This window comes from Spea bombifrons, chromosome 9 (genome assembly GCF_027358695.1).
Source record: "Spea bombifrons isolate aSpeBom1 chromosome 9, aSpeBom1.2.pri, whole genome shotgun sequence".
NCBI lineage: Eukaryota > Metazoa > Chordata > Amphibia > Anura > Pelobatidae > Spea > Spea bombifrons.
Window position 1 is genome coordinate 1,365,607 of NC_071095.1, and position 68,841 is coordinate 1,434,447.

Genomic DNA, 68,841 nt, shown 5'->3' on the forward strand with positions numbered 1-68,841 from the left:
CCCTGTAAATACTCATGTATGAGGAATTTTCATTAACTTTTTATGTAATATTTGTATGTTTTGTTGTTTTTCTTTTTATTTCTCTATTATTGTATTGTCTTTTCTACAAAATTTAATAAAGAATATAATTAAAAAAAAAAAGATTGGTTCAGGCAACATTTTATAAAGGGGGGGGCAAGGAGAAGAACTTCGGAACAAGCTACTTGTACTTCTAATTTGTGAATAGAATTATGTTAAAGGCAATGTTGGCAGCAACCCCCTTAAAACTCCAGTAATTAAATGAATACGCATGTGGCCCCTGCTAACCATTTTGTAAAACCACTACATTAATTATTCAGACTCTTATGCTAAAAGGCCTAGGGCAGTTTGGTGTTTATTCACTAAACTTGGGCTTTGCAGAGTTTTGCAGGGAAAGGTCTGTTATTTAACTCTTGTTCATTTATTATATGTATTGTTTTTTTTCCCCCTGTAATCTATCTATTGCTTTTTTCTTTATGTATTCTTCATTAACGTTTTAAATCTTTATTCTACAAACCCCCGATGTCTTCGCAGGGAGAAGAAGTATTTTGTAAGCATGTTGTCGCATGTGCCGGCCTTTTTTCTGATCGCTTGTCGCAGGTCAGCGGATGCAGCCCCGAACCCCGCATTGTTCCTTTCCGTGGGGACTACTTGGTGCTGAAGCCAGAAAAATGTTATCTTGTTAAAGGCAACATTTACCCAGTAGGTACTTGGCTCCTCTTAAAGGATGTTCTCAAGTGTGAAGCGCGTTGGCTACAGAAACCTCTTTACTGTTGTTATAGTGAACCTACAATGTTTAATCATATGATGATGTTTAGTGCTTATCAGCTGCAGTGGTGACGGGTGGCACAGGGGGTCATGTGTTGTGATTCGGTTGGCGCAGGATCACTGTATTAACCCCTTAGCAACAATTGAGGTGCACATCATGGGGATCTAGGAGCTTTTTTTTTTTTTTTTTGCTCAGCCTGTGTTTCCTAAACAACTTGTAGGCACGCTGTGTGATTGCTCTCCAGAGCGATCCCATTAGCGATCTTCATATGTTTTAAATATGACATTGCCCCGCTACTGTAAAGAGCCAAACCTAGATATCGAGGCATTCAGCAACACAAAAGTAAAAATAGGTGCCCAAACACCTTGTGCCTCTCCTGCTAGAAATATACATTAAAAAACATATTGCCCCCAAAGTAGAAAAATAAGAAAGAAAAGGCTAGAATGTAAGGGGGTACTTTATGCTCTTATCAAATAGCAAAGTGCTGCTTGCCCCCCCCCTAAAAACATTGGGTATTTCTAAACTCAGGACAAATATTTAAATACATTTTTGGCAGGGTTTTTTGATAAGCTTTTGTAGATTAACAAAATGTCTTTCAAATAAAATTGAGTTAGTTTTTTTTTTCCTAAAATTTTTTCACCATATTTTATATATATTTATTATAATGTATTATATCTAAACAATGCATTTCTTGTCCTGAGAAAAAAAACAATGCATAATATGCATGGGTACAGTAAACGAGAAAAGAAAATTACAGCTAAACGCAGAAATGTTAAAAACCGATATTGTCACAAAGCGTACAAAAAATAAAAAAACAGTCCGTCACAACGAGGTTAATATGCCATAAAGCTGGAAATAATTGATACCTCTTTATTGGGTTGCAGGTCCCAGACCCACGGTTTCCTTTCCTTGGTGTCCATTTCACTCCACGGATGGATGGAAGTGTCTGGCTTGGTCCGAATGCAGTTTTAGCCTTTAAGCGAGAGGGCTACCAACTGTTTGACTTCAGCGCCAGGGATTTTACCGACGCCGTTACATACAGGTCAATGATTTAATCTAGACTGACGTAGCATCAGGGCCATTTGAGCGTCAAAATTGCATATAGAGCTAAAAAGTTACTGGATTCCTCCTAATGAACACAAATAATATTTTAGCGTTTTCATAACCAAAGGAGCAAAATATTTTTTGTCATTTGATGAACCTGCACAAATTATACATCATTTTGCTCAGGAGAAGTAGAAATACATAAAACATATTTAGGATTATAGATAATAAAAACAATAAATAAATAAATATATATATATATATATATATATATATCTATATCTCCAAGATTAACAATTGCACTCCAAATGCCAAACACACTTAGAAACCTTCCAGGGTCCCTTGTTGCATGGCGACTTGATGCGAGGGTCCTCCCCGAGTATGCGGATAGTCTTGTGGTGTCACTAGGTACTCTTCCCACAGGACATTCATCTGTACCCTGTTTTCTCACCAGTTACCAGCGGTGATGGAAATTTCTGAATTATTGGCAAATATATAATGTATCCACTTATGTAAGTTAAAGGCATTTGCTTCAGACCAGTCTTGGCTACATCGCAACTTGCCAAGCTGGTAGAAACTGTCACACTGTCATTTAGCAAGGTTGGGGGTGCATATGTCTAAAATGTAAACCATTTTATTTCTTTTCTAGTGGTCTTCGTAAGCTGGTGCTAAAGAATTTATTTTATGGAATGGGGGAAATGTATCGTGCGTGTTTCCTGAGCGCACAGCTCAAGGAACTTCAGAAATTTGTGCCGGAATTATCTGTTCATGATCTTCTCAGGTGAGTTCCATAGACTGCCTTTGAGGATGGTGAACGCAACACTGCAAAGAAAGTGAAACTATATATATATATATATATATATATATATATATATATATATATATATATATATATATATATATATATATATATATATATATATAATATTTGCACATTAGGAAGGGATGTTCCTGACATACAGTGCTTGCAATTTTAAATATAAATAATGTATGGATAGCAACTTAATGTATTTTAAGTGATCAGTACAGGGTGCGTCTTTATCTTATTGATTTTGTTTATAAAGAGCATGGTGATCCTACAACAAACATTTAGCTTAAAATTAGCTTAAATTAGCGCACCCCCCCCCCCTCTTTGTACAGTTGCACACTTTGGAAAAAAAAAAACTATATTGTAATAAGGAAGCCAGCTATGCCACAAATATCCAAAGTTTGCCTTATTTCAATTTATCTTTAGTTAAATTACACTAATATCGTTTTTATCCAATGGTTCATTGGACAGCAGCATAAGTCTTTACTGTGTCCCTATATAGCTAATGTGTAATATATGCATGAAGTGAATGCAGCGGGTAGGCGCAGATGCAGCTAAATACCGCGGCTCTTGTCTATAGAGCTTTATAAGAGGCCAAGTGTTATGTATGCACATGGACCGGGTTTCTGCTTATAACGTCCATGTTTTGTCCTGCAGAGGTCCCTCTGGGGTCAGAGCACAGGCTCTGGATAAAGACGGAAACCTCGTGGATGACTTTGTTTTTGATGGAGGTTCGGGTGATATAGGAAGCCGTATACTGCATGTGAGGAACGCGCCCTCCCCGGCTGCCACTTCTTCTCTTGCGATAGCGGAGATGATCGCCTCGGAGGTAGAGGAAAGGTTTGGACTTTGAGAGTCTGTTGGGATGCAGACGGCCAGCAGGTGAACCACGTCCAGCGGATCCGGATTTATCTTTTGTATTCTTCAGGGACTGATACAAGCACTCGTCTGTGGTTTTATATGCGGCCAACTCCATGAGCCACGGCGAAATTTCAACTACTGCAGTAGTATTCGCTGGTGATTTCAGGCCTCGCTCATCGGTAGGGTCACTGCGGGGAGATCCTTTTCATTGAAATTAATATTTGACGTTTTACAGCAGGCGCTGGAAATATGCAATGACTTATCAAACGTTTTTTTAATTAAAAGTCTTCATGTGATCCAAGAGCGTGAAACGATATTTGTCCATAGTCTCCATAATGCATTATTACATCCGATACCCCTGATTTAAACCATGGTTCCTATTTAACCCCTTCGTGACAATGGCTGTTAACATTTCTGTGGTACTCGTGTTTAGCTGTAATTTTCTTCTGTCCCGTTTTTTTTTTCCCAGGACAAGAAGGGCTAATCTATAAATACGAATGCAAAAACCTGCTAAATAGATTCTATTTGTCCTGAGTTTAAAAATACCCAATGTTTTTGCTTTTTTTTCCCACACGTTATTGGACAATAAGTACAAGTAGCGTTTTGCCATTTCAAAACCATTTTTTCCAAATCTGGTTATTGTGCTATTTCTGGCATCTTTGAAGCCAGCCAATGCAATCAAACCATATATTTTTCATATACTATGAAGACTAGACGTTTTTGACGTCTAGAATCTGCCCCCCCGATATGCCACTCTCCTCCCTAGAAATGCCACTCCCCTGATCCCCAGACTTACCAATGCACCCTCAGACTCCCTGGTGTCTAGTGGGGCCAGCCGGTGGTGACGGAGAAGCACTGGCGGAAGTGTCGGCAGCGGAGGTTGTCTACCCGCATCACGCAGATGTCCGCCGGCTGCCGGAGAGGAGGATCCAGGTCCCCTGCAGTGCTGCGGGGGATCTGGATCCTAACCCTGCTGCTTACCCACAGCAGGGCTAAATGAAAAACACCTGCCCGGAACTGCATGTCCCGGGGGTCGGGCGATATGAAGTGCGCATCCCTGCGCTAAACCCCGACTATAGGCTGCACCCCCACTTTAAAGACTTAAAGTGTGTGTGGGGGGGAGTGCAGCCTATATTCTGGCAAATACAGCATACATCTTTTTTATTTTACTAATCACATTGTGATTAGAAAGCTGGTCTCCTTTGACTTGCATGGCTGAATGCAGTGCCTGTATTCAACCTGCAAGTGGAGCCAGAGTTCTCAGGAGGGAACTTTGGAAACTTATTTTTGTAAGGGACGTGCCACCAAGTTGCTGCCCTGAGTGGTCAAAGCGTGTCCTGGGGTGGGAGTTCAGTGTTGCTGAATGCCTCGCTATCAAGGCATTTTAGCTACACCATTTTAAAATGGGCGTCTGCCGCCATGCAATCTATGGCGGATGTTGCCACCCCCAGGGAGGGGTGGACATGGCCCCTGATACCAATTTCAGTGTCGCTAAATGCCTCAACATCGAGGCATTACAGCAACACAGTTTGGGTGAAGAAAGCAGACGTAGATCGGTCCTGGCACGTCAACTATCGTTAACTGAATGTTTTTGCATGACGTCCCCGGACCGGCAATTGTCGTTAAGGGGTTAATAATCTCTGGGACAATATGGCAGAAACTTTTTATGGATAATCAACATATGTAGAAGCTGGGATTTTGTTTCCAAAAGATATGTGTCTGAAGCTCATCCCTTTATTTACGCAAACGATCACCAGAAAACACTTAAGAGAAAAACAAGTTATTTTACAATGCTGCACTCTACCCCAGATATGCCTTATACACCCCGATACACCACTCCGTCCTCCCCAGACATGCCAAACTGCCCTCCCCACATATGCCTTATATAATGTATATGCCTTATACCCCAACCCTCAGTCCTCATTATTAAATTAACCATAACTACCCCTAAATTAACCCTAAACACCCCATCAACCACAGCATCCCCTAAATTAACCCTAAGACCCTGTCAACCACAACAGCCCCTAAATTAACCCTAAACACACCATTAACCACAACTGGCTCAAATTAACCCCAAACACCCCATTAACCGCAGCTGCTCCTAAATTAACCCTAAACACCCCATTAACCATAGCTGCCCCTAAATTAACCCTAAACACCCTATTAACCATAACTGCCCCTAAACACCCCATTAACCATAGCTGCCCCTAAATTAACTCTAAACACCCCATTAACCATAGCTGCCCCTAAACACCCCATTAACCCTAAACACCCCATTAACCATAACTGCCCCTAAATTAACCCCCACCTCCCCTAACTTTCAGCAGCCCAAATATTAATTTTATACTTACAGTTAGATGAGTGTCACAGCCATGTGGTTCTGGCCTTCTGGGAGAAGGAAGGGGCGGGGCCAGTTGTCACACTGATTACAGGGAGGGACTGGTAAGTAGGAGCTGCTGCTGTCAGTCAGACTAAACGGATTATATAATGAGGGGTATTTTTCAGAGCGTTTGCTCTGAAAAAAACCCTCATTTTATAATCGATAATAATCGATTCAACTAATCGATAATGAAATTCGTTGGCAACGAATTTCATTATCGATTATTATCGATTAGTTGTTGCAGCCCTACAACAAATTAATTTATTTTTGGAGATGTTACCTAATCTTTTTCTTTTATTTTCTGGCAAAATTTACACATGTAACGGCTGTACACATTTTTCATGTGGCAGTAGATTTTTTTTTTTTTTTGTGTGAAATATTTTATTCTGGGAGATTTTGTGGATCAAATACTGCTGCTAGAAACAATGGCTTTTAATCTTTTAAATGGACACCGTACTATTAGCTGCAAATTGTATTAAGAATAAGTTAAAATGTATACAGTGTGCCCTCGAACATGAAATAAAGGAGAATATATATATATATATTCTAATAATAATATTCTATAATTTTAAAAGAACAAGAATTTTTACATCGTTTTATTTCACAGTTTAATCTTACGTTATGTACTGAGTGGATAAAAGTAATTTAAAGAATAAAATAAAAGTATTGGAATCCGGACACAGCATCTCTGTTTTATCTTTTCAAAATTGATGGGTTTTTTAAAATATATTTTTATTAACTAAAGGCCACTCTTTTGAAATTAGTTGTAACAGGTCTTGCTTTCTACAATTGCCTAGAAGGCGCAAAAAAAAGTCTCTCCTCTGGCAAGAACGTTTAAGCGATTACCTAGTAATATTTTAGCGTCCTGGCGTTGCTCAGTTTCTCAGTGGGCAATCTTGAAGAGAGTTACCTCTTGGCTTGCGTGATGAAGGTTATCAATGGGACCTTCAAATTCATCAAACGGAGACAAGTATAACGGCCAAGTTGCATAGACTGTGCTGGTTAAAAGATGAGCAAGATGAGGCTGGCTTCCTGTGACATTTAACGACAAAAGAATAAATCATTAATGGGGAATGTTTATACCTGGGAACTTTCTAAATGAGCTGACCCCGAGACTCTTGAAATATTAACCCTTTTAATAGCCCGTCATGCCGATTATATGTAGTGATATGTCAAATGTGTTGCCCTAATGGCTGTAATGCCAGCCCTCATAGAAACCTTAACTTGTCATTATTTCAATTAATAGACTTAATAGTCACCTGCATTTAAGCAGGGATATTATCCACAACATACAGGGCAAAAAGCACCAATTTGGAGTCTATATGATCATTGCGGTGTAAGATAGAAATGACTCCAGATGATGTGATGTGGAAAATCTGCCCCTTCACCCTGAGGTTGAGGCAAAAACCTGGAGACCCTGGGGCAAACCCAAACAGTTCCCAGGTACTGCCAGAAACCGGCTCGAATATCCATCATTTCAACGTCTTCATAATCGGTTGTGTCCGTGTGAGGAAAGTTCACATGTCCAAAGTCTGAGGTAATGTTATGATACAACACCTAGTAAATATCTGCAGTGTTAGTGTGTAACATGAATGAATATCAGAAAATATTGGTGCATAGTAACTTGTGGTAAATATCTGATAATATGGGGCCTTAACCAGCTGTAAATATCTGATAGTACGGGGCCTTTACCTGTGGTGAATATCTGATAGTATGGGGCCCTATCCTGTGGTAAATATCTGATAATATGGGTCTGTAACCTGTGGTAAATATGATATTATGGGGCAGTTACCTGTGGTAAGTAAATATCTGATAATATGGTGCCATAACCTGTGGTGAATATCTGATTGTATGGGGCCGTATTCTGTGGTAAATATCTCATAATATGGGGCAGTAACCTGTGGTAAATACCTGAAAATATGGGGCCGTAACCTGTGGTAAATATGATATTATGGGGCAGTTACCTGTGGTAAGTAAATATCTAAAAATATGGGGCCCTAATCTGTTGTAAATATCTGATAATATGGGGCCGTAACCTGTGGTAAATATCTGATAATATTGGGTCATATCACGATAGATATCTAATAATTCAGATTCCGCCGTCTCCACGTCTGTTTCCACCTCCTTACGGTTTACCCCATCCTCCCCTCAGTTATTCCGCGCTATGTCCCCTGTCAGCGCCCCCTGCTTCCAGCCGCTGTCGCTCCTCCTCTGCTCCTGTCTCCTCTCACTCTCTCGTCTCGCCCCTCGTTCCCTCTGTCTCCGCCCTCGACCCTGTCTCTACTCCCTTTGCAGACTCCGCCCCTCGCCCCGGGCATGCTCTGTGCAGTCTGTACGGGGCAGAGGGAGGGCAGCTCGGGCTGAGATTTCAGGGTAGTTTCCCAGAGGAACCGGATCCCATCACAGCAGCGAACAGGCGGCCTTTCCCCTTTCCCCGCCCAGCATGGGGGCAGCAGCCTCCTCTCCCCGGCCCCAGAGTGCCCCGGTTGGGGTGACCTGCAGGCTGGAGACAGCGAGCTGCTAGAGATTTTAGGGCGGCCTGCTGGGGTACCGAGTCAGCGGCCTGTGCCCCGGTCCCCATGAGGCCGGCATCATGCAGCAGTCACCGCAGAACTACGACTTCTTCAGCGAGGAGAACGGCACGAAATGGAGAGGGCTGTTTGTACCTGCCCTGAGGAAGGTGGGTGAGACGGCCGAGGAGAAACACGGGCTTGGGGTGTCTTGTAAGAGATGTGTTGGGCTTGCGGTATGCTGAGGGAGGTGTGATGGGTTTGAGGAGCATCTTGAGAGGAGTTATGGGGATTGGGGGGGCATCGTGAGTGAGGGTCCATGGTACCGGGCGGGGGGGGGTCTTTATATTGAGAAGTGTCATGGGCTTGGAGGGTACTTGGAGAGGGCTGGATTGGGAGACATTGTAAGAGAGAGATTACTTGGGGTATGGTGTGAGAAGTGTCTTGGGTTTTGGGGGGTATCTTGACAGAAGTGTTGGGGTCTTGAGTGAGGTGTCATGGGCTTGGGGGTCCCCTGAGAGCAGTGCCATGGGAACTGGGTGTCATGGGGCATGGTGGGGTGTTGAGTGCTCCTATGGTATGAACCTATGGTTTCACGGGATGGGTGTCACGGGGCTTCAGGGTATGAAGTGAAACTCTGCTTCCTCCGACATGGGGTCATTTAAAGAGCTATAAGGAGTTTTGGGGGAAAATGGAGGCATCCGGAGTAAAGGGTCGCATGGGGTGGGTTGTCATGAAGGTGTGTGATATAAATGGAGATGGGGGGCTCGGAAAGATGGATGTTATAGGATGAAAGTACTGGGCGGGATTGCTTGTGGTGGTCCTGGTAAATCAATGTAAAGCACTCGGGTAAGAGCGGGATGTGTGTTGTTTCACCCTATTAGCGGGTAGGTTACCATGGTAATGATTCCGTTTAATGCCTTTTGGTTGGGGTATTGAATTTGGAACTTCATTGAACAGGGACATTTAAGTTTTAGAGTGAAGGTAGAACGATTGGGGGGCAAACTGTGTGAGATATTCCATCGTACGGGGTTTAGTGCGCTTACCTGGGGACCTAATCTTCTGAGCTGTTTTGGAGTCCTTTTGCGCCGACGTTTCACAACCGCAGATGATTTAATATATTCATATAACACGTGATGTGTATGTGTGAGATCATATGGACCTTTGTGATCACTCTGGCATGGTTTCCATCATTGTTGTGTTTTATTGAAGCTCCAGACTGTCTGTTTTTTTTTTATCTCCAGTAACTGATGTGTTATGTTTGTCTTCTATACTCGGGCCAACAGACGGCACAATCCTCGGAGACTCCATGAGTTCTTATCTTTAGGTTTTTGAGGGCGGTTTATTGTTGGCACAGAGAGTGTTTCGTTAAATCGGGTTAACGTAGGAAAATCAGCATTGGATGGATAAAAAAAGTTATTGTGATCTAAAGTGTAGAAAGTGGTCTCCTCACCAGAGCAACCAATTGACTGTTCCTGCTGATTGGACCCTTCTATTGGTTGCTATGGCAATAGAATCACTTCAAACTTTGCATCAGGATCCCTTTAAACTAAGCACATGCGGTGGTATAGGAGATTATATATATATATATATATATATATATATATATATATATATATATATATTACTGCACAACCTCCCCACTTAAATATAGATGAATTATTAATTACAAACACTGATCCTGCATGAATGTTGGTGACAGATCCTTAAATTGTACATAGAGGACTGTCACATGCAGTTATACGCCTCTCCTTCCCCATGAGGATACTTTCAAGCGTATTATGGCGGTCTGCATTAAAAAGTATTTTTTATTATTATTATTATCATTATCATTATTATTATTTATTATCTTTTATTTAAACTATGCCAACAATTTCTTCAGCTTTTCTTACAGAGCTGGAACTGGAACGCACTAAGACAAACTAATACATCAGCTAAAGAGCTTACACTCTAGACAGAGGCTGCTTTCCCGGACTTCACATGAACCATAGCTACCTGGATCCTCTGAGTTGTTGTTATTTATTTATATCGTAGCAGCAATGTACACAGCACTGATACATTTGGTATATAATGTTATATATTCAGGACCCAGGTAGCTATGGCCCACGTACTCCTAAAATGGTATTGTTGGTACCGTTTTGTTTGTTTGGAGCTAATATAATTTGTTTGAATTTCTTGGTTGAACATTTTTGGACGGATGGTAAAAATAATTGGGAGATCTCCTGAGAGAGAGAGAGAGAAAATGAACCTTTTGCTGGTTGCGGAGCTGCACCGTAGAGGTCCGCTGGCATTTTTTTTTTTATAACCAGCGGTTAAAGGGGTAATTAAGCCCTGCAGTTGCCCTCCTCGTCCTCTGTGATCTGGTGATTCTGCTTGAAGCAGCCAATCAGTGGCAGGAAATCACTCCCATTAAATTCAATAGGAGCACATCCCGAGCATGCGCGCGGCGTCTGATCAGATCCCCCCCCTCCCGGTCTGCAGCGCTGGAGCCAAGTATATCACGTGGTGAGAGATGTGTTCAGCCGAACACATTTCATGCGTAGAAAATAGCTGGGGGGCGGGGAAGGGTCAAATACATATAGGGGAATCTGCAGACCCCCCCCATGCACTTGCAAAGGGGGGCACCAAGAAAATGCAAAGGGACCTTTCAGTTATCATATGCATTAACATTATATTTGTGTGATATTGAGTTTGGCGTAATAATTAGTTTTTTTTGTGCATTACGTCACTGTCTTGGTATTTTCATAACGTGGATAGAAGCCAAAACCTTGCAGCGTGAACTAGTTATACGTCAATGTTATGTGTCTCGAAAATAAACATCTGATAAGATATGCTTTTGCCTTCGGTTCGCTGTCGAAACTGCATTTCTACCTCGAAACCAATTCGAGATCGTCTTTAATTCTGAGCATCGTTTACCGGAACGTCTGCATTTTTCTGAATATTCGTTCATGTTTATTATTACGCACGTCTGCTAATAAGTTACTTAAAGCGCAAGTGGAATTTAACAAGGGTCCTTAGAGGGACACGCCAGCCGTCGTATGCTCTTTCATGCGTATGATGGGTCCCTGGATCATTATTGGAAATGTATTGGGGGGGGGGATTCTGCAAAAATCACCCTAAATGCATTTGCCCCTTTTCCCCCCTCCCAGCTGGCCTAATGCTATCTGTGCTCATGATTTAATTACCTCCACTCGGATCCAGCACTGACTTTGCCAAACGCTGTTTTTAGACCCCCATTGCGCATGGGTCAAGTCTTTCCATTGATTTAAATGGGAGCATTTTCCTGCCACTGATTGACAGCGTAAGCAGCCAATCAGTGGCAAGAAATTTTGATTCGTGAAGAAAGAAGACACTGGTGTCCTTGTACGGGAACTTTGCCTGCCCCTGCGTTAGGGTTACTCACAGAGTACTTTAATGCTCGTCCTTTTCTAGCCGGAGTGGTAGGTACATTAGCCCGTCGTAGCCTAAACGGCACACATTTCTTACTGTGAGCCTCTGAGTTTTGTTTTGTTTGTTTTTTTTTTCTTTTCATCCAATTTTGTTTCCTTTTCACAGTACATTGTATCGTTCTAAAGATTTTTGGTGGCTCAACGTTTGTAAATAATGCCCCTTTAAGCCTTTGATTGAGAATTTGTATAGAGAAAATAGGGGTGTATTTTATATCCATCCGTGGTTTAATAGCCCCTCTTCTTACTGTATATGGGGGGGAGGGTGCTGCAGGTAGTGTTTCTGTTAATGATGTTAATAAGAATATTCCTAATAGAAAAGAATCATCGATAATAATAAGTGTGTAAAGCCTATTAAAACGTGGCACATGCGCCGTGGCCCTTCCGAAGACTGGCTGAGGGTAGTTGTAGAGCAGCCGCCACCAGGTTTACGGTTATCCTGTCCTTCTGTTTCTTTGTCATAGTTATTCCCAAACCTTTGTATTATTCTGTGTGCAGACCTCGGATGAACCCAAATAACCGGATCCCCGGGGCAGTATCGATGGTGTGGAGCACCTAATGTTGTACCGTTTAGCCGTTGCGCTCGCTCTGTGACTTCAGTGTTATGGATTGCTGTGATAAAGAATTAGCGGGAAATGCTATCGGAAACCATTTTTCTAGATCTTTAAAAAAAAAAACCCACCTTTCCTAAAGCATGCTGTGCGTTGTCATTGATCCAACAAATATTTACTCTTTTTCTGCTGGTCCTTGGTACAAAAACAGAAGAATAATTCCGACATCTCGCCGCTCTGTGCAGTGGTGTCTCTGGGACATCTCGCCGCTCTGTGCAGTGGTGTCTCTGGGACATCTCGCCGCTCTGTGCAGTGGTGTCTCTGGGACATCTCACCGCTCTGTGCAGTGGTGTCTCTGGGACATCTCACCGCTCTGTGCAGTGGTGTCTCTGGGACATCTCGCCGCTCTGTGCAGTGGCGGCTCTGGGACATCTCGCCGCTCTGTGCAGTGGTGTCTCTGGGACATCTCGCCGCTCTGTGCAGTGGCGGCTCTGGGACATCTCGCCGCTCTGTGCAGTGGTGTCTCTGGGACATCTCGCCCCTCCGTGCAGTGGTGTCTCTGGGACATCTCGCCGCTCTGTGCAGTGGTGTCTCTGGGACATCTCGCCGCTCTTTGCAGTGGTGTCTCTGGGACATCTCGCCGCTCTGTGCAGTGGTGTCTCTGGGACATCTCGCCGCTCTGTGCAGTGGTGTCTCTGGGACATCTCGCCGCTCTGTGCAGTGGTGTCTCTGGGACATCTCGCCGCTCTGTGCAGTGGCGTCTCTGGGACATCTCGCCGCTCTGTGCAGTGGCGTCTCTGGGACATCTCGCCGCTCTGTGCAGTGGCGTCTCTGGGACATCTCGCCGCTCTGTGCAGTGGTGTCTCTGGGACATCTCGCCGCTCTGTGCAGTGGTGTCTCTGGGACATCTCGCCGCTCTGTGCAGTGGTGTCTCTGGGACATCTCGCCGCTCTGTGCAGTGGTGTCTCTGGGACATCTCGCCACTCTGTGCAGTGGTGTCTCTGGGACATCTCGCCGCTCTGTGCAGTGGTGTCTCTGGGACATCTCGCCGCTCTGTGCAGTGGTGTCTCTGGGACATCTCGCCGCTCTGTGCAGTGGTGTCTCTGGGACATCTCGCCGCTCTGTGCAGTGGTGTCTCTGGGACATCTCGCCGCTCTGTGCAGTGGCGTCTCTGGGACATCTCGCCGCTCTGTGCAGTGGTGTCTCTGGGACATCTCGCCGCTCTGTGCAGTGGCGGTTCTGGGACATCTCGCCGTTCCCTGCCCGCTCAGATTCCACTGGTTGATTGATTGCAGTGCTTGTATTGGGGGTTTCATCTCTCGTTTACCCGCCTTTGGTGTTGGTTCCTGAGATCTGCTGCTCGGCCAGGTAGCTTACAGAACGTGATGATAGCTGTGTTTCTGCTTGTGTGTTCCTGAAGTTTTGTTTTATTCTCCCCCACTTTTGTGTTTAGGGTATTTGTGTAGCTTTGTCTGAATTTCCTACCGATAACACTTTCGTTTTTGGTTACTATTGTTGCAGTTGCCCTTTGTTGCGTTAAAGGGACGCTCTATCCTTCACATCTGATTTAATGCCTTTGATGGCTGAGAGGTCCCTTCTCTTTCAGTGATGCCTTCCTTGCAAAAACATGCAGGGATTCTGCAGACCCCCCGATCCCTCCCCCATATGCATTTGCCCCTTTGCCCGCCTCACAGCAGAATGTATCTCCTGACGCTCAATATACTTATCGTCCTGAATGTTGTGGGCATGTTTAACCCCTTAATGACAAAGCCCAATGACGGGCTCAAAATGCACTATTTCCAATGGGTTCCAATGGGTTCCAATGGGTGCGTTTTCCTATCGCTGCTTGAAGCAACCACTCAATGGCGAATAAAGTCAGCAGCTCTGCAGCTTCTCCCTAAGAGAAACAACCCCCCCCCGTAACGGAATGAATGGAAGCCGGGGACTTATAAGCTGTCGTACGTATGCTTGATTTTGAATTTGCAGCGTAGTATCTTCATCAGCTGCGCGTACGTTAAGCATCCGTCGGCTTTCTATTTCTGTTCACAATATGTCAGCCGATCGCCTTTCAGTATCTGAATACCGTACGTGCGTAATGCACACGCGAAGGAGCGCGAAAGCCTTTATACACCCCGGAGCATGCAAATCAATAGAATAAGAGAAAAGACTCTGAAAGCAATGCTGATTTGTACTGGATTTTGGACTAAATTATTTATTTTAAAGGGCATGTATTTTTTTTAATAAGGCCCACAATTTAACTAGGGGAATGTAAGTTACATTGGATGTGGCATCTCCCTGTTTTTCATCAAACGTGAAGAGCTCACCTTATACTTGAGCACATTTCTGTAGCCGTGAATGGATTCTTTTTTAAAGGGACACTCCAGCATAAGATTGGTATGCGGTCCCTTTAAATTTGTGTGGGGTCCATTTTGCAAATGCATGGGGGATTCTGCAGAATGCCCCCAAATGCATATGCCCCCCCCTCCAGCTAAATTTTAAGACCCCCAGTGCACATGTGTAAACTCTTCCTGATGATTTCAATGGGAGCACTTTCCTGACACTGATTGGCTGCTCGAGCTGTCAATCAATGACAGGGCATTTCGTGGAAGGTACTTTTTAGTGTTTTTTGTTCTGTTAGAATGCGTATTAAAGCACTCGCAGAGGGTTAGAGTTACTCACCTAGTACTTTAACATTCATTCTTCTGTAGTGTCGGACATTAGTCTGTCGTGGGTGTGTGAGCCATGGATTTTTTTTTTCTGTTTCTAATTTTATTTCCTTTTTCGCAGAAAATGTTATGCTTTTAAACAATTTTGGTGGATTTCATGTGAGGTTTGAGAATATGGAACTTGTTTCATCTTAGTAAACGTAGAGAGAAATGAAGAATATAAAGTAATGTGTTTGCCGCGTAAACGTAGTACAATTACCACGTCTAGCTTAATTTACCCGGAAAATTATTTTGTGTCCTCGTTGGTCCTGCCCCACGGCGAAGCTCTTGTTGACCCTGCTGGTTGTAGAGGGTCCCGGATTATTTTTCTTTTTTTCCCCGACCAACATTCTGCTGCCACCAGGCTCTCCGTATTTTTTGTTGCAGGCAACTGTAATAGTAAACCTTCATTCCCAGCCTCTCTCTCTCTCTCCAGGCTTTTATTCAGATGATAATCCATTACTTACCCTACGGTGTCCTCTCCTAATCCATCTCCCACAAAGTGCACTGGAAATGAACTGCAGCCATCGAAAAGTGCTCAGGTTACAAGCTATTAATGGCCTCCAGAAATCCGAGCAGAGTCTCAAGAAAGCTAAAGCGTGCGGCTAAGACGGTTCTATTTGAGAAACACTAGAAATGTTTGAGCTACTGTAGGTCAATTCTTTTTAGGCACGGTTGTGTATTTGTGTATAAAGATTGCATACAGTGTTGTTTATCAATAAGTATTAGATCTTAAATCGACACTCCAGCTACGATATGCACTTCAATGCGTATGATGACCGAGAGGCCCTTTAAACTTTCATGGAGCTCCCCCCTAAAAATGCATTGGGGAATTCCCCCCTTACACATTTGCCCCTTTGCCCCCCTGTATTTTCCATAGGCATCTCCTGATCACCTCCGGCACTGGCTCGGTGAATGGCGTGGGGATGCCGTCCCAGCATGCGCTCCCATGGATTTCAGGGTGCTTTACACATTTACACATTTAGTTTGGGACCTAGGGGGCCTGGTTCCCACCCAATCAAGTTTTTCTTTTCATATATTTACGTACGTGTCGTTTCGGTCATATCGCCCCTTTCCCTTCGAAGGTGATGCTCCGCCATCATATGCCCCCTCAAAATAATATATACTAATTATGAAATACGTCCCATTCTAAAGATAATTAATAGATATCCCACAAAATATATTTAATAAACAGAAAAGGCTTTTAATAAAGTGTTCATCAATACATACAGTATGTAACAAATATATATTGATGGTTTTTTTTAATAAAGAATTGACAAATTAGTGAAAATGATCAATTTAATCAAAGACAATAAATTAAATTATTAGTAAATTAAGTTAATAATTGAACATTAAATGGCTAATTTGTAACTATGGCTTCAGGCTGCCAAAACTGGTGCAAAAATCCCTAAAAAGCCCGCTTTTGATTAAAAAACAAACAAACAAAACAAAAACAAACAGATCTAATAAGTGTTTACAGGGTACTTTTAGCATGCGTTTTTCATTGGTGCGGCTGCACGGGCGTTGGGGTCTCTGTTTAAGCAGGTGGTCTGAGCTCTGTGATATATCACTCATAGAGGTGTCAGCCTGCTTCCCGCTATGATTTTTCACCTGGGAACGTTGTTTTATCTGAGAGTCTCGGTTTTGATCTTGTTCTGTGGTAGCCGTTTTGAGGAAGCAGTCACACCTTGTTCAGGTAAGCATGTACCCAGGCAGTGTGCTTAAGGTACAGGTTTTGCCTGTTGATCAAGTCTCCGAAACCTGGAAATGTTCTTTAAATATTAGTTATCAAAGCCTGCGGCAAAAAGCATGGCGCGTTCCAGCGAGAACCACGCCAAAGCTCCTCGCCAAAGCAGCGCACACTAAGTTTGTGTCTTTAGGTACAACAAGAACCCTGAATGTCAGAGCGTATCTAGTGGGCAAAACTTCAGCGACACAGCCCCTGGCATTAACGTTCATAATTCATTTTTATTGTATGACTTCATACTTCCCCAGGAGGTGTTGATTTTGCAGAGTAACCAGGAAGGTAGCTTTTTCTATACTCATTTTTGTTGCTTTTGTATCATGTTTTTTTTTTTTTTTTTTCCACAAAACAGTTTTATTATTCTATACATATTTGAACAGATCCTAAAGTTGGCAAACTCGCATTTCTGTATTTCTAGGAACAGACATTTTATGGCTGTAGTAAATATATATGGCCCTATACTGCCTGCCGTTCCTATCTTCGTTCTTCGTTGAGCTGCGGCCAAGATTGCCAGGTGACTTTTTGTTTTGCTCTTGGCGATCACTGATGGTTCAAACGGATGTCCATTACTTAGTTCATTGATCACCTACTGTGTTGTAGCTCCAAAGATGGCCATTGATGCGATCTTCGTACATTAGTTTGAACATTTTGACACAACCTGAGTATACCCCAATGCAGAAGTTTTCTTCTTCCTAGTAATCGGCCAGTTGGCCGTTGGAGAATAAAGCAGAATGTAGATAATGCTGAAAAATACGATGGGCTTCTGATGAAACATATGATTTCTAGTAGTAAATGCAAAGGGTGCCATTTATAAACGGAGAAAAGTCCCGTCCGTTTCCTCTCCCCTTGTTTGTTAAGCCTACAGATGATGCTGTTTCTTTGGCAAGTCGGCAACCAAGGTCTTGGTCACTAATATTGATTTGTGTGCAGCTGGTGGCGCAGGTTGCGGTCTGGGGCTAGGTTTATAGAGAGTTATTATACGGATGTCCCGTTTAGGTCTTGTTGCGTTCTGGGCTGGTATACACGTTGCTCTTCTGGAATGGGATTCTGCGGATATAAAACGAACACTACAGAGAAGGCTTCAATGATCTTAGTGTCTGAAATCTGTTCTTTCCTTTCTCTGGTAACTGGCATGATTGATGACCTGGTTCTTGGTTCAAACAAGATAAATCGTTTTCCAAATTAATGCTCTTGAGCATACAATACAAAGCTATACACAAACTATAAATAAGCACTAACAAAAACTTGGTTTTATTTAATTTTGCGCCACTAATCTTTCCTTATCTGTAGACTTGGAGGCCACAATTGCTGCCATTCATGTGATATTTTCCCGGCTCAATCACCACACTGAGCTGATTGTTTATGGCAATGCTGGTGAAGTCCGCTCTCCGTAGACTTTCATTGGTAAGAGTGTCCCGACTGGCTAATTAAGACTGAGACAGTCCGTTTACCACGGGTGGTATTATAAGGCGTCAGGGTGTTTATCTAGTCGATTGGGCTAAAACAGTTGTAGAACGCGTAGACATGATAAACATGCAGCTGCTTGAAAACATTATATTTTACAAACACTTTAACTGTTTAAAAAAAAAACAAACTTATTTTAGATCTGATACTGGTGATACAGTGGGGTGGGGGTTCCCTTTAATCAAATTTTGTTCTATTACTGACAAAGTTCTAGTAATTTAAAAAAAAAAACAATCACATTTACAAAATATGTATAGATTAAACAACGTGATTAGATGGCTCGTGAAATCTGTTAATACAGCCTCTGCGGATATCACGGTCCATATACTGGGTCTGCCGTAGCCGCGCTGGGTCTGCCGTAGCCGCGCTGGGTCTGCCGTAGCCGCGCTGGGTCTGCCGTAGCCGCGCTGGGTCTGCCGTAGCCGCGCTGGGTCTGCCGTAGCCGCGCTGGGTCTGCCGTAGCCGCGCTGAAACGGTTAAGATCTGGGCAGGAAAAGTCTGCGGGGTGTGCCTCGCATAACATAACTTGAACTTTAACTTGAGGTTTGATATCTGAGTTCATTTTCACTGAGCTTGCGTATTAAAATATATATTCGCTACCTTAGTCCTGATAAGACCAGAGCAGACTCCCGGGTGTCTTACGGGGCCGGAGGGGGACATCAATGCACATCGTGTATACAACTCCCGCCACTCAGCGGAAGTGCCGGCACCGGAAGTTGTATACGCGTATTGCGTAGATGTCTTCCGCCGGCCCTGCAAGACACCCGGGAGTCTGCTCTGGTAAGTCGGGGGGGTTAGAATGCATCGTGTGCACGTTCACCGGTGAACGTCCGTGCGATGCGCTTAGACAACCTCCCGTGCCGGTACTCCCCCCCCGTGGGAAGTGCTGGCACGGGAGGCTGTCTGAGCGTATCAGACAGCAGGATGCAGGTCCCCTGCGCCGCTGCGGGGGATCTGTATCCTAACCCCGCTGCCTGCCCGGCGGGCGCTAGACCCCGAATATAGGCCGCACCCCCACTTTAAAGACTTAAAGTGGGGGAAAAAAGTGCGGCCTATATTCGGGCCAATACGGTATATTCTTTTTGTTTTATTTCGCACAAGCGCCCCATTATGATTCTCTAGAGATCACCCAGCTTCTGTTTTTTTTTTCCTCTTTATAGAACATTTATACATAAGATAAATATGTTTTGCTATTTTATATTTCAAAGAATGAAATATGTTTGCTGAGCTCATCAACGCAGGTCACCGTACACAAGAACCTGATCATACAGCCTGGTGTCCATCGTTCCTTTTAGGGCTGCAACTAACGATTATTTTAATAATCGATTAGTTGGCCGATTATTTTTTCGATTAATCGATTAATCGGATAAAAAAAAACAATATGCAAATTTTTCGTTTATTTAAAAGAATTTAATGAACTGGATGTTAAAAAACAACTTAAAATTTACATTAACATTCTTATTTTGTTATGATGTAATAAAAAACAATATTTTCAAAGTACAAGAACCCAAACACAATATTTATGAAACAAAATAACCCCAAACATTCTGAAAAGAGGTGGACTATTACTGTTCAAGAAACTTTGCCCCAGCCCTGGCACTTTGCACCCAGCCCTTTGCACCCAGCACTTTGCCCCAGCCCTGGCACTTTGCATCCAGCACTTTGCACCCAGCACTCAGCACTTTGCACCAGCACTTTGCACCCAGCCCTGGCACTTTGCACCCAGCACTTTGTACTCAGCACTTTGCACCCAGCACTTTGCCCCAGCCCTGGCACTTTGCAGCCAGCCCTGGCACTTTGCAGCCAGCACTTTGCACTGTGCCCCTGCACCCAGTCTCCAACTCTGCCCTGCACCCAGCCCTGCCCCCACATTCTGCCCTGCCCCCACATTCTGCCCTGCCCCCACACTCACACTCTGCCCTGCACCCACTCTGCCCTGCACCCACACTCACACCCTGCCCTGCATCCCCACCACCACTCTGCCCTGCACCCAGTCTCCCACTCTGCCCTGCACCCAGTGGAGCCACTCGCACAGAGCGAACCGTTCTGTGCGAATGGAGCCACTCGCACAGAGCGAACCGCTCTGTGTGAATGGAGCCACTCGCACAGAGCGAACCGCTCTGTGTGAATGGAGCCACTCGCACAGAGCGAATCGCTCTGTGCGAATGGAGCCACTCGCACAGAGCGAATCGCTCTGTGCGAGTGGCTCTGTGCGATCTGTTCACATAGACATGAAGAATACTTACCTCCGGAACACGTCACATCCGTCACGTAGTTAAAAGAAGGCGGATACTGCAGAGCGTGTAGCAGAAGCGGGGAACGCTCGCGGAGGTAAGTAAAAGGAGCCGAGTGCTCCAACAACGAATCGATCACTCGATTAATCGATAACGGAAATCGTCGACAACGATTTCCGTTATCGATTATTATCGATTTTATCGATTCGTTGTTTCAGCCCTAGTTCCTTTTTCCTATAAACGGGTTCTTGAGGACGGTGACCTGTTTTGATGAGCTCGGCAAACCATTTTTAATTCTATATAATGTTTGCTACCTTATTTCTATTAAATGTATGGATCAGACAATCCTCATCTAAAAACGTTCTGTTGAAAGTTGCTTGCCTTGCGCTGCTCACTCCCAGCACGCGTCCCTCACCGGCTGTGTCCATACCGCGTTGACTCGTCCTCGGTGCTGAGCACTTGAGAACGCTGTATGGACATTTCCGGCCACCTTCTCTGTCCAGTGCAGGAATCGGCCATCAAAAGGTAAGTAACTTTGCTTTGGATTACCTCTATTCAAGCCTTTTCTTTTAAAATACGTAAGGTTCGCTTAATGGCTTTCTAAAGAGTGACAGCATTTTAACTCAGAATGTAAAGACTTCGCCACCCCAGCCTGATCCTGCGCTTCGGGATGCGATGATATTTTTAGGTATGACATACTAACAAGAAAATTGGTATTCTCAGCTCCAGAATTTGAGAGCCCAAGAATCTGACCTTTTGATTATACATCCGGGGAGTTCTCAGGTTTTATTACATCATACATTTTTTTTTTTTTTCTTTACGTACGTTTTCCTCGGTATTGCTTGAAAAGGCATGTTTGGTAAAACAAAGAATGTGTCATCGGACGGGGAGCCGGTTTTGACCCACCGTGGAGTGTGGGTAATGTTTCGCAGTGATTGTTGACGTTGAATCGTTGCATTTTCAGTAATGTCTTTCTCATCTTTTCAGGTCCAGCGGCAGGTGCATCCAACCCTCTCTGCTAAAGAAGATTCCTTGTATTATATAGAGGAGCTCATCCTGCAGCTCCTGAACAAACTATGCATTGCCCAGCCGAGGACCGTGCAAGATGTGGAGGTATGTCGAGCGTAAGGCCTCCAGGTCCACCCCTGCTGGACTGGGCATTACGTATTCACGGTACAAACAAGGGGGTGCTGATAGGACCAGTTTTTAGGCAAAGCCTTTTCCTGACAGTCCTGCCTGCACCATGCTGGGGAGGCAGGCTGGAGCAGATCTGCTAGATGAGGACCAAATCATGCATTGGCATTTGGCAGGGTACTTTGTCTCCTTTTAATCGTTTACGAATGTGTAGTTTTGCTTTATCCACTTTGGCCCATAGTTTTGTAATTCTCTGTATTTACTGGCGTTTGTTTATGTTTAATGTGTTATTTTTCTGAATACCACATACGTGATGAACTTTTAGCATTAGTTTTTTCTTTATTATGTTTAAACATAAATGTGTTGGTTTCCCTTTCATTGTTCCATTCTGCATACAGCTAAAAACCATCAAAGGCAATTCCAGTTATACCTGATGACCAAGAATATTGGCTAAACTGCATTAAATGGCCCCATTTATATTTTCTTTGGGCACGAATAATTTCAAGCTAGATGTTAAGTGACACAAAAAAATGACTTTGAAAAACCTTTGGTCGCCATAGCAGCGGGAAAAAAAACATTTGTGTTTCTTTCTCTTTAAAACTCTTGAGAATAAAACCGCAGATCTACATAAAATTGTACTTGCGAAAGAGTAGGTTAATTTTTTAAGGTATTTGCCAAAAAAGAACAACGAACAGAATCTTTAAGATCATCGGTTTAAAAGCCTCGTTTTCTTAGCCATTACAGTTTTTGTTAAATACAATAAATCAAAGTGTGAAGATGAAATAGATAAAAAAAAAAAAGTGAAATAAATATAATAAAAACAAGTGTCAAAGCACCAAATAGCAAAAAAAAAAGTATACTTAATGGTATAATACTTCACAATAATTTATATTTCTTTCATGAATAGCATATTCTTCTTAAGGTGCAGTCCATATATATAAATGTCAAAATAAAAAACACAGACTGGTTGCTAGTGCTGGGCTGATGTTTGTCTGAATGTGAGCCTCTATACCGCGTGACTTTTCATCTTCATTTCTTCTGTTTGCCCAGGAGAGGGTCCAGAAAACCTTTCCGCACCCGATCGATAAATGGGCCATCGCCGACGCGCAGTCCGCCATAGAGAAGCGCAAGAGGAGGAATCCTCTGCTCCTGCCTGTTGATAAAATACACCCGTCATTAAAGGTATATAAATCACTGTTAAAAAAAAAAAAAATGGCATAATGAAGTGCCACAGTAAAAGTTTTTAAATGTTACTAATGTTCATTCTTATTATAGCTGATTTACCTGCAAAACAATACAAATTGACACCCCGACTATAGAAGAATACATGTTACAGTACTCTGTGAGTAACCCTCTGTGAGTACGTTAACATGCATTCTAACACAATTACAAAATTAAAACAATTACTGAGGTTAATGCCAGGCTGCAGAACTGCCTTTTTCCTTCATGATCCCAAATTACTTGCCACTGATTGGCTGCTTACGCCGTCAACTATTGGTAGTAAGGACTTTCAATGAAACCAATGGGAGTATGTCCTGTTACGGTTTGACAGCCTTAGCAGCCAATCAGTGTCCGGAGCGTGTTACCGTTCAAATGAAGAGGAAGACTTTACGCATGCGCGCTGGAGTCTAAACAGACCCCTGCATGAGACGTACAGCAGACTGCAGGTGAATGCATCTCCCGTGGGGCATTTAGCTGAGGCATGGGGAAATAGGCACAAGCATTTAGTGTCATTCTGCGGAATCATCGGCCACATGAAAATTTAAACGGACGATGCAGCTATATGGTGTACATTATGTGCAGGTGTATATGATGGCTGGAGAGTTTAAAATGTGTTTTTTTTTTTGTAGGAAGTGCTCGGCTACAAGGTGGATTACAATGTATCTCTTTACATCGCGGCGGTATTGGAATATATCTCGGCGGATATTCTGAAACTCGCAGGAAATTATGTTTTTAACATACGGCACTTGGAGATCTCACAGCAGGACATTAAAGTTTCTATGTGTGCAGATAAGGTAAGGACAGTAACTAGACTTAGTTTTATCTCTTTTTCTAATAAACTCCATTAATCTATGGATTTGGAGGCCGCCATTGTTGTCAGTCGTGTGATATTTTGGGTGACTTTCTCTGCTGAAACGCTGAGCTTATTCTTTATGACAATGCTAATGAAGTCTATTCCACCATAGACTTTATTTATATATCCAACCATTCTGTTTCCCACACCCAGTAAATGTGCCTTTAAGGTCCTGATTATTGGCTCAGACCAGTATGGGGGGTACATGAAAGTTTAAGAATTTTGGGAGGCTGTACATATGGTGTTGACTATCACCCTAGAGAAATGGAGGGTTGTCTCTTTGTTCTTGTCTAGTATTTATCTAGCATTGTAAAAAAGGTGCCTAGCAACACTTGGAAGGTTTCAAGGACTCATTATATCCCTGTCTGCCTTTTTGCCACCAGGTCTTGATGGACATGTTTGACCAGGTTGATGACATTGGACTTGTCGCCCTCTGCGATGAAGAGCCTACTTCAACCGGTGAACTGAATTACTATGAGTTGGTCCGGACTGAGCTTGCTGGGGAACGCCAGTACTTGCGCGAACTAAATCTGATCATCAAAGTATTTCGAGAAGCCTTCCTTTCCAACAGCAACCTATTCTCGTCATTAGTGAGTTTGTTTCTGCTGATTTGATATTTTTGAAAGTCACCTTTTAACACACCGCTTTATTATGGCCTTCATACCTCCCCTGGCAGCAGAGAGCGAAGATCTGGGTTCTGGGTAACTCTGCATTGACTTTTGTGTTTTGTTTTGCCGGTGATGAATGTAGCCGTCCGGCTTTATTTAATGCTCTGGCACTGATATAATAAATACTAAAAAGAATTGATGGCTCTGTCATTTGTGACCCCAGAAGCCTGTGCCAAGATCCCCAAATCTGTGAACACAATATACTATAATGCAGACCCATTGCTGTGTACTAAGAGGATTGTCACTTGTGTTTTTAGCAAACACGTTGTCTAATTTCACTCTCTTTGCGTTTTAATCGAACCTCCTTTTTTCTAGGACATTGACATCATATTCAGTAATATCTTGGACATCCATGAACTGACTGTGAAGCTTCTCGGTTTGATTGAGGATACCGTGGAAATGACAGACGAAAGTAATCCGCATCCTTTGTTTGGAAGCTGCTTTGAAGATCTGGCAGAGGTAAATGCTTTGTCGGTTCTGAGTTTTTTTTTCTTAAACTAATTTAACATTTTGCCTTTAAAAATCTCTAGTTAAAGCAAACTTTGATGGGAATATACCTGCCTGCTCCAGAAAGAGATACTTTTAGTTGGGATGCACATCCCAGTGGTTGAGACACCTGAGCACATGATGTATTAGAGGGATCGCCAGGTTGCATATGTTAATTAGATGTGTAAATTATGCACCAAAAATCTTTGTGTCTTACTGGTGTTGATCACTTGCTTTAGGAGCAGGCCTTTGACCCGTATGAAACCCTGTCGCAAGATATCCTCGCTACCCAGTTCCAGGAACATTTTAGTTCCTTGATGGCCAAACCTGCGGTTGCTCTGTATTTTCAGGTGAGTTTTCTTGTCTTAGACTTTACAGAAATTATATGGACTCCCGCTTGTCAGCTGAGAGGATCGTACTGCAAGCCTTTTTTATGTTAAAACATTTTTTTTATGTTATCACCTACTTTACTTTTTGCACTTACAGTTTACTCTAGATACATACTGTTACACAGCCTGCACATACATACATACATACATACATACATACATACATACATACATACATACATACGCATTGAAAGGTTAGCGACATCGCTTCGGTGAATAGCGTCTGTTCTTCATGAGATCCTTTTAAGATTCCTTGGTTTATGTACATACCGGGGAACTTTCTAAATGAGCTGACCCCGAGACTCATTAAATATTAACCGTTTAATAGCCCATCGTGAGGAGTCCTATGTAGTGGTCCTCAATGAACCCTTGACTTGTCATTATTAAAAGATACACTTGAGTCACTTGCATACAAGCAGGGATATCTACCATCACATACTGGTAGCAAAACCAGCAATGTAGGAGTCTTAAGTATCAGTACAGCAGTATGGAATAGGAAGGCGTCAGCTCCGGACTGTCTAACTCTGAGAATCTGCCCCTTCACCCTGTGACCCTGAGATTGGGGCTAATACCCTGATACTCGGGGTCAAACCCTGAGAGTTCCCAGGTATGATTATGCTTTGTCTACTGTTCTGGAGACCCCTTCTCCGGATGTTTTATTGACGTTCTGTAAAGAGAGAGTTTAGGAAAGGGCTACTAAAATGGCTACAAATTTCCAATATGTATAGCTTGGAAGAGAGGAACCGGTGGGTGGAACAATTAAATGTGTAAAGAGATTTAAGTACAGGAAGGAGGGAAAAAGAGGACAACAAGATGTTGTAAGCAGAACAGCCTCCTAGCGTAAGCAATGGCATGTAAACATGCAAGGCACAAATGGCTATCCAGAAGATAAGACCAAAGATTGATAAAGGTGGAATCGCTGGACAGACCACACGGGCAGTATGAACCTGTCTTCAAATTCTATGTAACCTGCCTTATCATGTTTTAACTGTGCATGGATCTCCATAAGCCTAATTAATAAATAAATTATAAAGGCACAATCCCTTACCTGGAGCTGTGGATGTATAACATATTCGGTTGAGTAACAGCTAGTCTGGATTCAAGAGACAAGGTTTGGCTGGTGGTCAGTTTAAATAAAAGAAATGACTGATAGCGTTTCTGTGCAAACATCTCTGTGACTGTGCTGTAAACCCTGTGTTTCTTTGTGTACGGACTGTCGGATCTGTGTGAGTCAGAGTTAAAGGGACAGATGTCTTCTCAGTAGAAACCAACCGATTGAATGTTCTCTAAGTGAATTCATTGCTAACATAAACGAAAGATTGTTTATTATCATTATTATTATTATTACTGCTCTTTTTTTTCTTCCTGTGTCTCCTGTATAATAAGTAATTAAACGTTGGCTCTTTATTCCCCAAGTCTATAGCTGAGGGATTTAAGGAAGCCGTCAAATATGTTCTCCCACGCCTGATGCTGGTTCCAGTTTACCACTGTCTGCATTACTTTGAGTTACTGGAGGTAAGAATTACTCTGCTTTGTGTGTTTTTGTAAACTACCATTAATCACAAATAACTACAGAAGATGTTTTAATAAAATATAGCCATGAAATCCCCTACTATTGCCTATGCTTGGTGGTAGTTCAGATTAGTACTTGTTGATTTCCGCACACGGTCCCAGACATGCCTAAATAGTCTTTGTCGCTTGAGGTTTTTTTACTACACTCATTATGATCCTGAGGTTATAGTTGCGATCTGATGATGGACACACAGAGGAATAGGAATTGCAGGTTAAAGAGCAGCTAAAGATCTCAGTGCTCGGGTTCATAACCATTTAAATTTTTGCTATTTCTAGGGAGTGAGACTTTAGTTAATTATCGTAACTCCACCATTGCACATTCCAACGTGTATAGTCCCATGTATAATCCGATCACCTCTCATTTCGCTTTGAGTGATTTATTTCAGACTCGTGTCTTTTTATCGTTGTGGTTAGCAATTACAGGAATGCAGCAAAGACCAGGAAGATGGAGAATGTTTGAAACAAGCCATCACTGCCCTCCTGAATTTACGCTGTAGCATGGAACGCATCTACAACAAGCATTCGCCACGCCGCAGACCTGGGTGAGAATGTTTGAACAGCTGACATACCTCATAACCTATATGCTATATACTGTATGACCTGATTTTTTAAGATGCTCTTTCTCCATATTTTCCAATACACACAGGGAACACACGTGGCGTCTGTATAACAGACAGATGCGCAGTAAGCACCTGGCCATCAAAAAGATGAATGAGATCCAGAAGAATATTGACGGGTGGGAGGGCAAAGACATCGGCCAGTGCTGTAACGAGTTTATCATGGAAGGCTCGCTGACCAGGGTGGGCGCCAAGCACGAGCGTCACATTTTCCTTTTCGACGGGCTCATGATTAGTTGCAAAACGAATCACGGACAATCCCGTATCCCCGGGTACAGCTCAGCAGAATATCGACTAAAGGAGAAATTCATCATGAGGAAGGTGCATATCAACGATAAAGAAGACACAAGCGATTGCAGGAATGCCTTTGAGCTTCACTCCAAAGACGAAAACAGCATTGTATTTGTGGCAAAGACCGCCGAGGAGAAGAGCAATTGGATGGCGGCTCTGATTTCACTGCAGTATCGCAGCACGTTGGATCGGATGCTGGACTCTGTGCTGATCCAGGAGGAGAACAAGCAGCCGTTACGGTTGCCCACTCCAGAACTTTATCGATTTGTTGAGGAAGACTCTGAGGAGAACATTGTTTTTGAAGACAATGTGCAAAGTAGAAGTGGGATTCCCTTCATCAAAGGGGGCACGGTGGTGAAACTGATAGAGAGACTTACGTACCACATGTATGCAGGTATGTTTGGTTTTGTCAGATGGATTTTCACGTTATTAAAAGCATACTCGTTTATTAACCCCTTCATTCCCCTATAGACGTACCGGGACGTCCAAAAAACGCCCACAAAGAAACCCCTATGGACGTCCCGGTAAGTCCAGCCCTTCGTGCAGCGTGAGGGACACATCCCTGCCGCTGCATGGGAGACCAGGCTGTCGTTTGACAGCCTGGACTCCCCCCTGGCAGCAGAAGCCGGCATCACCGGCTTTCTGCTGCCCGATCTCCCGTAACAGCTTCCGGCATGAAAGCCGGTAAGCTGTTACAGTTGAAAGTGCGCGATCGCGCAGTTGTAAACGCGCGATCGGGCATTCCCTTCCGGGTTGCGTCACTGCTCATCGGATGAGGCACAGAGACGCTGCGATCTCTATGCAGGTCTGTGAGGACCTGCATAGAGATCACAGTGTGATTGGTGCAGGGGGATCGTGGGGAGGGGAGTGAGAAACCATCTCTCACTCCCCCTCCCGTCCTGAAAGAGAAAAGCAGAAAAAAAAAAAAAAAAAGTTAATTCATTTAAAAAATAATATTAAATAAATCATTAAAATAATAATATAAATAATACAAAAAAAAATTATAATGTGAGCTGTGATGTCATTGTGACATCACTGGCATGTTCAGGAGGTCCCTAGGAGGACCTCTAACCATTTCTGTGTAAAAATAATATATAAAAAATGTAAAAAAATTAAACAAAAATATATAAAAAAAGATAATAAAAAAATTATTAAAAAAACCTTACTTCCCATTGCCCTAGCATAACATCTAGCCAGTATAACCCTCCTGCCCCCGTTCACAACCCCCAAACCCGTTAAGCCATAGGCATAAAAATTATACAAAATTGTACACCTGATAGTATGCTTCCTGGTGCTGGGGAATTCTGGAAAATCTATATAAATTAGGTATTTCTGAAATCAGGACACCTGAATTAATAAAATTGGTGTGGATTTTCCATCACTTTACCTAATTTTGTGAGGATTCAGAGGGAAAATGTAAAAAAAAATTAGTTTATTTTTCTAAACTTCGCTAGTTTTTACTAAATTTCTCATTCTAAATTTTCAGCTAATCATCCAACTATGGTATCAAACGAAAGCTCTATCTCTCCTTGAAAAAACAATATATAGTTTACATGGGTACACTATTCACAGGAAAAGAGAATCATCGCTAAACCGACATACCCCAAAAATGGCAAAATTGCTCTGGGCTTTGAGGTACCAAAAACCCCTGGGATTGAAGGGGTTAAAGCCACAGGCTGATATAGCAAGTGCTTGTGTGTGTTGGGCATAGGATTTATTCTGAAAAGTAATTTAGTGGCGATGACACCATATAGTTGTATTGAGAAGTTCAAGGGGAGATTGTACGATCATGTTGTGAGAACTTTACCATTTAAAGCAATTTATAAATGGACTTCCTTTGCAGATCCTAACTTTGTGCGCACGTTCCTGACCACATATCGATCTTTTTGTAAACCACAGGAGCTACTTAGCCTTCTCATTGAAAGGTATGGCTTACATCAATAAATTACCAGAGTTGTTTAAGAGGAAGAATCCTTATTTTTTTAAAGCTGAAGCTCATGCAAAAGTTTAGATATCATAGGCATAGTTCAACAAACTACTTTTTAGTATCGCACCGTTGTCTTCTACATCTAAGCAACTAGTGTGACGATCTATATTACATTTGGTGGTTACTGATGCTATATATCTTTTGTTCAAAGCAAAAGTTCTTTTCATTTCTTCTTCCGCCGTACGCCTTGTTTAGGTTTGAGATCCCCGATCCTGAGCCAACAGAAGCGGACAGGATGGCCATAGAGAAAGGAGAACAGCCCATCAGCGCCAACCTTAAGAAGTTTCGCAAGGAATATGTTCAGCCGGTGCAACTCAGGTTGGTGATATTTGCAACAGATAATTCACTTGCTGCATTTTGGATTTGTCAGTCGTACAAATTGCAAACTTGTAAATTTAAGGGGAACATCTATTAACTAGATCAATGGTTTCGCACCTAAATGTTAAAACTTGTATTAAATGTCATTATATTTGGCAAGCTTAGAATACAACAGATCACGGGGTAATGGTTAAAACGTCCGGTCCTCTAGAAAGGTATTTATCGGTTCTGATAGCAGTCAGGCTGTTAAAGTTAGTTGAGTTAGGTGAGAAGTTGCATGCAGTAGGTAAAACAGACTAAGAATCCACAGGAGGAAAGAACTTAAGTGTTTATAAAAGGACCTCTATATACAAGCGATGGTGTGCAAGGTACTTTGCCGGCCTGAGGAACAGGATCCCCTACTGTATATAAGGAACATGTGTTGTCTCCAAGACTTCTGAGAACGAATAATCTCTTACAGGGTATTAAATGTTTTCCGGCACTGGGTTGAACATCACTTTTATGATTTTGAAAGAGATGACGAGCTGCTCGACCGATTAGAAACGTTTATTTCAAGCGTTAGAGGTAAGAGCGTTCAGCCTGACCTTCTGAATTATTGGTAATACTATGATACTGAAACGTGTTTCTAAAGGTTATTTCTTCTGTAACGTAAGTCTCGCAGGATGACTGTACCCACCACTGATCACTTTACACCAGGGGTGTCCAACCTGCGGCCCTCCAGCTGCTGCAGGACTACATCTCCCATAATGCTCTTTCAGCTAAGGGGCTGGCTGAGGAGGATGGGAGATGTAGTCCTGCAGCAGCTGGAGGGCCGCAAGTTGGACACCCCTGCTTTAGACTGTGTATTATGTTCCGCAGTTAGGGACTTTGTCTCAAAATGCAGGATTTGTAGTAAAAGATTGCCAAATTCCAAATATTGCTTTATAAAAAAAAACTACAACTACCAAGAGTCATAAACAGATATTTGCCAAAATCTGAATCTCCCTGAACGCTGTCAGTGTACATCATGTGTCTGCTATATACAGATTCAATGTAGTTCTCCCCCCCCCCTTTTTTTTTTCTTTTAGGAAAATCAATGAAGAAATGGGTAGATTCCATAGCCAAAATCATCAGAAGGAAAAAGCAAGCCCAGGCAAATGGCGTGAGCCACAATATCACTTTTGAGAGTCCGCCACCACCTATAGAATGGCACATTAGCCGAGCTGGCAACGTTGAGACCTTTGACCTCATGACCCTTCATCCAATAGAGATTGCTCGGCAGCTGACGCTGATAGAGTCCGACCTATACAGGTGGGATCCCTGTTGTAGGCTCATGTGATGCTGTAATTTATTATTGCCATGGGCTACTCTGCATTTATGATGGTATTCATTGATAGCCACGGATCAGAGGGGCATGCAGGAGTCAGCCTTCTATTACTGGAATGTGTAAGATTGATGAATTCCTCACATTTTTTTGTGTTTTATGCATTTTTTGCAGCACATTTAGCATCTCACCTCCTGAGAGTAGAGCTCATGTTCCTTGTTTTGGGCTTTGTTTCTTTCAGGGCAGTCCAGCCATCTGAGCTTGTGGGCAGCGTGTGGACTAAAGAAGACAAAGAAATAAACTCTCCCAATTTACTGAAGATGATCCGCCACACCACCAACCTCACACTGTGGTTTGAAAAGTGTGTTGAACTTTAATGGACTCGTTTGAATTTAAAATTATGTTTTGGTGTAGACTAGGAAAGGCAGGATAGGATGGAGGTCTCAGGTTTAGGAGGTGGGGGGGTTGCTCAACAGCTGGTTTGAGATACTTGTAACATGAAAATGGACATTATCATATTCATTCTAGAGAAGAAAATCCTAAGAAGTTTGTGCTACGTGTTAGTGGACTGATGATACATATGGTAGAATCATTTGAAATATAGAAAGGAGCTCAACAAAGTACAATAGGGAAGTCATCTTGAAAAGAGGATAACAATTATAGGACAAGAGGTTAAAGTCGAAAGCGTAGATGGAGCGTGTGGATGTTTTACTTCACTTAGGTGGTAGATAAGTCCAACAAACTTATAGCAGAGGCGGTGTTGAAGCATTCATGGAATTGACATGAGGCGATCCTGAACATCGAACAGGACCGAGGTCCGAATAATGGTTCAGGCTTTTATAGCAGTTAGAAACTGGAAGGCCAGATGTGCCGAATATCAGTAATAAAAGTAACGTAGAGTAACCTGAGCTTCCGGACTTCGAAGTTGTTTGCCGCTAGAAAGTAGTACTAACCACTTTGGACTTCGATATTTGTAGGAATCATGAGATCAATAATTGGATGTCCCTAAGAAGAAGACAAAGTAATTTTTTTTGTCTCACTCTAGATGTCTTGTGGAGACAGAAAATTTTGAGGAGCGAGTAGCTGTGTTCAGTCGAATTATTGAGATCCTCCAGGTCTTCCAAGACTTGAATAACTTCAATGGAGTGTTGGAAATAGTGAGTGCGGTGAACTCCGTTCCCGTGTACAGATTGGATCACACCTTTGAGGTTAGTGTTATAACCCCCTTGCCTCGTGTGTGTGACACAAGCATACAGTCTAATGATTTCAGGCACAAGACGTTATCACCCTAATGACACGTAAACATGTGTATTTTATGTTTGTCGGAACAGTTAACTTACATACGTGTCAGTACAACACAAATATGAAAATACACAGAAAAATCCACTTATACACCAGGAAGCTTGCATTACTGGGAGGTTGGGATACAAGTGTCCCAGCAGAGGTGGTAGAGGGCAATAGAATGAAGAAAGTTAAAAAATGTATGGGAAAGGCATATGGCTATCCTGAATCGAAGACGAGACCAAGGACCAACTACGGTTTTAAAGCCTTTAGACAAGAACATTTGCAGAATAGATGGGCCCGTGGGTTCTTACCTGCCATGGAATCCCATGTCCATAAAATTGCACAATGCTTAGCCTGTCTTTACTTATTAATGTAAATTACAATGGAGCTTCTGTCTGAATAATTATTAAAATGGTTAGGGTGTCACAGCAGTTATTTCCACTTCTAAGTAATGCAAAAGTATTGGTCTGTCTTAAGGCGTTACAGGAGAGGAAAAAGAGAATCCTTGACGAAGCTGTGGAACTGAGTCAAGATCACTTTAAAAAATATTTGGCAAAACTGAAATCCATCAACCCACCATGTGTGCCTTTTTTTGGTAAGTTACACTTCCGCGAAGGGACCTTGTAGTAGGTGTTTAGAGTAATGAAGGCGTTTGCCAAACGTATCATGGTGAGGTAATTGGAGTTTGTGTGTTTCCAGGAATATATTTGACAAATATTCTAAAGACCGAAGAAGGTAATCCAGACTTTCTGAAGAGATGCGGGAAAGAACTCATCAATTTTAGCAAGAGAAGAAGAGTGGCTGAAATCACGGGAGAGATTCAGCAGTACCAAAATCAGCCTTACTGTCTGCGGATAGAACCAGAAATTCGGGTAGGGAATAACGTCTTTCTAATGCCTGTTTGCGCGTCTCAAAAATGTTTGTTTGTAAGCAAAGCTGCTTACCCACCTCCCTCGCAGCCGCTATATTGCACCCAAGCCTCTGACCCTCTCATTTTAGACTACAACCTCTTGTCCTAATGTTCCTCCTCCTTTGTTCTGTAAGTTGTTGAATCAATGTTTGTATTTACGCGTTTCTATCGCATGCCTTCTGTCTCTCACTTCCCCAAACGGGGTGAAATCCTTTAGTCGTTTATGATTGCCGCTTATCTCTGCTTATCTTTTTCTTTTAGAGGTTCTTTGAGAATCTGAACCCGATGGGGAACACGCCAGAGAAAGAGTTCTCCGACTATTTATTTAATAAGTCGCTAGAGATTGAGCCACGAGGCTGCAAGCAACCGCCCAGATTTGTATGTTCTTTGTTTGCCGCTGTCTCAATAACCAAGCAAATCCAAAATGGTGCCAAGTTTGTGACTAGCATCCTATTGTTTATTTCAGCCAAGAAAAACCACATATTCACTCAAGTCTCCAGGGATCAGACCTAATAGTGGGAGACATCTGTCATCTTCCAATACTTTACGAGGTCACCCAACACCTCTGGAGAGAGAGCCTTACAAGATCAGCTTCAGCCGGATCACCGAATCGGAGCATGAATCTACCACGTCTCCTCCTATCTCTCCCAACACTCCTTCTACTCCTCCAGCATCTGCCTCTTCTGAACTCAGTGTCTTCTTAGATAATGACCTCAACATCTCAAACGGTACGTTGTATCTTTTGTGCATGCTCTACTACATACAAGGTTCTGCTTGCTTGATTGCGTTGGAGGGTTTCATCCTTTTGGCCGTGGAGGCTTTGAGAATGCTTGTCCCTGTTGCTCGTTATTCTGGCTCTGAAACCTGGTTCCTCTGAGTGTTCATGAAGAACATGTATATATCAGAAGCCCAAAAAACATCTGCCACTTCTGCAGAGAAGCTGGTCCATCTGTCCACCACCCCTTGAAGTTTAATTTTATTAAAAGTAGCTGATGGTGGTAAGCACAACGTGTTCTGCTTTGCCTGTGCGTATTCGCGTTGTGCCTTCTGCACGCTGGAGCCAGTCCAGCCGATCCCCTGGAGGAGCGGAGCGTCGAGATGGTTCTCATGGGGTCGAAATGCCAGGGTGTGTGAGATGATGTCTCCATCGGCGAGGAGAGGTGCTACGTTTCAACTTTGTTTACAAATAAATATTTGAACAGTCTGTTATACGTTTTTCCTAATGGATGTATTTTTTTATTTTTCAGGTAGCAACAGTATTTTTGCTCCTGTGTTTTTGCCAAGTTCCAGTAAGTGTTTTAACGTTTTTTCTTTGATGTTACGCATTGATAGAGACAAGATTGTTGGCAGGATAATTGGTTGAAAACTGTATTTGGTCACCATGGCAACCAGATGAACCCCCCCATCCAATATTTTCTTGGATGTATCAAGACCCAATGGGGAGAACTATGCACGATGTACTAAAGATGACTTTCTTTGCCCTTGCCCTTTAAGGCTCATGTCTGATATGGTGTCATGGAATGCTGTGGTATTCGATTGGGTTAAATTCCCCTGCCACTGCAGGAAGTCTGCTCAGTGTAGCTACTACTGTGTAAAAAAAAAATATTTAGAACTTAAACCTCTGTCCTCTTGCCCTCGTCTAAAACGCTTCATCGATACCGGCATTATTATCCGGGCTTTTGTTTTAATTATGTAAGTCATACATTATTTTAGTAGTCCTTAGCACATATGCTCTGCATTGAGAATTTTCTGTGCAAAGTATTCTATAAGAGTTCATGTCACGTCTGTAAAAATGCTGTTCCCGGACATATTGGTTACGTTTCGCATTGCGTGTTCTTTCCAGAGTCCTTTTTCAGTTCTTGCGGCAGTCTGCACAGGTTAAGCGAGGAACTTGTGCTTCCGCCTCCGTTGCCTCCGCGAAAGAAGTTTGACCAAGATACAGCGAGCCTGTCTGTAAGTACAGCCGTTTGCCACTAGGGGGCAATACGAACCAAGATGGCATATACATCTTCACACCAGTCTACCCACTCAGATAATGCTATAAAATCAATCCAAGGTCTATCACCTTACTAAACACCTATAGTGTGTCTGGTGCCTGGGTAGTCATTTGTATGTTATGCTATATTAACCTTTTTTTCTGTGGGTTTTATAAATTAGAAACATTCCGGACATCTAAGAAATTGCAAAAACAAACCGCACCAGTGTTCTCTAATCCAAAGGACATCATGCAATACAAAGTTTGTTATAGACCTGTGTTAAGTGAATACAATGTGAAATCAACAAAATATGATTACTCTCCCCCCCCCAAAAAAGTTTTATGGTCTCGAAAGTTTGTCGGCAGAGCAAACTACCTCGTAAAAAACTAGAAATCCTACACAGCCCGACCCCTTCGGCAATGGGTATAACGTTTATTTTTATTAAAATACAAAGTATTTTTCTGCGTTTCCGTAAATAGTTAAATGAGAGATCGGTTGCAGAAATATTTTGAGCTTTACTACGAACCAGTAGTCATCTCTTGATAGACATACTGGTTATGGGTATTGAATCTGCGTAACATCATATGGATTAAAAACATTGGTGCCTTCATTTAAGATTTCCCCCTGACTTCTGTAATTGTTTTAATAAATTACTAATTCTATAAGATATCTTTAACGCAGAGCTTATTGTTGTTCCCCTTTCCCACAGGGAAGTTCCAGATTAGATGATGAACCACCAGCTATTCCTCCCAGATTACCGCCGCCTCCAAAGATCCAGCCTCGTGTTCCTGCATACACGGGGCCTTTTGATGGACCTCTGCATAGCCCGCCACCTCCCCCTCCAAGAGACCCCCTTCCCGACACCCCTCCTCCTGTACCCCAAAGGCCTCCAGAACATTTTATAAATTGCCCCTTGAATCTGCAGCCTCCGCCACTTGGACGATTACATCGAGACCAAGATTGGTTCAGGGAGGTCTGCACCGCTCCAAACTCACCGAGTACTCCTCCCAGCACGCCGTCTCCCAGGTCCCTGCGCCGCTGCTGCGGACTTAGCACCAGTCACAACAGTCTCATTCACAGCTCTGCTCCCCCCGTCCCTCCAAGGCAGAACTCGAGCCCACAGCTACCGAAACTGCCACCAAAGACTTACAAAAGGGAATTCTCCCAGCCGCTTGGTCACAGACTAACATTGCTGCAAAATTCTGAAAGTCCACATTGACCGCAACCAGAATAGTCCTTGACACTGGATAGGGATCAGTGTGTTTCCTCTCTCCCCCCCCCCATAATTTATTTGGACGGATACCAAGGCGCTGAATTTCAACTTTTATCCCGCAATGCATGAGGAGGGCCGTAGGGGCTTTTTATGCCTATGGCAGCAGGATTGAGGTCGATGGTCTCACACTCAAGTGCTACTGATCAAAATCGCAGGAAGCCATTTCCAGGGGAGCAGACTGTTTCTTTCCACACTATGGCCTTTAAACACTATAACAGCATGCATCTGCCTCAGGTGAAGAGTCATTGCCTTGTCTTGTACACAGTGCTGGCCTATCCTGCCTGTGCGATGGCATTTTAAGGGTGTTTGGTGTTTTTTGGAAAGAGAAGCTGTTTTTTTTTCTTTTTCTCCTTTTTTTTTTTTTTTGCACTGTAACTTCCAAAAGACCAATTCCATCAAACACCATTTAAATGCACTTGGATCCTGTAGTTGTGAAGAACGTGCATTTAATGTACATAATTAAGTAATTATATATATATATATAATTTACTTTTCTTTTTTTTAACTTAAGCACTAGTGGCCTTTTCTTTCACAAACTGTAATATATATATATATATATATATATATATATATATATATATTATTATTAGACGTATAGTGTAATTGAAAACTTTTCCGGGATCATAACATGTACCATCATCATTCCTACTAACCTCTTCATTGCCAGAAGTGACTCTTGCTAACCCTTTATGTCTGAATGGGTGCATCGCCGATGGCTTTTGCCTTTTCTTGGAAGGAGTTAAACGGGTAAATGACATTTGCTTGGTCTTGAATGCTCCAAAATGCCCAGAAAGTAAGCAAATGGATCCCCAAAACCCAATGAAATGCACTACATGATGGCATGCGAAGCACTACCTAATACTTAACATTCCTGCTAATGGACTCAAAGGAAGATTGTTACGTGTGCAGAATTTCTAACGTGCCTTTTAAGTTAGCAGGTAAAAGCCAGATTTCATCAAAACACTTGCCTGAGATGTCAGAATTTGAAGTTTACTTGCCGCTAACATTTTGATTTCTGCACCATCGGCAATGTTTTGTCTTAAACCCCATCCCAGGCGCTTGAAGACTTAGGTTAACGGACTTTGGTTGAGGGGTGGAGTAGGCAACTCATAAATGTTTTGTGTTGTCGGCTACTAGCATTTCTCCCCCAGCATTAGAATACCTTGTCTTATACACGTGTTTTAACACTTAAAGAGACAGAGCGGTGGGTGCCACTGCTTTGGCATGCGGGTAATTAAAGGTCTTACCTTCAGGTGTAAAATGTAGACCAAATTAATGCGGCCTGAAATAATGTCTTAAGTATCACCGTCTGTAAAGTGAAACGTGTGATCCCCTCCTGTCTTCTTAGATAACACAATGCAATTCAAAAAGTGATTTTGTAGAAGTTGCAGCATCCTTCGCTAGCGTTCTTTCTGCAAATACAAAAAGATTAAAGGACTTGCATTACTCGGATTTCAAGAGTTGCTACAGAAGGCGCAGATATATATATTTTTTTCTTTTATATTTAAGGAATAAAGAGCTAACTTTTCTTTAAGGCGTTTCTTAGGATCGCACTTTTCTACATGTTTGGCCTGAAAACATGCAAATCATGCAGTTTCTCTACTAAACCAGGAGGCTTACAGGTATAATGTCAACATTGGGGGCTGCAAACCACTATGGCCTTTGTGGCCCTAGCACGTGAGCTAAAGAGAATCTGCAGTGTGAATGTACATACATACCACACAGGTTCCGGACGAGACTTTTCTCCTTATGTCTTTTCCGTCCCGTGTCTTACAGCGGCCTCCAGGTCTAGTAAAAAGGAACTGCTCAGGAGAAGACTTTTCCTATGCTTTTAATGTGGATAACTAAACGTCATCAGTACTGTTTAAATACAATTACCGTTGACATACCCAATGGCTACAATTTTTTTCTCCAAAAATGTCCAAATCACCATACTTGGTAGCTGCCTGATGCTTTTGGGACAGCAGGGTGTATAGAATGGCTATTGACTTAAATCAAGTCATTTAAGAGGGAGTCCATAAACTGCCATTAAGTCTGTTTTTGAAGCTGAGCCAATACAGTTTAAAATAAAATATTGCACTTTTTCGTTCAAATACAATAGAGATACTACTGGTGAATTCTCCCAAAAGTTTTTCTTAAAATATCTTCCAATTCACTCATTTATACAAAATCCGGCTGTGGTGTCAGAAAACAAGTTGGGTTAATCCAGGATAATATGCGCGAATCTGGAAAAACTTGGAGGTAGTTATGGATATGCATGTTCTGGACAAAGCTTTAGGGGCACTTTTTCTCTCTCTGTCTGGATGCAGACCACAGTTTTCCATGTCTTAAGAGCCATGACAACACATCTCAATAAACTGATGACATAATCATAATAAAGATAATTTTCAATGAAAAGTGCTCAAAATGTATGGCAGACGATAAAAGCTGCTGTGGCTGTTATTATGAGCTGTCCACCAAAAAATTTAGATAATTAGGTTAAAACTATCTAAACATAAAGTAGCCCTCCCAGACTTTATCATATACGCAGCATATGGTCCATAGTAGCTTAAAACATTTTATTTAAAAAAAAAAAAAACGTAACAAAACTGCAATGAAAAGGCAGACCTCTTGTGAGTATTATGGTGACTCTTGCTATCTAGACAGTTTGGAGACAAGGACCATTTGTTTTTATCTTTCCATCCCATTTCCAAATGAGAACAGACTTTGGAATGCTGCAGAATTATTGAAAATGGCATATTTTAGATTTTCCCCTACAGAGCCTTTGATTGCACGCAAATTAGCGTCACAGGAGCAGTGTTTGTACAGATGTTAACGAGCCACGTTTTATTCCTGTTCTGTGGCCTTTTATTGTGCTTTGTATCAGTGTTCCTAAAAGTTGTAATAAATCACCTTAGTCTTATCCAGCTGTTCACTTGTTTTTATTGTGTATGAAAGTGAATTTGTGAATTTTAATGTAACATATTGATAGAAATAGGTGGAACTTTATGTTTTTGCTTAAAGGGACAATCTAATGTCTCATGGTTACCAACAAATAATGCATATTAAAGCACTTTGTAAGCATTTGTGAAATGTGTTAAAATAATGATTTACTTTTCAGAGACCCTAAATCCTACATTCTACAGTTTACCGTATTTCCCCAAGTACGCACTCAAATCATGCTCAGGCAGCCAGTACATGCACATCACTTTCAGCCTCCCTCTTCCCCCTCCCTGTGCCCCCTACACACGGATCCATGCTAACATACATACATACATGCATACATACATTTACTCCCCAACCTTACCTGAACTGCCGATCTTCTGCTGCCGCACACCGACTTCCGTGGGGGGCGCTGTTTCCCCTCTGCCTTGCTCGACGCGACTGAACAGGAACTGAGCGGAGTCATGTGGATGCGATGTGCATTCACGTGACTCCACCGGGTTCCTGTGCAGCCGCGGCGGATCAAGGTAAGCAGCAGTAAGTTAAAAAAAAATCTACCACCACTGTATAAGACGCACCCAATTTTTAGACCCCATTTTTCTAAAAAAGAGGTGCGTCTTATACATGGGGAAATACGGTAATTTGTATAATAAACCTATTAACTCTTTACAGATGAAACATTGATTGATTTATAGATCCACTTTATTGGCATGCTGGTGACAGCATTTGTGTTACATGCATGACGAGTGCTTTGTATTGATAAATAGTAGCCAGCCAAAATAAACTAATAGCTCACTGGTGGATACAACTCCTGTTTAGTCGTATAACTAACTTGTATTCCTAGAGCTAGCGATAGATAAATTAATTCAAGTGATTGCGGTCTCTACACTAACTAAATAGTAATAATTAGGCGGTAAAAAAAATTTGAATATTAATTTAGGAAAAAAAGAAAGCCTGAATATAAGACTACCCTATAAGAAAAAAGTTTTACTAGTAATTATTAATTCATGTAAACTATTTTTTCATATTTAATAAAAACTATGATTGAGAAAAATGCAATTTTTTTAATCTCCTTTTACCTCCTCTTATAAGCGAAAAAATACAGTAATTCAGGTCACCAGTGATAGTAAAAATCGCTGAGCTGCTTAACGGACTATTATTCCTTCAAGACCCGTTTGCCTCTGATGAAGCCAACGCGAGGATCGGCGAAACGCGTGTCGGGTGCTTCTGAATCCGGTGTTTGTGGACTTGCTCATAATTTCGTTTATAGTTGCGCTATATGCGAACCTTTCATTTCTTGGGATATACTCACACTCTGTGCAGCTGCAGCAGCCGATCTTCCTCCCTATCCTCCTCGTTGAGGGATTGATTGGCAGCCTGTGCTATAAAATAAAGTATTCTCTGCTGATACAATGTATACAGATCTCACACCGCTTGGCTGTGTTCCCAGGCATGTTACAAATCGCTCCAAGTGCTACGCTTTGCTTGATTTTAAGAAAACCCCTAAAATCTGAATATTTAGGAAAAAAAGAAAAAGCCTGGATATAAGACGACCCTATAGGAAAAAGGTTTTACTAGTAAATGTTAATTCATGTAAACTATTTTTTTTTAATAAAAACTATGATTGAGAAAAATATTTTTTTTATTTCCTTTTATTTTCCAACCTGCCCCCCAGTTATGTACATCTGCTTCCAGGCTTGCCACTCTGCCCCAGAAATGCCTTATACCCCCTATATGCCACTGTGCCCCATGATATGCCTTTTAACCTTCTAAATGTCACTGTGCCCCATGGTAAGCCTTTTGACCCCCTGTGTGCCACTCTGCCTCCAGAAATGCCTTATACCCCTATATGCCACTCTGGCATAACCCCTAAAGGGGATTAAAATGCATATCTGGAGGCAGAGTGGCATTAAGGGGGTTAAACGGCATATCATAGAGCACTCTGCATACAGAAATGCCTTGTGCCCCCCATTTAACACCCCCCAAACTTACCGGTACTTCTGACTCCCTGGTGTGTAGTGGGTAGAGAGGGTAGACGTCTATGCGATTCGCGTAGACAACTTCCGCTGCAGCCGGAAGGAGGTGCCGTTAGCAGCGGGGGTTGTCTGCCTCCATTGCGCATACACCCTCCAGCAGCGGTGCGGGGAACTCTCCTCTCTGACAGCCAGGGAAGGTCTGTGCGATGGACGCAGACAACCCACCGCTGCTAACCGCTCCTTCCGGCTGCAGCGGAAGTTGCCTACGCGAATCACGTTGACGTCTACCCGCTGCCCCGGCTACACACCAGGGAGTCAGAAGCACCAGCAGCGGAGGTTACCAAACAGGAGGATCCAGGTCCCCTGCAGCTCTGCGGGGGATCTGGATCTTACTCTCATAATCAGACCTCTATTTGAGGTCTGATTATAAGATGACCCTGATTATAAGACAAGGGGTATTTTTCAGAGCATTTGCTCTGGGGAAAAAAACCTTGTCTTATAATCGAGCAAATACGGTATAGAAAGCAGTCTCTTCATTATGAGAGAAAGAGCCGGCACTCTCACTTACTATATACTAAGACACTGGCCATCACACCTTATGCTGTGATTACTGCGATCTGCTGTATCGGTCTTCATCTCCTATTAATTATCCTTAAAGCTCCTACTCGCAGTAACCCTCTCTATACCACATCACCACATCATGACATCATGATAACCGTGCTTATACACCAAGCATTGTTAGTAATATACACATACAGCGCACCAGATCATGTTTCCACCATGAGCCCCTCACAAAAATTTAATTTTATTAAGTTTAAAGATGAACGAAAACATAAAAAACATATTAAATCTTACAAATGGTGAGTGTGTATTAGTAGTGATGTATCAGTATCCCCATATAGGTCAAGAGTGAGGTTTAATACAGTGATGTAAGTTTGTTTCCCAAAATCACATCCTAAACATTCTTCTATAACCCCTTCAGGACCGGGATTTTGATACTAACGTGTCGCTAAAGGACCAGAGCCGTTTTTGTGTTTTTGCCATGTCTTTCTTCAACTGTAATTTCTCTCTTATCAATTGATGCACCCACACAAATCATATATTGTTTTTTTCAGCACAAGTAGGGCTTTCATTTGAAACCATATTAAGCTGGGTAGTACATTGTTTTGTTTGAAATAAACTGGAAAAAGTGGGGAAAAAATGAAAAAAAAGCATTTTTTTACAGTTTTGTATACATACAAATTGTACACACATTGAACCAATGGGAAAAAATTATCCCAAATATATTCATTAAGTTGTCCTGATTTGGAAACCACCCAACATGGCCAGGATTTTTATCTATTTTGACCAGTATAGGGCAAATATTGCAAGGCATGCATTACGTTTTTGAAATGTAATTTTTTTCAAATTTGGCATGGTAGTCTAATAACTGGAATAGTTGTCACAGATACTGATTATCCCCCCAAAATTATATGTTTATGAACAGTAGATAAGTCAAGGTGTACAACTAGGGTCATTTTGACACTTTTCAAACAGGGATTTTATCGCCAATTGCTGCCAAATTTTGAGGTATTTTTATGTTTTTTTGTTTTTTTTTGCATATGTTGCAATGTTGCTTTAGATTTTATATTATATTTTGTATAGAATATGTGCAACTGCAGAACAAAACACCAAATTGTGTTCACCAACATCCCCCGGTTCCAACAAGGCCTCACATGCATGGTTCATGCATTTTTTGAGGAAGCTATGAGGGCAAAACTGGAACATGCGCATTTTAGTTTTCAAATTTGGAATTTTCAGAAATTGGTTTCCTGAGCCCATATCCCATTTGGGACATTTTGGAAGCCCCCCACTGTAAATTACCCCATAAAAGTATATATTTATGTACAGTAGACGAGTCAAGGTGTTCAACTAGGGTAGTTTTGACAGTTTTCAGCCAGCCATTTCTTCACTGATGTCTGCCAAACTTCACAGGGAAATTATTTTATTGCATTTTTAACGCATACATTTCAATGTTGCACTGAATTTCTTGCACAGCATAAGTGCAACAGTGGAAGAAAACACCACATTTTGTTCACCAACATCCCATGAGTCCAACAAGACCTCACATGCATGGTTCATGCATTTTTTTAGGAAGCTATGAGGGCAAAACTGGAACATGTGCATTTACATTTTTTTAAATATTTTTTTTATCAGATTACTTGTAAGTGACAGGTTTAGGCCGCTGACATCAATCAGGGAGACCGATCAATAATCAGCGACTTAAAATGTCACCGACAAGTGATCAGGTAATAATTATGATTTTTTTTATTAATTAATAATTTGTGTTTTTTCATAATTAACCTAGATGACCCCTCTCTCTTTGTAGAGCAGGGTCATCCATGGGCTGCCATAATGATCCGATCACTCCTATTGGCCAGGAGCGATCTGATCAGCCCAGCCCAGCATTTGACCTGGAAGCACCCTGGACTTTCAGGTCAGTGCTGTTATTTTTCTTTATTATTATTATTTTATTAATTATTTATTTATTTTTATTTTTTTTATTTTTTTTTATTTTTCTTTATTATTATAATTTTTTAATTTTTTTTTAACTCTTTCAATGCTGATGCTCCATTGAAGCACAGCATTGACTGATATTTAGTCCCCACAAGCTTGTGGGGACTAATATTAACCCCTGCAATGCTGCGATGGGGGGTCATACACAATCGCAGCATTGAAGGGGTTAATTGAGGAACAGGGGGGGTAGGGGTTAACTGAGCAAGGGAGGGGGTGGGGGGGCTGGTCTCCACACTCATGTGGAGACCAAAGAACCCTGTCTCCCTGTCCCTGAAGCTGCCTCTGGCAGCTGGGACACAATCTCCAACAGACTGGAGATTGTAGGGGAGGAGTCTCTCTGATCAGTCCTACAGGACTGATCAGAGGACTTCTGGGGGGTCGTTTTTGCTGTTGCTGGTCTGCCTGGGCTTCCAGGCAGACCACCAGCAGCAGAGCCCCCTACAAAACGGCAATTAACCCCTTCAATGCCGCGATCGCGGCATTGAATGCCGCGATCGCGGCATTGAAGGGGTTAACGCTGCACTGACGCTCTCATGGAGCGATCAGGCAGCAGGGGGGTGTTGGATCAGGTCCCCACACTTGTGTGGGGACCCATTCAACACCCCCCCCCCTTCCCTGAAGCTGCCTGTGGCAGCTGAAACCGCGATTGCAGATTTTTCTGCAATCGCTGTTTCTGCCTACAAAATCACTCCGTGGGAGTGATCGTAGGCTTGGGGGCGGGTTTAGACAGGCTGTGATGTCTGCCCAGGAGTCCTGGGCAGACAGCAGCAGTAGCGCCCCCACGATCACCGCGATTGTGGTGATGTGGGGGCGTTTTTTGGAGGAGACGTACCTGGTACGTCCCGGTCTACCGGTGACTGTTAACCAGGAAGTACCAGGTACGTCCCGGTACGGAAGGGGATAAAGGCAGTTAAGGAGAAGTCCTCATCCAAAGCCTTCATACAGTCGCATTCTAGTGATGGGAAGTTTGGATCATTAAAATGAATCGGATCATATCAACTCCTTCACTGAAATGATCCAATTCATGATCCGAATCTTCGGATCACTCCATGTGACTGTTTCCCAGTCCCTCCCTGCAGGCACACTAACAATTGGCCCGCCCCTTTCATTATAGTCAATGAACCCTTCTGTCTGCCTACTCTAGTGATGTCACTGAAGGCAGAGAATCGTTCAAAGATTCGAACCTTGCAGGGATCCGAATCATACAGGGATTCGAATGATTCAGAGAATATCACCATGCTTCTATAATAAATACATTAATCATCACTTCCCCAGGATTTAGATTCCCCCGTTACCTCTAACTGCACTTTCAGTTAACATTATTAAATTAAATAAATTAACTCTCAATTCTCAGCATTAAATTAATCCTTAACATCCCATCAACCATAACTGCCTCTAAAATTAACCCTAAAGACCCCATTAACCATAACTGCCTCTAAATTAACCCTTAACACCCCATCAACCATAACTGCCCCTAAATTAACCCTAAATACCCCATCAACCATAAATGCCCCTAAATTAACCCTTAACAGCCCATCAACCATAACTGCCCCTAAATTAACCCTAAACACCCCATTAACGATAACTGCCCAAAAAAATTAACCCTAAATACCCCATCAACCATAAATGCCCCTAAATTAACCCTTAACAGCCCATCAACCATAACTGCCCCTAAATTAACAATAAACACTCCATTAACCATAACTCCCTCTTAATTAACCCTAAAGACCCCATCAACCATAACTGCCCCTAAATTAACCCTAAATACCCCATCAACCATAAATGCCCCTAAATTAACCCTTAACAGTCCATCAACCATAACTGCCCCTTAATTAACCCTAAAGACCCCATCAACCATAACTTCCCCTAAATTAACCCTAAATACCCCATAAACCATAAATGCCCCTAAAATAACTCTTAACAGCCATTCAACCATAACTGCCCCTAAATTAACCCTAAACACTCCATTAATCATAACTGCCCCTAAATTAACCCCAAACACCCCATTAACCATACCTGCCCCTTAATTAACCCTAAAGACCCCATCAACCATAAATGCCCCTAAATTAACCCTTAACACCCCATCAACCATAACTGCCCCTAAATTAACCCTAAATACCCCATGAACCATAAATGCCCCTAAATTAAAACTAAACACCCCATCAACCATAAATGTCCCTAAGTTAACCCTTAACACCCCATCAACCATAACTGCCCCTAAATTAACCCTAAATACCCCATCAACCATAACTGCCCCTAAATTAACCCTAAACACCCCATCAACCATAAACGCCCCTAAATTAACCCTTAACAGCCCATCAACCTTAACTGCCCCTAAATTAACCCTAAACACCCCGTTAACCATAAATGCCCCTTAATTAACCCTAAAGACCCCATCAACCATAACTGCCCCTTAATTAACCCTTAACAGCCCATCAACCATAACTGCCCCTTAATTAACCCTAAAGACCCCATCAACCATAAATGCCCCTAAATTAACCCTTAACACCCCATCAACCATAACTGCCCCTAAATTAACCCTTAATACCCCATCAACCATAAATGCCCCTAAATTAACCCTTAACAGCCCATCAACCATAACTGCCCCTAAATTAACCCTAAACACCCCATTAACCATAACTGCCCCTAAAATTAATCCTAAATACCCCATCAACCATTGATGCCCCTAAAATAACTCTTAACAGCCAATCAACCATAACTGCCCCTAAATTAACCCTAAACACTCCATTAATCATAACTGCCCCTAAATTAACCCTAAACACTCCATTAATCATAACTGCCCCTAAATTAACCCTAAACACCCCATTAACAATAACTGCCCCTTAATTAACCCTAAAGACCCCATGAACCATAAATGCCCCTAAATTAACCCTTAACACCCCATCAACCATAACTGCCCCTAAAATAACCCTAAATACCCCATGAACCATAAATGCCCCTAAATTAACCCTAAACACCCCATCAACCTTAAATGTCCCTAAATTAACCCTTAACACCCCATCAACCATAACTGCCCCTAAATTAACCCTAAATACCCCATCAACCATAACTGCCCCTAAATTAACCCTAAACACCCCATTAATCATAACTGCCCCTAAATTAACCCTAAACACCCCGTTAACCATAACTGCCTCTTAATTAACCCTGAAGACCCCATCAACCATAACTGCCCCTAAATTAACCCTAAACACCCCATTAACCATAACTGCCCCTTAATTAACCCTAAAGACCCCATGAACCATAAATGCCCCTAAATTAACCCTTAACACCCCATCAACCATAACTGCCCCTAAATTAACCCTAAATACCCCATGAACCATAAATGCCCCTAAATTAACCCTAAACACCCCATCAACCTTAAATGTCCCTAAATTAACCCTTAACACCCCATCAACCATAACTGCTCCTAAATTAACCCTAAATACCCCATCAACCATAACTGCCCCTAAATTAACCATAAACACCCCATTAATCATAACTGCCCCTAAATTAACCCTAAACACCCCGTTAACCATAACTGCCTCTTAATTAACCCTGAAGACCCCATCAACCATAACTGCCCCTAAATTAACCCTAAATACCCCATCAACCATAAATGCCCCTAAATTAACCCTTAACCGCCCATCAAACATAACTGCCCCTAAATTAACCCTAAACACCCCATTAACCATAACTGCCCCTAAAATTAACCCTAAATACCCCATCAACCATAGATGCACCTAAATTAACCCTTAACATCCAATCAACCATAACTGCCCCTAAATTAACCCTAAAAACCCCATTAACCATAACTGCCCCTTAATTAACCCTAAAGACCCCATCAACCATACCAATTTATTAGGCAATTTATCTGGAGTACATGCAATTTATTTAGGGGCAGTTATGGTTAATGGGGCATTTAGGGTTAATTTAGGGGCAGTTATGGTTGATGGGGTCTTTAGGGCTGATTTTAGGAGCAGTTATGGTTGATGGAGTATTTGGGGTTAATTTAGGGGCAGTTATGGTTGATGGGGTGTTTAGGGTTAATTTAGGAGCAGTTATGGTTGATGGGGTGTTAAGGGTTAATTTAGGGGCAGTTATGGTTGATGGGGTGTTTAGGGTTAATTTAGGAGCAGTTATGGTTGATGGGGTTTTAAGGGTTAATTTAATGCTGATAACTGAGGGTTAATTTAATTCATTTAATAAAGTTAACTGAAGGTGCAGTTAGAGGTAAAGAGGGGCAAACTAAGGGGAATCTAAATCCAGTGAAGATTATTAATGTATTGATTTATAGGAGTATGGTGTCAGTGATATTCTCTGAATGATTCGAATCTCTGTAAGATCCGGATCCCTGTAAGATTTGAATCCTTTGAATCATTTGCATCAATTTGTATCACTGAAAAGAATCGGATCAAATGAACGATTCGTTCATGATCCGGACATCACTATCGCATTCACTCTGCAATTCCCTGATATTAATGTCACCTTTTATATGGGGCACTTTTTCAATTGTAATAAAACTGAGACACGCAATGTCTACCGGCATGCTGCTGTTGAACATGGTGGGAGATATTGGTGAACTCTTAGTAATGTACAGAAGAGAGCTGATATGTTCAAGAATCCTCAATCTGAACGCCTTAAAAGCTTTCCCTGCATATCGCTTGCCGGAGAAACATTCAATTCAGTAAATCACCCTGGTAATTCAGCAATTGATTAAGTAGGCTTAATGACATTGATATCTTGCCTTGGTTCCTATCAAGAGTAGTGACCGCTCGGGATGCGGTAATTAGGATGGTCGGGCAGACATGGTGGGTGTAGAGAGGTCATTGGTTATGTTTTTGGCATGTAAAGGACACACGTGTTGTAGTCGTATTAATACCGTGTAACTGCAGGTCTGTTTCAACCGGCTCTCGTTAAGGCATGTCACAGCTTTCTTGGGGTATCTCTATAAGATCCAATACTGAAGAACGGCGTTACTGCAAAACATGATCAGCATTTTACCAGTTTATCCAAGTGTAATAAGAATGCAATAAAACGTCTGAAAATGTTACCAAACGTCCCGCTTTAAGGTCTTTATTTTTGTTGCAGGAATAGTCTGCAGGAAGGCGCTGTGGTCATGGCATCTGATGGCTGGAGGTCCCCATCTACCTGGTTTCTCTAAATTAAAGCTGCTGTTCTACTTAGACTTTTTCTCAAACAATACAAATATGACTATATAAATTCCCTAAATACCTATATTATTATGTGCTAATGTAATTTACATGGTAAACAAACATTTGTTTTAATATAATATACTGTTTGTAGTTTATTGTTGAAACTGTAGTTATTAGATCAAATACATTGTGTTCTGGGCTTATACGCAAGGTGGACAACAAATAGGACAGAAGCACGCAGGGACTGATATGAAACAAGTAAACTAAAACTTTTATCATTAATACCTTTTCATTGCATTAAAAAGAAAGCTTAATACACTGGCATAACTGCTACTTTGCAAGGCAATTGAATTCCACATGACTGTTTACATCATCACCATGGTAACTGGTCAATTGTTGTGTCATAGCTTTGTGATGTCACACATTCTAAGTGTATGCATTAGGGGATCACGAGCCCAGACAATCACTCTATTACTGAGAGTAGCGATAGTAGGTCACGTTTGGACAAACTGACTTATTCTGAGTTATAAACCCAGAAATTCTAGCTTACAAGCCAAGCTTTTGTAGCAAATCCCTGTAGTTGTTATACTGCAGGACTATTGCTATTACTCATCTGTTGCGCATCCACTCCTCATCTCATTGTAACAGGTATGTTAGGGATTTTTGTTTCATTTTACTAATGGATTAAAACACCAAAATCACTCATTGTTGAAAAAAAGATATTGTATAAAACTAACATTAAGCAAGAAACATACACCACATGCATCATTAAGGGACAGGGTTATTGTACTGGTTTTTCCTACTTCTTTCTTCAACAGTTATTTCCATTTTTCTCAGTTAGTGTCCCCACTCAAATTATATATACATTTTTTTGATAGGAAATGTTTTTAAATTCATATATGTGAAGAACAATTTTTTTTATGAAATAAAGTTTATAGCTATATAAATTATACACAGCTATTATAAATAGGAATAATTACCAATCATATATTCATTAATTTGCTCTGATTGAGAAATCATTCTATATAACTATTTCATTTTTTTATATTTTTAACCCCTTCCTAAGCATAGCTAACACATTTCCCACTAATTACCATGGTAACTACACACAATAACCAAAACAAAAAATAACCATATAAAAAATACTGCTAACAATCACAGAGAGCCAAGATGCAAGCATCACCTTTGTCTTTGGACTTTTTCCATGCATGTGATTGGCTGTAGCATGGAAGATCTGCCACTGATTGTTGGCTCTTATCGGGAGCCATCAGCAGCAGTGGTGCCCCCCCCCCCATGTTCTTGTTGATCTCTGTGATGTGGGAGCGATTTAACCGATGATGTACCAGGTATATCATGGGTCCTGCGTTACCATCTTTTCATGGGAGTAAACCTGAAGCAATGAATGTTATGCAATATTATAGTTATTGTAGTTTTAATGACTCTAATGTTCTTGGTGTCTTCTTGGTTTCCCAGCTTCAGTGATGGCAGGTAAAATGAAGATTTATTCGGATCTACCTGGCCGGTCTGATAACTCTGAAGATGAAAAGGGTGAGAAGCAAGCGCCGGATGACTCTCTTGCTGAAATCGCTGATTTTGGAGGAAAATCTTTGGATTTGACAACAGCGAATTCTACGCCTAAAAAGGAAAAAATAAGGTTTGGTGATTTCCTTGTAATATTCTGTAATCATTAATCAGCAATGCCTTTTCTTTAAACATATATGTAAGAACTTGAAACTTCTGAGTGTATCAATGATGTATTTTACCTACTTCTGATAAATGTTATCACAATGCTGGAAAAATCTTGGGTCATTATCGATATCCTGTGCATTCCATACTCAGAAGTATACATTTTTATAAGATATATAGATATGAGCATGTACTTATAGAATTTACACTCTTGTTTCCAACTATTGCATATTTTATGTAATATGTAACATTTTAAACGTGATTTTTCTTTCTTGTTTTTAGACCAATTGGAATAAATCTGACCAAGTGCAAATACGAGAGTGGTAAGTATGATCTTTAGTAATCAATGACTGTTTAATATAAAGTTACAAAAACATTTGAATTATCAGAGATCTGCAACATGCACAGAAACAATATATTCTTACACTTCTTACATCATAGATATTTTGCCCATACAAATATTTTAGAGAAACCTTTCTATGTTCTGTATTCATAAAATTGGTTTCTCGGATTTATACATCCAGTCGTTAGGAAGAATGACTAAACTTAGCTATATTATCTCATTATTCTATAAATGTAAAATAACACTTTCACTTATATTTATTCCACGTGAGAAATGCCATCATATAACAAATGACTGAAAACACTAGAACATGTGTGTAAGTTTTGCTTTTTGTTTTATTCCAGTGCGTCGGGCTGTCCAACATTGCGGATTTAAGGAGGTCGGAGATGATCAAGATTGGACAGTATTCTGGTCAGATAGTTATGTTCCTTCAAAACAGATCATGGACATGAAGCAATTTCAGGTAAAAACCACATTCCCGTTAGGGGCTGTAGATTAAATAATTGGGGTTTCAGAACATTATATTTTCTGTCACTATTTAAATGGGTCAGAATTATATGTATGTATTTTTCATCTAGCTGAAGAGAGACATATTTGTGTAAAATGATGCATTTTTACTTGAAAAGCCTTTTTTTTTTTTTTTTAACATTTGTGTATTTCTATACATTTTTATTTACAGATAATCAACCGCTTCCCCGGAATGAGCGAGATATGCAGGAAAGACTCACTGGCGCGGAATATGAACCGAATGTTCAAGTTTTTCCCCAAGGAATACAACATCTTCCCACGGACGTGGAGTCTACCTGCTGAGTAAGTCTCTAAGTAATGGATATGAAGTCTGTAGAGCGTTTAATGTAGATAATGAGTTGCCTCTTCTCTATATAGCAGCTCCTCCATGTTCTTCAGTAGTAAAGCGTGGCAGTTAATCCTCGCAATGTGAAGCCAGTTTATATATTTAATATTTATTTTATTTATAATTTATTTATTTTTATAAATATTTATTTGCATTTAATGTTTTCCAATGAGTATCATCACTTATACAGCCTGTTCTTCATTGATAAGGGACAACACAAATTACCTAACCACTATGATGGTCAGCCAGCATCCTAAAAGAAATGGACTGTGTCTGTGGTTGACTGAGCATTATGGGAGTTGTTATTCCTGACCTGAAACTTTGTTGACAAATGCAATTTTTTCTTCAGCATCAGTAATTCTAATCCCCTTTCTAAAATCCATTTGTTTGTCCCATAGCTATGAGGATTTCCAGGCATATAGTCGCAGAAGAAAAGGAGAGACCTATATCTGTAAGCCAGGCAGGGGCTGCCAAGGCCAAGGTATTTTCTTGACGTGCAATGCGGATGACATCAAGCCTGAAAAACCCATGATCTGTCAGCAGTATCTCGAAAAGGTAATAAAATGTGGAATATTACAGAATTCTATGCTTACATTATAACTGAACAGACATATTAAGTGCTCAAAACATTCAATTGTAATGTTTATGTAGTATGCTGTATATGCTATATACCGTATTGGCTCGAATATAGGCCGCACTTTCCCCCCCACTTTAAGTCTTTAAAGTGGGGGTACGGCCTATATTCGGGGTCTAGCGCCCGACGCCCGGGACATGCAGTCCCGGGCGCCAGGTAGGCAGTAGGGTTAGGATACAGATCCCCCGCAGCAGTGCAGGGGACACGTATCCTACTCTCGGATGTGCTCAGACAGCCTCCCCTGCCTGCACTTCCCACGGGGGGAGTCCCGGCAAGGGAGATTTTTAAAGCACATCTTGCAGAGGTGCCGGCAGCGGAGGTTGTTTATGCTCGCATTGCTGCTGCCGGTGAACGTCTGTGTGAACAATCTTCCTTGCCGGTACTTCCCACGGTGGAAGTGCCGGCACCGGAAGTTGAATACGTGTTATGTGTAGATGTCCCCCGCAAGACCCCATGGAGTCTGCACCGGTAAATCTGGTGGGGGGGGGACATCTTGGGGACAGAGTGGCAGCATATCTAGGGGGGGGTAGAGTGGCAGCATATCTCGGGGGGGTAGAGTGGCAGCATATCTCGGGGGGGGTAGAGTGGCAGCATATCTCGGGGGGGGTAGAGTGGCAGCATATCTCGGGGGGGTACATCTTCGGGACAGAGTGGCAGCATATCTCGGGGGGGGGCAGAAACTTTTTTCATTAAAAAAGCACCTAACTTTTAGGGTGCGATATATATGCGGGTGCGGCCTATATCCCAGCCAATACGGTATATAGAAATAGGGAAATATGAAATACTTACCTAAAGCACTTCTATGTAAGTACTCAGATGTTGTATAAGTATCTGTATACAATATAAAGTTCTGATCACTACAAAGTTCTATGATGGTTCTTGTCTGCACTTCATGAATTATACTAATATATATATATATATGTGATTTATCCACACAGCCATTCCTGATAGATGGATTTAAATTTGACCTTCGTATTTATGTCCTTGTCACTTCTTGTGACCCTCTGCGCATTTTCATCTATAACGAGGGTATTGTGCGGTTTGCGACCACCAGCTACACCAAACCCAACAGCAAAAACCTGGTAAGCATCTTTCATTGAAAATATAATGGCTACTGATTGTAAAACAAACAATAAGAAATGATTACATGATGTAGTTTTTTCATCTTAAGGAAATATGAGGGGTATGTATACTTTTATGTATGTGAGCATGAATGTCTACGTATAAGTGCACGTATGCAGAATCTGTATAAGTTGTGTATGAGTAAAGATATGAATGTGTGAGTGTGTAAGCACAGATGTGTATGTTTAAGTGTTGGTGTGTGATCATATGTGTAAGTGGTGTGAGATGGTATGTGAGTTAGCATGAATGTGTCAGTGTAAGTATTTACGTGTTGATGTAGATGTAGATGTGTTTTATGTGTGAGCATAAATGTGTATTGCGTATATAAGTGGTGAGTGTTTGTGTTAGAATGAGTGTATATGTGTGTTTATTGAGTTTGAGTAAGTGTATGTGTAAGCATGTGAACGTTTGTTAGTGCATCTACATATGTGTGCCAAAGTGTACCCAAGGGGGCAGAACAAAGGTCAAAGAAGGCATAGACAAGCTGTTTGAGGGCAATAATGGCACAGACTAGCTGTGAGGTAAAGATGACACAGATAGGCTGTTTGAGGGCACTGACAAGCTGGGGCACAGAGGGCACAGAGTGACTTTTGTGGAGGTTGGGATGGCACTGATAAGCTGCTTGGAGTCAAAGTTGCCACTCACTAGCTATTTGTGGAATATGTTGCTTCGTGAAGTTGAATTTTTTCACACCGGGGACATATGGTTTCTAGTTATGCCCCTACATGGTTCTAAGTAATCTCAATGGCTCATGCATAGCTCCTAAAATGTCGCAGGAAGAACCCTTCTTTTTGTTTGGGGGTTACAGTGAAATTCCAAAGGAATCTTTAATCTAATCCTCATGGGAAAGAAAGGATTATGCATGAAGTACCCTGGTCAATAGTCAGATATTATATAATGATACAATTCTAAATACCATAAAAACAGCTAGCCACAGGCAGCCTTAAATAGGCTGGGAGAAGGGAGATAAGTGACCAGGTAGTGGATGTAGCTAAATACCCCTATCCTGCCCAGAGCCGGCCTTAAGTGTTCTGGCGCCCTGTGCGGACTACTCCTGTGGTGCCCCCCCATCCCAAAAAAGGAAAGGAAAAAAATCTTGTCACAAAACTCCCCTTTCTCACTATCTACCACCTCTGCCCCTTCTCACTGCCTTCCCTCCCTCTGCCCCTTCTCACTGCCTCCCCCCGCCCCTTCTCACTGCCTTCCCTCCCCCTGCCCCTTCTGACTGCCCCCCCTCTGCCCCTTCTGACTGCCCCTTCTCACTGCCTTCCCCTCCTCGGCCCCTTCTCACTGCCTTCCCCTCACCCCCTCTACCTACTTCTCATTATCCTTACTTACCTTGTTGAGTCCTGCGGTGGGAACGGGAGGCGTACGTTTTCTCGCTCTGCCGCTCTGGATGTTAAATAAAGTTAAAACAACAACAAAAAACCCGATGCTTTAATTTAAGTCCCGGGCTCAGCATGAGATGCCGGCACCACGACGGCGTCATGGAGAGTGAGGGGCGCCGAGCAGTTGCTGAAAACTTCACGAGCAACCGCTCGGCGCCCCTGCCTGGGACTTAAATTAAAGCATTGTTTTTTTGTTGTTGTTTTAAAAAAAAAAATGATGTTTTAATTTAAGTCCTGGACAGGCGCCCCTGTTGCCATGGCGGCCTGTGCGGCCGCACAGGTCGCACACCCCTAAGGCCGGCCCTGATCCTGCCTGGAGCAGAGACAAGAGACCCAGGGAAGCAGGAGACTCTGGGTCCACCCTGGACAGTTCCCAGGAATTACTGTTTAATGTAACGATATCAATATTTTTTTATATTTTTTTTCTAGGATAATGTCTTTATGCATCTGACCAACTATGCAATTAACAAACACAGTGCAAACTTCATCAGAGATGACGTGAAAGGGAGTAAAAGGTGTGTAATTATAACCAACAAATATTATTTATTATTATATATATATATATATATATATATTTATTTTCTGATGTTTGTTTTTTTAATTCTTTACCTCAACAGAAAACTTTCAACACTGAGAAGTTGGCTGGAAAACCATGGGTACGATACAGTGAAAATATGGAGTGAGATCGATGATGTCATCATCAAGGCCCTGATTTCCATTCAACCGATCTTGAAGCGCAACTATCAGACATGCTTTCCATACTGTGCTGGTAGCAACTCCTTCGAGATCATCGGCTTTGACATCATTCTAGACCAAAAGTTGAAGCCATGGCTCCTAGAGGTAACAGTAAACATTTTTAACTGGAAATATGTATTAATGTATAAAAGGCAAGGAATAAACTCATAATCATACATAGAGCTAGAAAAAACTGTAGAAAATGGCAGAACATGAAATTTTCTATGCTGTAAAGACTTTTGCATTTCTGTCCAGAATGTCTGCGGACAAGTTAATCGCATGCATCATAAAACTAGTGTCAGTACAAATATCATGCTTATAACACATGCAATATAAAATCGATCAGATGCTAATATTTCTGCATTTCTTCCTGTTTTATATTGTAATTGGTGTTAATTCCTCTGTATTTGTAACCTTTTTGTATTCCACGGTTCCTCATCATCTGCTCTGGACATCCAACAAGCAATGTTAGCAATGTTCGGAGCTGATGTCCACCATCCTAAGTGCCGGATATGACATCACAATCCAGTGCAGTCTGGAGTTAGGTTGTGGTGAGTCAAGTGTGTCAAGTGTGTACGTGTAGTATAATGTGTATATATATATATATATATATATATATATATATATATATATATATATATATATATATATATATACTGTTTGTTTTGGTGGATTCCAGACTCTTTAAACATGTAACATTCCCATGAGGCTATTTTTTCCTAGGACAAACTTCAATTCAGTAATTAGTTTAATAAACTCATATTTTTTATCTATGCTCATGCAGGTCAATCACACTCCAAGTTTTACCACAGACTCACGGTTGGATCACGAGGTCACAGATGCACTGCTGCAGGACACCCTTAATATTATCAGAATCCGTGCCAGCGACAAAAGACAAGTTATTGAGGAAGAGCGCAGAGTTAGAGAGCATTCAATACAATCCAAGCTCCCGAAGGTAGCAAGGTGTGTTTGAAGTCATTCCATTTCATATTGCCTTAGAAGCAGAAGTCATTTTTTATTATTATTATTATACTTTCAATGACCTCATAACAATGAAAAACAAACTTAGCTTCTCCCATAGCTTTACATTGTAATAATATATAGCCAATTGTAGTCATATTAACTCAAGGCAATAAAAGAACAACAAGGATGTTATGAAAACAGATACAAAATATACATATATTTATATGTTTCAATGGAATTGTGCACACAACATCCAAATAATCTAATGAACAAGAGAGAACCATCCATCTGCACAAATAAATAATAATAATAATAATAATAATGTGTGTTTTTGTAAAATAGGAGACAGGGATTGGTGAAAACCCAGACATCTTGGCTGGAGCAGGTAGAAAAGTATGAGGACAGTCACCTTGGAGGCTACCGACGGATCTACCCCAATGACAAAGCTGAGCAGTACGGGAAATTCTTCAAACCCGGGAGTTTAGTGTTCAAGCAAACTGCAACTTCCAAAGCAAGAGCGGAGTGTGTCAGGTCAGTTATTATTACAAATACAGTGCCTACGTTTACACCTTGGTTACAGCGGCTTCAATGTGAAATGCAAAACCGTCAAATTATGGTAGAACTATTATCCATACCTGTAACCATTTTCCCAAGTAACTGGTGATCTATCCAATGCTCAATGGGTCAGTTGAAAGGCAGAACTTCTCCAACCTGCCCATTTACACCACAGAGGACTTTGCCCAGCCTCATAGCATGGTGGGTCTGCACATCGTAAGAACTGAAGTATAGAAGATTAGGAAGAGTCTGCCGTATTTTGTCTTGTTGTCCATCTTGAACAACATGAAAGGTTTTCTGTGACCAATTATTTGAGGTCATAATAACGCAAATAAGGAAACCCAAGAAACTTACACTATTCTCTTTATTATTCTATATTTTTGAGCTAATTATTTTTTCATAAGAACCTTGATTTTTTGTTTGCAGGAAGCAATTGGAAGAGTTTAATCAAAAGCAAGAGCCAAAGCGCGTTCCCTTTGGAATGAGCCAGAGATTAAATCCGGATGCTGTCCGAGGAGAATCAGCGAGTGAAAAGCCTGTCACATATCACGTACCAACGAGGCCAACTTGTCCTCCTCCTACTAACATTAGGAGTATGGAAAGAAAGGTATGAAGTTCCACAAGTATTAAAACTTATAATGCCACAACTGTATGAGGGCAGTTACGCAGAACCAGTTAAATGTTTACATTGAAAGCTTGGTGTATAAATGGTGGGTTAAGCAAGCTTTTTAGCTGTATAGTACATACTATTTAGCCTTTTGGAAAAACATACCAGTAAAATGTATACTATTTATTTTTAACTTACCCCAGGGAAAGTTTAACAAGAATAGTAAGGTATCTAACATACAATACAAACCCAATATTCATCCCTTAATGCATGGGGTAGTTCCTCAAGGGTTCCTTGACATTTAAGAGCAGGAGAAACATATTTGTTAATTTTTTGTATGTATGATGTAGGCAAAAGATCTGAGATAAAGCTTTATGGGGAGGATAAACATGCTTCCATAACCATTTTTCCATCTATTTGCATCTTTCTGAGGTTGTTAACTTACGGCTTAAGGCTACTGTTCAGCTGATAATGATAGCCTGTGTCATTTGGTCTTTATTTAAGTTTTGGTAGCCAAGTTGCTGTTTTGTATGTACAAAGTGACGTTGATAGAATAGTTAAATCGTCTTTTGGATTTCCTTATGGTTAGTATATAATGATAAAGATCATGTGATGATAGTGATAACTCACATCTTGTTGTTTTCTTACAGCTACGCTTTATCCGCCCACCGGTACTGTGTCAGGAATCAGAAACTGTAACTGTTCTCCCGTTGCCTGATTTGAGATCGAGGCACACGACATCATTTCCCAGTGCTCACACTGCTCCCAGCCATCACTCCAACAGGGATGTGCCACAGTTGTCCAGACTGTTTCAGCCAGGAAGAGCAGCACCTCCATCTTCCCAGCATCCTGCGGGGAGACAAATACACCAGAGAGTCGTGCAAAACGTCCGGGCAACTGCTGCCGTCAGTGAGCCAGTTAAACAGCCGGCACGTGACAGCCAGAGGAGTCTCTCCGGTGCCCGAACCAAGGCTGCACAGAGTAAGAACATTTATTTATACAAATATTCAGTTTGAGAGTAATATCCATTAGCTTACATACTGGGGTTCATTCTTGAGAACACAATCTCCAGAAAATCGTAGATAAGCTAAAATCTTTTTAAGCTCCACTCTTCTTGGAAGCAAAGCTATTGAGTTTTTCCCTTCATAATGCATAGCGGAGTCAGGAAGACCCAGCGGGTATTTTTTGTGTAGCGTATTCCAACATGCATTTATTAGTTTAAAAACTACCAATGAAACTTCCAGTATTGCTACATGTTTTTAAAGCACATTTTACATATAAGGAAGAAAGATGTGTTTTCCATTAAAATGCAGTAACTATTGATTACATTGTAGCTAAATCTCTATATCATTTGAAGTCTGTTTACAAAGTTATATACCTAACAAAAAGGTAAATATGTAGCAATTCCTTATACGTTTGTGTACTAGAAGTCAGAATTTGACTTACTTTTATGTATAGTGTGTCTACTACAAATTTAATTTTTTTATTTTACGATATTTTTCCTCTCAAAAGACCCAACATGCAAGAAAGCATCCGGTGTTTCTTCTGGCTCTCTGAAGAACATTGTCCCTGGAGGAAGACGTCCTGAGGAACCTCGAAGTGGTTTTCTTCCTGTTATTCCTGGAAATCGGTCTTTAGTTGCTGCTCCATCTTCTGCACAAGTTACCCGACGCACACGTCATTGAAAGCAACAGACTGCGGGTGTCGCAACCATGAACAGGAACAGGTAATGAAATGATTTACTAGAATCTTGGTCATTCTACAAAGAGGCAGCATGAAAATACCGGATTCTTCATACATGGTTTACATTTGTGTTTCTGTTTTAGGAGATAGATCTGGATGTGAGAAAGCCACCACCACCACACCTTCGAGATGCATAAAACGGGCCAACAGTTCAATGTAAGTACTGAAACTACTGGGGTCGTGTCTAGCATAAATGTAACAGAAAATATATAAAAGCTAGTTTGTTTTTTTCTTTATACGCATCAACACTAATAATATTTTGTAGCAAACATCAAAATGCAATTTCTAACATTTTATTATTTTATCTAATACAGGGAATTATACCATCAAATTCCATCATGGGGAAATATACCATCAAATGCCATCATGAAGAAATATACCATCAAATACCATCATGGTTAAATATACCATCAAATACCATCATGATGAAGCAGACTGGGCCCCAAATAAACATCATACTGTTGTACCCCAAACTGTTATATGTCTTGTACTATTAATCCTTTACATCAGGGTGGGGAATTGTGACTGGACCGCCACTCTAGGGCACCCAGACTGGAAGCATAGGACATCCTTGCCTCAAACAGCCTCCCTGTGCCATGCACCCCCTCCTCCACTTATTCATCCATGCTATCACACACATATTCATCGACTCATACACAAATATTAATTCATTGACTCATTCACAGATACTCATTCACATATACTCATTCACAAATATTCCTTCACTTCACTTCATTCAGTCACTCAATCACACATACTCATTCATACCCTCCTCCACCCCCTTACCTGAACTGGAAAGGTCTCTGTGTTGCTCGCAGACTTCAGCAGAGGCCACTGCTTCCCTTCTCGATTACCTCCCAGGGGAAGCAGGAATGCAGCAGGGTCTTGTCACGTAACGTGACGTGATTCTGCTGGGTTCCAGCCTCCTCTTGGCGGTACAAGAGATGTTCCTTACCAGGGCTGACATGATACTAAAGAGGGGCTAGCCTGATGGCATAAATACAGTACGTGAGGCTGGCTGGGGGTAATATGCAGGGGTGTGGGGGCATTAATTCACACGGGGGTTCTGGTTTAGGGCATCATATAAATCAATACTAAAGGGGAGCTGGGTGGTGGGATAAATATACAATGTGGTGCTTGGCTCAATCTATAATAATTGGAGTCAAGGTGTACTACTGTCTGGGTTAGTACATTGTTATTCTCTAGAAATAGCTGAGCCTCAATTATCAGTTCTTGTTTATTTATTGGGTTTATCAGTATAGATTCATTTAACCTCCAGTTATTTCTAATATTATAATCTAAGTTATTAGAGATCTCCAAAAACACCGGGGCATGATCCGATCTTGGAATCTCTCACTACATTTAAATGTTTTGCTTTTATCAAGAAATAATCTATGCGTCAATATGTTTGATACATATTTGAATAAAAGGTATAATCTCGCTCTGTTGAATGGAAAACTCTTGAACAGTCATACAGAGAGTTCTGTAACAGAAATTCTTGAATTCCAGGAGAGGAACTACCAGATCCTTTTAAATCTGATCTAGAAAAGCTACGGTCAGCATTAAAATCGCCTCCCATCAAGAGAATACCACTCTGAAGTGTGTCGATTTTAGTAATCAAAGATTCAAAAAAACGTAGCTAGAATCAGTTAGGAGCGTATACATTAACAAAAGTGATAATTTGGTTAATGAGCCAGCCCTGTAGTATGTAGATTTTAATTCAAGAGCCAGCCCTGTATGATGCATAGTTTAATCCGTAGGCAAGCACAGCATTTCCCCGTCTTCCTTTAAGTAAGAGAATACATATAAAATTACTTCCAAAGTGCCTTGGAAAAAGTGGGGCCCTAAAGTTTTCCTTTAAATATAAGCCAGAGAGGTAAGTGTTAATTAGTTTAACCATTGCATTGTGTATTATTTCTGTGTTATTAGAATTTGTCATGGTGTGACCTCCCTGAGTCGGACTCGGTGGAGACAGAACTCTTATTGTTGCTGCGTGAGTAGATAATCCCTGGATAAACTGAGGAAGTGCCATTTGCCCGTCTGTGATGCCCTCTGCGAGTCTCCTCACACTCTTCTGCCATCTGCCAGTCTCCTGAGACTCCGCTACTGTCTCCCGGGACTCCGCTACTGTCTCCCGGGACTCTGCTACTGTCTCCCCGGACGCGGCTGCCACCTGAGAGTCTCTCCAGACTCGGCTACTGTCTCTCCGGACTCGGCTACTGTCTCCCCGGTCTCGGCTGCCACCTGAGAGTCTCCCGGACTCGGCTGCCACCTGCCAGTCTCCCCAGACTCGGCTGCCACCTGCCAGTCTCCCCAGACTCGGCTGCTACCTGCCAGTTTCCCCAGACTCGGCTGCCAGTCCCCACAGACTCGGCTGCCAGTCTCCCCAGAATCCGCTGTCATCTGCCAGTCTGCTCTGCTGTCTGCCATAGTCTGCTGCCATCTGCCAATCTCACCAGACTCTACTGCTTTCTGTGAATATCCTCAGACGCCACTGCTACTTACCCCTCTCTGCTACTGTCTAACAGTGTCCCCACACTCCGCTACCTTCTGCCAGTCTCTTCAGACTCTGCTGCTTTCTGCCAGTCTCCCCAGACACCAGTGTCATTTACCCGTCTCTGTAGCTGTCTGCCAATCTCCTCAGAGTACACTGCCGTTAGCCAGTCACACCAAACTCCACTCCCATTTGCCGGTCTCTGTTGCCGTCTCCCCGCACTCTGAAGCCATCTTCCTTTCTCCCCAGACTCTGCGTCCATTTGTCTATGTCCACTGCCTTCTGCCAGTCTCCCCACACTCTGCTGCCTTCTGTCTGTGTCCCCAGACTCCGCTACTGTCTACCAGTCTCTCCTGCCCTCTGTCAAAGTCTGGTGCTTTATGCCAGTCTCGCCATACTCTGCTGCCCTTTGCCCGCCTCTGCTGCCTTCTGCCACTCTCCCAAGATTCCACTGCCATTTGCCCGTCTTCACTGCTATCTGCCAGTCCCCCACCTAGTCTCTGCCATCTGACAGTCTGACCAGACTCAATTGCCATTTGCCATTCTCCGCTGCCAGTCTCCCCACACTCTCCTGCCATTTGCCTGTCTCCATCGTCTTCTGACAGTTTTCCACACTCTGCTGTCTTCTCCCAGTCTCTTCAGAATTCGCTGCCATCTGCCAGTTTCCCCAGACTGCTCTGCCATTTGTCTCTTTCCGCTGCTGTCTCCCAGTCTCCCCAGCTTCTTTTATGTTGATTGTAATGGACGAAAGTAAAGATTCATTACAAATAGACCACCATGTGCCCTTTTAATGTGCCCGCTTTGTATGGCAGGATTCCCCATTATACCCAGCTGAGCGTTACTGGGATTTGCTGCTTCAGTGTCACTTTGCGCTGGTCTCAGATTTGATTTGGTCTCCCATGTATTATTGTCACGTTCTACCCAGGCTGCGGAGCTGCATATCTCAATCTTGCTTCAGTTTCATGTTTTACTTCAATCCGTTCCTGGATTTCCATATGCTCTGTTCTGATCTTCCATTCCTTGCTTCTAGTTCTGCTCTTTGCTTCAGCTCTGTTTCCTTTATAAGGTGAGCCCCACCTGTTATGTTTGTCTCAGTCTGCAGTCTACAGGTCTCATTGCTATGTGTTGGGATTTCACGTTTGGTTTGTTTGGTACCTCCGTAGGAAGGCTTTAGCGTTAAGACTCACCGTCATTGGAGTACTTTGGCGTAGTGGTGGGCTAAGCATACTATGGCCATAAGATGTGATGCAATCTCCAATAGTTATCATAAAGTCCTAGGCTAGTTCTTGTATTTATGTGTGTCAGTCTGTGGTGTAACCTGTGGGGTGTCCTGTCCCCCCGGCAGCGGGGTGTCCTGTCTTGTTCATGTCTGATCTTGAGTATTCCTTCTCCTGTTCCATGTAGTGCCCTGTATCATGCATATCTTGTCTGGTTATGTTTATTCCTTGTCTTGTTCCATGTAGTGCCCTGTATCATGTATATCTTGTCTGTTATGTTTCTTGCCTGGTCTCCCTATCCCTTACTCATATGTTTCAGCTATTACTCTGCTAAGCTTCAACACTCCCAGCCAGCAGCATTCCTCACATGAGTCTTGTCATTTGTCATGCCTGTTCCAGGGTGCCTGCAGGATTTATCTTCGTTCTGGACTACATCCGCTGTTATATCAGGGCGCTGGTATGTGGCTGCACAACCCTAGATGCTCACCACCCAGGTGAGTGCGGTCGCCCTGTACCAGGCCCTGTCCTGTGACTCTGCTACTGCATCCTGAACTCCATCTTTGGACGCCCTAGATCATTACAGTCGGCTGTATGGACCCAGTTCCTGACAATTATATATCAGATATTTTATTTGATTACAGCTCCCAAAATGACCCGAACAGGGACAGCAAACATAGCGTTAGCGTGCCGGGGAAACGCTGCCGATCGGTGACCCCCAAAAGAAAATGACAATGTAAATCCGCAACTCCATACGTTAAGATCAACTAGAGGAGACGGAAGCTGTGTTTCTAAAAGAAAATACGGATGTAACTGGGGGCTTTTCCTCTAACCCGGTATTGGGATTGTTTTATTTCCTTACCTTGTAATGATTTTCCTTTAAAAGTCAATATTAAGCGACTTTCTGTTAAAATTATTAACACTTCACAGTCCTTGGTCCTGTTGCAGAGCGGAAACCAGGTGGGGAGCTTCTTAATGCTGGTATAACTAAAGAGGATGGTGTTTCTGGCTTCAATAAACTATCATCGCAGTAAACCCCTGCGTGTGCTTATTTGTAATAATTACTGAATGTGTCGGCATCAGACTGTTCGTTCTAGTAATGACGCCTTTATTGTATGGACTGTAAATAACTGCAGAAATTATTAGCACCAATATTTATAATCTGGGTATAGTGCCCTCTTGTGGTGGATTTGGGTACCGATTCCTAAAATGTTACTTTGTTTATGTTATGGGGTTAAAACCTTATCTGCTGCCCCAGTTTATTTAAACCCCCCGGGGGGGGGCGCCGTCTTATTTAACCCCTCGAAGAACGGCAGAACCTGAACTCCTAAACCCAACTTCCTCGGCTTGGCTCGTCGGGTCCGTTGGAAAGAAATGTTTCCAAAAACTCGAATAGAATATTCGACTCGAGCCGGAAGATAACTGCAGCCGGCGTCCATCCCGTAATCTGCTCAGCAAACAACCGCTTACAGGGCGGACGCCGGCTGCAGTTATCTTCCGGCTCGAGTCGAATATTCTATTCTATTCGCGTTTTTGGAAACATTTCTTTCCAACGGACCCGACGATCCAATCCGAGGAAGTTGGGTTTAGGTGTACAGGTATCTTCCACACGTTATATCTGATGCATATCGTTTATATCCAGGTTTGTCTAATTCCAGGCCCCGAGGGCCATTACTAGACCAGGATACTGAACGCACACATGATGTAATATGTTAAGAGCTGCCAGTGCCCGTCCTGGATATCCAGAAAGCCTGGCCTGTTTGTGGCCCCCGGGGCCTGGAGTTTGAGCCCCCCCATCTCTAGTAAATGCCAGTCTGATCTCTGCTGTCTCCTGTCTGTAGATCCCAGCTCTTCTCTTCTTCATCTCTTCTCCCCTGCGAGGGACTCTATTTCTTGGAGCTCGTGATGTTCGGCCTCCGCCTGCGTGCCAAGGTGCCGCGCGTCAACTGGGACCCAGCGGTGAGTTTCATAAATCTCTCTGCACTCTGCTTTTACTGTAACGTGCTGTTTGGTGCGTTTCGGGTTAATGTAATCACTGATGTCTCCTATTCTGTGCAGCTCTGTAAACCAACATTTATCACGAGCCGTAATGTATGAACTCCGGCAGAAAATGCACCAAGAAGGGAGTCGTTGCCTGATTCGGGGGCTTGTTGCTCACTTTGCCGACTGCGTGTGAACCTGGCCTGCGCAAAACATTATCCTGCAGCCTCCTGAGTAGAGAGGAAAGGGAACTTTTCGAGGCTTCCCTGTACAATGACGTGGCGTTGGCTTGAGTCTGACTGCCGACTGCTTCCTGCTTAACTCCGGCGACTGCTTGGGGCCCCTCGACAGAAGAGACCTGAACAGGTAAGAGACGCGTTCCTTTTAACAGTCTCTATTTTACATCTAATAAAAATGAATACAAGCAATAACGCGATCTGAGGATGTGGCATTTATTATGACTAAAGACGAGTTCCCTGCGCCGCATTTGCTCGGAAAAAAACATTGTCTTATAATTGAGCAAATACGGTATATTCATGCCCCTCGTGAAAATGCATATTCCTGCATCTGTACACAAAAGAAAATTTCCCAATTCCTACTCTGCAGACCCCGTGTTGTTGAACCCTCTGGAGCTTCCCAGACAAAATATCTTCCTAGCAGAAATGTGTCATGTGACCCAAACGCTGGTGCCGACAGCTTCTTACCAAACCAGACAAACATTAGGTGGTTGCTTGCATTTTGTGCCGCTCTTGGGTCGCGGCGTGTGTGTGCGGGTTTGTGGTGCCCTTGGGTCGCGGGGTTTGTGGCGGTTTGTTGCATTTTCAGTGAAAGCAACATTCGCTTCACACTCTAGAGAATAATGTTGTTTCTTCACATTTTCGCCTCCCGCGGGCGCTTCGATTATCCAAACCGTCTTGCTCCTATTTACAAAATGTAATTTAAAACCAGAAACTGCAGCTGTCGGCAGCTTAATAACACTTTACAGACTTCTGGGCTGGATATTCAGTCCATAAAACATTGTTCAGATTGTAAAAGTCGTCACTTCTGTTTTGAAATGGGAAGGAATACAGTAAATAGAGCCGGAGAGACTCGATGTCTGATACCTTTTAGTGGCCAACATGTCTATTAATTACATCGTTAGGGGCAGTTATGACTGATGGGGTATTACGGGTTAATTTAGGGGCAGTTATGGTTAATGGGGCATTGGGGTTAATTTAGGGGCAGTTATGGTTTATGGGGTATTTAGGGTTAATGTAGGGGCAGTTGTGGTTGATTGAGTCTTTAGGGTTCATTTAGGAACATTTATGGTTAATGGGGTGTTTAGGGTTAATCTGGAGGCAGTTGTGGTTGATGGGGTCTTTAGCGCTAATTTAGGGGCTGTTATGGTTAGTAGGGTATTTAGGGTTAATTTAGGGGCAGTTGTGGTTGATGGGGTCTTTAGGGTTAATATAGGGGCAGTTATGGTTAATGAGGTCTTTATTAAATAAAATTAACCCTCAGTCCTCAGCATTAAATTAACCCTAAAGACCCCATTAACCATAACTGCCCCTAAATTAACCTGTAATACCCCATCCGCCATAACTGCCCCTAAATTAGCCCTAAACACCCCTATCAACCATAACTGCCCCTAAATTAACCCTAAACACCCCATTAACCATAACTGCCTTTAAATGAACCCAAGTGAGGTCTCAACAGTGCTCTGTACAACGGCATGAGCACCTCTCTCTGTCTACTGCTGATACCTCTGGCTATACAACCAAGCTTCACGAAAAAAAAGCGTTCTTTAAAAAAAAAAAAAGAAAAATAGACAGGTTGGGGCTTTAAATTTAAATTTTTGCAATTTATCTAAATTAAGAGTTGTGTCAAAGAACCAATATACTTCATTTTTACAGTCACCTTGGATAAACATTATGTTTCTTGTTTTCTGCAAAATTATTATATAGTGAGAACTGTTTTTCACAATTTTTAAATTTATCCACTTAAATTATCTAGGTGTTAAAATATATTTATTTTCTGTAATGTTATAATTTATTACAATAAGCCCATGTTCACTTGGTATACAAATTGCTTTAATTCCTGTATTGATATTAACTTAATGTTCATTCTACGTTTGCATTCCATATCAACAACTTTGTCAACGATGAAGCGTTCATCAAACATCTTTCTATACGTTACCCATGAAGCAAAGTTATTAATATCAGTTTTAACATATAAGTACCATATGCATGGCTTTCAGTACACTTCACAAAACAAAAGACTGGTATTTATTTGCTCAAACATCAGTAATTTAGTCAGTTTCAATCATTTTGATTAATATGACTGTAAAACAGAGATCCAAAAATGCTGGCCCGTTTGGGATCTTTGGTGCCGGTAGATCCGGGGCCCTGTTCTATCAGCATATTGCTCATGAAAACACTATAATTTACTATCAAAAACAGTAAGGGAACTTCGATATTTCAAAAACACATTTGAAATGTAAAAAAAACCAAAGATGGCCGCCCTAATCCCGCATGCCAAGTCGCAAGGCCGTGGGCATGAGGTCATCGTATTCTGACAGCCTATATATTTGGGGCAAATGGCAGTTATTAGCTATCAGTTCTTGATTCCCAGTGGTGTATACTATTGGTACGAGAACAGCGTTTTATTTGGAGAAATGCCATTCCTAGCGGCTTGGAAACGTAGACGACAGGATGAAGACCCGAAGAACCCTGAACCACCGGGAAAAGAGGAGGGAGAGAGGACCGAAGATCTACCCCGGGACGACCAGCAAAAACGGAAGAAACACAGCTCCCAAGGAAGCGAGACGGACCGCGGAAGAAAGAAGAGGAAGAAGAGCCCTGCAGGAGAGCCCAGCGGATCAGATGATGGACCCAGGAAGCCTCACAGACTTCACCTTCTATTCTGAGTTGGGAAGAGGTGGATTTGGCAAAATAAGTAACGTGTTTATTTTATCTAGGGGTACAGAAAGAGTTTTTAGGGGAAATATGTAACAAGAAACCACATAAAACATGCCTTTGTCTTACTTACTGGGATCATTCTAGGTTGGGAAAACAGTGACACTTTAATCCAATAAATCAGTTTGAACACAGCCCATATTATAG

The 68,841-nt window shown here is 42.1% G+C and overlaps 3 protein-coding genes and 3 long non-coding RNA genes across 6 annotated transcripts in view; 4 read left to right on the top strand and 2 right to left on the bottom strand.

Moving 5' to 3' along the window:
• The window catches only part of L2HGDH (L-2-hydroxyglutarate dehydrogenase), a 16,331-nt gene extending 12,515 nt beyond the window's left edge, over nt 1-3,816 (top strand). Inside the window, exons 7-10 of the mRNA XM_053475393.1 lie at nt 553-720; nt 1,672-1,829; nt 2,481-2,612; nt 3,297-3,816. Of these exons, the coding sequence (XP_053331368.1) occupies nt 553-720; nt 1,672-1,829; nt 2,481-2,612; nt 3,297-3,492 (654 nt within the window). The 3' untranslated portion in view covers nt 3,493-3,816. The remainder of the gene's footprint in view (nt 1-552; nt 721-1,671; nt 1,830-2,480; nt 2,613-3,296) is intronic.
• Nucleotides 3,817-6,129: 2,313 nt separating this feature from the next.
• LOC128505096 (uncharacterized) lies at nt 6,130-7,412 on the bottom strand. Its single transcript, XR_008355534.1, has 2 exons — nt 6,471-7,412; nt 6,130-6,440 (listed from the first exon to the last, which is right to left on the bottom strand). It is a non-coding gene; the product is annotated as an uncharacterized LOC128505096 (long non-coding RNA).
• A 190-nt stretch (nt 7,413-7,602) lies between these two features.
• On the bottom strand, nt 7,603-8,053 carry LOC128505038 (uncharacterized). Its single transcript, XR_008355526.1, has 3 exons — nt 7,917-8,053; nt 7,711-7,744; nt 7,603-7,640 (listed from the first exon to the last, which is right to left on the bottom strand). It is a non-coding gene; the product is annotated as an uncharacterized LOC128505038 (long non-coding RNA).
• Nucleotides 8,054-8,207: 154 nt separating this feature from the next.
• On the top strand, nt 8,208-36,825 carry SOS2 (SOS Ras/Rho guanine nucleotide exchange factor 2). Its single transcript, XM_053475307.1, has 23 exons — nt 8,208-8,560; nt 21,522-21,647; nt 22,719-22,850; nt 23,519-23,683; nt 24,126-24,332; nt 24,726-24,869; nt 25,136-25,246; nt 26,702-26,800; nt 27,272-27,399; nt 27,504-28,159; nt 29,609-29,690; nt 29,948-30,070; nt 30,531-30,634; nt 31,138-31,360; nt 31,615-31,734; nt 32,419-32,581; nt 33,135-33,252; nt 33,357-33,529; nt 33,829-33,945; nt 34,034-34,295; nt 34,815-34,856; nt 35,411-35,520; nt 36,253-36,825. The coding sequence occupies exons 1-23, from the start codon at nt 8,474-8,476 to the stop codon at nt 36,760-36,762; spliced, it is 4,002 nt and encodes a 1,333-aa protein (XP_053331282.1). The 5' UTR covers nt 8,208-8,473; the 3' UTR covers nt 36,763-36,825.
• A 15,054-nt stretch (nt 36,826-51,879) lies between these two features.
• LOC128505104 (tubulin polyglutamylase ttll6-like) lies at nt 51,880-59,325 on the top strand. The gene is made up of 10 exons (XM_053475405.1): nt 51,880-51,915; nt 52,132-52,262; nt 52,704-52,860; nt 53,878-54,021; nt 55,879-55,964; nt 56,067-56,289; nt 56,969-57,147; nt 57,490-57,678; nt 58,129-58,309; nt 58,960-59,325. Exons 1-10 carry the CDS (start codon nt 51,895-51,897, stop codon nt 59,323-59,325), a joined length of 1,677 nt encoding a protein of 558 aa, XP_053331380.1. The 5' UTR covers nt 51,880-51,894.
• Nucleotides 59,326-59,829: 504 nt separating this feature from the next.
• On the top strand, nt 59,830-60,426 carry LOC128505036 (uncharacterized). The gene is made up of 3 exons (XR_008355524.1): nt 59,830-60,035; nt 60,136-60,208; nt 60,367-60,426. It is a non-coding gene; the product is annotated as an uncharacterized LOC128505036 (long non-coding RNA).
• The last annotated feature ends 8,415 nt before the right edge of the window (nt 60,427-68,841 follow it).

Excerpts from the sequence above, each read along its gene's own strand:
- SOS2 (XM_053475307.1), top strand. The coding sequence starts at position 8,474 with ATGCAGCAGTCACCGCAGAACTACGACTTCTTCAGCGAGGAGAACGGC. Across the intron at positions 24,333-24,725 it reads GCAACCTATTCTCGTCATTA|GACATTGACATCATATTCAG; the intron begins GTGAGTTTGTTT and ends CCTTTTTTCTAG. Across the intron at positions 30,071-30,530 it reads GTTCAGCCGGTGCAACTCAG|GGTATTAAATGTTTTCCGGC; the intron begins GTTGGTGATATT and ends AATCTCTTACAG.
- LOC128505104 (XM_053475405.1), top strand. The coding sequence starts at position 51,895 with ATGGACATGAAGCAATTTCAG. Across the intron at positions 56,290-56,968 it reads TGAAGCCATGGCTCCTAGAG|GTCAATCACACTCCAAGTTT; the intron begins GTAACAGTAAAC and ends ATGCTCATGCAG. Across the intron at positions 57,148-57,489 it reads AAGCTCCCGAAGGTAGCAAG|GAGACAGGGATTGGTGAAAA; the intron begins GTGTGTTTGAAG and ends TTTGTAAAATAG.